Here is a 55,945-nt window from a genome sequence, read left to right as displayed (position 1 = left end):
GTCTCGCTCTCTCCTGTTGAAAGGTGGACTCTGATAAAAAGACACGCAGACGACTGTAACGTTAACATTTGTTGGTAAGCAAAAAGTTGTATGACATACAAACTGAGAGACACATTGTCACATTCTGAGTCAGAAGGTCTCCAATGGACTAACAGTCCAACATTATTCTAATTGTCAGAACCTGCTGCAGGTTCCAGAAAGTCAAACCTAAGACTTTATAAGACCTTTTTAATGCCTCTTGGAATGTAATTTAAGACTAATTTAAAAACCCAAAATAACCAAAATAAAAGGGCGGTATAAGAACATATAAGAAAGGACAACTCAAAATTAATTAAGGGACATGAAGTCCAATTGTGTTTAGCAAAGCAGATATGATGCATTTTACAGCAAACACTGTTCTGGATCACTGTTGTAGCGGTTCCTGAGGCTTCTCCCCAAGGAAGAACTTTTTATAAAACAACCCGCATTTCCTCTTACATGCTCCACTGTTGCTCACATATCTCCTCTTTTTGCTCTCCTATCCTTCCATTCCCTTGTCCTACCACTGTGTGACTCTGTGATTATGATAATAATTATTCACAAAGGTTAAGAAGGGTAGCTAATTATTCAGTCTTGATTTAGACCTAAATACAAATTTAGCATTGCTAGGTGTTACTAACAAGATCACTGCTGATGTGAGTCTATTCTGACATACTGTAGCTGTAACAGGTAGACAGATAGGTAACTTTACTCAACTCTAGCCTAGTTCTTGTCCAACTTTACCTCTCCACCTCGTCATCTCCTGTCTTTCTCTTCCTTGATAAGATAAACATTAAATTCATCTGAAAGACTAAGTGGGGAAAAGTCCATTTTCATCTGATTTAGCCAAGAAGGTCTAATGTGAGGAAACTTGACCTACAGGAGAGTCTTCAATTTATCAAACGTTAAGTTTTGCTGATCGTCACAAAAATTTCTATCAGGAAGGTTAGCTAATCACTTCTCTATAGCTAATTCTTGACTGTAAGGAAGCTAGCAAAACCAACAGAAGACTTGAAGTAAGGTAAAGCTAGATTTGGTGGGGCAGAGAGGTAATTTCTTCTAACTGCAAATTTAAGTCTGTTTCCCTGTCATTTAAGTATTGTCTTTGACCAAGGGAGATTTAACTACAATGTTACTGATCCCGATTTTATTTAACACAAGGTTGCCTCTCTCTCAGCTGTCTTTCTCTGCTGCGCATGCCTGTTTGACTGAGAACGGCGATTCAGAGGAGAGGAAAGGAGAAGAGAGCAGAGAGAGGCACCTGTGTGGCGCAGCGCGCGCTCCTGGCCTCCTGCCAGCACAGCCTAGCCTGCTTAGGGTCCATTTTCGTCAAAAAATAAAATATTTTAAAACTATTTTTGCCATGGCGGATCATGATCTTACTGGGGGCGTGGTAGAATATACAATATAGGGTTAACAGGGTGGAAAAAATAAGACAGCTTTATTTATTTTAAGCCTGGTTTAAGCTAAATCAAACGTAACGTTACCTAGTTAACAATCACAACGGCTTTATTCTAGTTTTCGCTCGACAAAAAACATATAATGGTCTGAATTAGCTAAATCCCCTTTACGCAATCCCAGTACAACACTACACTGCAGTGCTGACAAATATTTGCTGTTAAACGTCAAAGTTCAAGAAAAAAACGTTTAAATTAAAACTTACCTCAAGAGAACGTTCTGGATGACCGCGAAATTTTCAATGCTCTCGTACTCGTAGACAGCATGACATGGCAACAGGCTCCAGTGCGTAGTGATACACTGGCGTTCTTCAGCAAACAAAATAGTTCCAATGAGGTGAATCAGGCATCGGGAATACAGCGGGTATGGCCTCAGAAATGACCATAGAGATGAATTAACACCTCTGTCACAGTCTCAACAAAAACCTTCATTTCTCATTACATGCATTAATTATCCATAAAAAATAACATAGCTTTAAAAAAAAAAGAAGTAAAGTTAGAATCGTGAGTTTTTAAGGGATTTATTCATGAGTTGCTTCGTGGAGACATTATAAATGAAGGGTTTTTATGCCTTTTGTGCAGGTTTACAGGTTATTAATGAGAAATTATTAATGGAAAGTTCATGTCTCACTGAATTTTACATTAGATTAGAAAGTAAGCAGTCTAACATTAAGGAGAGTTTAAGGAGATTTTGATGGATCTCCTCCATTAATAACTTAACTCATTTTAAGGGGGTTTTGTATGAATTAAGGGTTGAATTAATGTAAATGTAAGGTTATTTTAAGGGACTACTGGTTTGTACAGGATTGTATTATATTGTTAGGTGTCTCTGTTATTCCCCTGTACTTAAAAGGTGTTTTGTTGTTGGGTATACGGTTAAAACTTTTTCTTGTGTGTTGCGTTGTGTGTTGCTTAAAAGGTTTTTATTACTTGTTTGCTGCTATTTATTTTTCTCTGGCAAGCTGCCAACTGAGGCCAGAAGACGAATAAATATCAAAATTGGCATATAATCAAGTGGGGGGGATGAGATATCTCTAGGCTACCCAGCAAATAACAAAATTTAGGCTACTCAAAAAAGGATAAGATGGTCACAACCTCAAACAGGAGTTACCTTAAGAGAACTAACCTAAACCTCTAATTACCTTAAATTAAAATATATATATATATATATAAAAAAAACAAAAAAAAAACGAATGTGGGCTGCCGACACAAAACCCGTGTGGGCCCAGAGGTAGAAAAGTTGTTGTGGGCCCGAACGGGCTGGCCCACACTGGGCCTGTGAGGGCTTTCTGTGGGCAGTTTGCTACTGTGGGCTGCCCACAGAAAGCCCGCAGGGAGCCCAAAGGAAGGGTTCTGCTGTGGGGCTCGTGTGGGCAAGCCCGCACTGGGCCCGTTTGGGTTTGGTGTGGGTTGGCCCTAGCCCACAGTGCCCACAAGAAGCCCGCATGGGCCCCGCAGGGGCTTGTTTGCAGGGCTGTTTCTTTGTTTACGGTAATTCAATGTATTTACTACGGTGATATACCATTTCGGATTTTACAGTCTTTTACTGTTGCTATTTCACAGTTTTTTACCGTATTTTCTACAGACTTTTTTTACGCTCTGCTGTTGTGTTTGCTTTTGGGTTTTTTTTTGTTTTTGTTTTCTATCTGCGTTTGTGTACTTTGTTACCTGTAGACTACCACGTGAAAAGTATGTTTTGTATTGTAATGTTGCAGGTTGTTTGAAAAACAAAAAATTTAAATGAGAAAAAAAAGAAAAAGTTAACGACATATCGTTTTAATCTAGCTTTTAATTAAAGTTATTCCATGTACATAGGGTTTTATGTTCACACTCTTCTTTTTTCTCTTTTGTTTAGTCTTAATAATGTGTTATCCTGTTTTATTCTTTTGTTTTGTATCAACTATTTTACTGCTTGTTAAGGATTTATGTTTAACTCTGGTTTATTTCATGTCCGGTTTTTATTTATTATTATGTGATGCACTTTGGGTTACAATTCTGGATGAAAGGTGCTATAAAAATACAGTTTATTATACAGGCTATTGTATCTAAAATGAAATTATATATATATATATATATATATATATATATATATATATATAGTTTTAATGGAACAGTGGAATCAGCATTTTTATCTAACACCCTGAAATGCTTTGTATGTGCGCTCCGCTGCTATCTTGCAATTGATTTGGTTGTGCCCATTAGAGCACCATATGGTGTGGCTGCCAAGAAAACACAATATGTTGATGCAATATTGGCAATACTAAATGTAAAACATTGTGAAGTTTAACATTTTTAAACACAAATTACAGATTTAGAGAACCAACCCCTGTATCTATTCTGGGCGGCGCTATAGACTGTTGTGTGTTGTGAGCTGTTCAATTTGACATTTTAGAAGACGTAACTAACTAAGAGGAATGATAAAACTGTTCAGGTGCAATCTAGATGGTGATATGCAGTTACAGCCTTCACAGCAGTGTACAGAGTCAATGAATGAGATGTTGGTGACACAACAAGGAAGAAACTATGCTCTTCACTTTTGCCAGATCATGAAAATGTGCCGACACTGTTTGACAGTATTGCCTAGTGTGGTGTAAAGATGGCAGTTTATGATGGTTATCTCTTGATGGGGTTTCAGCTTTGAGTTGCATTTGATTTTTATCTCCAGGACAGGAACGTGATAAGCCAGGGACAAGGCGGGTCAACAGAGGAGCATAGGGATCTGCTGTATCAGTAGGGATCAGCCCAATATGCCACACCTTGTATGGAGAGATTTGTATAGGAACTGTGCCCACACAGCAACTCTTAGCGCTGGGAACACAAATGTCCGTGCTCTGAATTGTAAAAAACTATCAGAAACACACTTAACCTCTGCCTAGAAATTACAGTCGGTGGGTGAAAATGTCTCATGTTCCCTTCAAGGTCCCAACTGGCCAATTAGACCTCACCCAGTGTGTGTCTGCTGGTAGGAAGGGGGGAATGACCTCAATGCCATTCAACTCTCCATAGTAAATTAGTAGATAAGACGTATATGAGGCCGTAACACTCATCTTTGCTTTGAATAAAGTGAACCATTTGAACCTAGTGTGTAGCTTCCTTGTAAAGGACAAAACAATTAATTTACTTTACATTCAGATGATCATGTTTTATTTTTCATCACCTTTACACTCAGTGCATTCCTGTGTTTGAGAAAGCGTGGTGGAAGACCAGCCAGAAGTATGACACTTTTACACTCAAATTTTGCAAGTGAGTGAAGAAAATCACTCTCATAGGAAGGGTGATGATGATGAGCAGATACCCTGCACAGCACACTATTTATAGCTATAATTTTTATTAAATTCAGTGGCGTACCCTGAAGTTTAGCGAGACAGACCATATGAAGGATGTCTGCAGTGGTGTCGTGGTAGTGAAAGAGGTGGGTATATTGCTACTCCTAACCTATTCCTATGCATTTCAGTCATTGATCAGAAATAAGGCTCATAGATAGGCATACTCTAAATTCCTTTGTGAACTTGTGACTACAAGGCCACAGATTTAAATCACTGGAACAGCTTGGAAGATGTGGGCAGGGGAGGAAACTGAGACACACTCACCCTCCCCACAACCGCTAATGTTAGGCGGTTCAAACCAAAGCTGCTCCAAAGGCAGCACTCCATAGCCACCAGTACAACATTGAGGTTTTACTGGGCAGCTCTCAAGTGAATAAGTATAACCTTTCCTCCCTCTGTAACTAGTAAGTCCCCTAGTCCATTGCTGTTATGTGTTCTTAGTCAACTTGCCTGGTTAAAAGGTTAAAAATGAAATGTATAGTTGCTACTCCACTGCTGTGTGCCAATGAGCAAAGGCTTTACTTCCTGGTACCAACCCATTATAAGTGGTATGTGTACTAGATGCACTGAAACTGTAATATATAACAAAAATATACAAATTCCTCACAGCTTGACCATTCCATTATTATTTTATATCTTTTATATTTGCTGGAAAGGAAACAAAGGTCATTTCCCCTGACTCAGTGGGTTGAAACCCCAGTCTTGCCCTTTCAACCAAAATCCACACCTACAACTACCTCTGTCTGAAGATAATTCTGTGAATGAATGAGAGGCGGTTACTTGAAGAAGGGTAGGCTTAGTCATATGCAGAGGTGGTTTCATAAACCTGGCAGCTCTTACTTGTCATCATACTTTCATTCCTTAAGTCACTTGCAGGGTAAAGTGCACTAGCTGAAGAATACATTAACCTGCTACAGGAATCCATTTAAATATAGTGAAATATAAAGGGAAAATAAATAATTTGAGCTTAAACTTTACATTTCTTTAAAACAAGCTACTGATCAGGTTTTATTTATACTTGGAAAGAAAATTGAGTCAAGTTAAGTTCAAACTTTCTAGGCTATTTCTTTTTTAAAAATTAGTCTTGTAGTCCAGGCTTCAGGAGGAATTTCTATATGCCATGGAGGAAGACTTCAACAGCACTATTGATCCAGCTTGTTTACAGGAACCCCCATTGGCTACGGAAGTGATAAAGCGTAAGTGACCCATATTACTTTATCTTACTTGCAGATAATGTTTTGTTATCAACTGAGCTGACCTAATGACACAAGGAATTCAATCAGTAGCTTCCTGTACACGTTCAAATGAGCCTGAGGGTTGTACTTGTCGGAATTTAGATTAATTAATAATTGGATGAATTAGGAAATTATAATTTATTTAATTATTAATTTTAAACTGGGTATGGTCTATGCAATTGCCCCCCTGAGAAGTTAAACTTTATAAGGAATATTCCACAAAGTAATAATAAATAATCTGATAGTATGCTGGCTTTCACCCAGCTGCATAATGGAAATAATCAGGAGCCAGTTAGCTTGCTTAATAATAAAGATAACAGAAGATGGAGAAGATAGATGAAAATTATTTGAAATAATTGGAACCCTTTCCCTTCCGTCTTCCCTCTCTCTCCTCCAACTCTTTCTGAACCAGAGTTAGATATGTTTGGAGTTTGTATATACTCCATGCTCACCTTCATGGCCTCCCTCTCTCTGCTGCTGTACCTGGAGGGGTGCATCTATGTGTACAGAAAACTGCCCCATCCTAAGAAGAAGACCATTATTTGGATCAACGGTGCTGGACCAGTAAGCATTCAGGCCTCTTTTGATGTTATAATAAAAATTATACTACTAATACTAATACTGATATTGATAATAATAATCATCATCAACGACTTTATTTGTGGAGTACTTTTCAAAAACAAATGCCTTTATAATATCTGGTAAAATCATTAAAACAGAGAAAACAGAATATGAAAGACAAACAACAAAGCAAAAACAAATAAAAAATGATCTAGAATTAAATGAAACATAAAATCACTAAAAACAGCAAATTCTCTACTACTACTACTCCTATGTTATTGTCCAGCTGAAAATGCAATTTTTAACATGTTTTCCATCATGATCCCTATTAGTAGAAACCAGAACTTTGCTAGCCGCCTGCTCTGCCCGTCCGGTAACACCGGGCGGCCCCCTCCCACTCTACTGCAATAGAAACCTATAGGGGCATAGGCGACAGTCTTTGAAAACTATGCTAAACGTTGTTTTGCAAAACACAATGCTCACAGTATAATCATACTGAACTATTCCTTTAATATCTATCATGGAGTTAAAATTCCAGTTCATTTATTTATATATCCCTTCATCACAAGCATGTCTCCAAGGACTTTACAACATACAGTGTGCGACAAAAAAAAACACTAGGAAGCAAAACAAAGCGCAAGACAGAAAATAGCATGTTGGACAGGCATTAATTAAGACCAGTGCCATTGCAAATATTGATAGAGGATTGATTATTTTTACATTTTTGGGGGGAAATAACTATTTTATATATTGTGAAATATATCTATATATAAAATAAGGATTAAAGGTCCCAGATTTCCCTTGCCTCTTTGATTATAAAGGAGTTGGATGTGCTATCTAAACATCGTGAAAGTATCAAAATGCACGGTAGCCAACTAAATCCACACAATCCATATTAGAAAACTGAGCCTCTAAACAAGCTGTTTGGACTACTGTAACTTTGTGGCGTTACAAAGCTTCGCTCATTATCATTTTTGTAAGAAATAATAGACTAACAAAGTGTTTTTTTCAAAGCGGTTGAGCGGTTGCCATTGTCTGTTTACCAGAGAGTTTTCTCTACCTGTTGCTGCCGGGCTGCAGTGTCTCACATTTCACTCTTGAAACAGTTAGCCAATTGGAACAGAATGGTCATTAATATTAATGAGCTTTAAAGACACAGCAACAGAAATAGCTTGTTCTTGGCAAGACTCAGAGAGATGCTGAAAAATGAACGTGTAAAAACAGCTTTGAATGGACCTCAAGACATAAAATAAAACACTGGAAAGTGGAGAATATGGGACCTTTAAAAGCAACAAATGGACTAATATGCCCTTGTTGACTGACTGATAAGTTGGCTAATTAACTAAGAGGATGCAGTGTTGTGTTTTTTATGGGAATAATTATATTCCATATAATAATCATATGTCTCTGTTTCAGGTCATTGCCACCATGTCTTGTTTTGGGATGTGGATCCCCAGGGCCGTCATGTTCACAGACATGACTTCCAATTGGTACGTTTTTTCTCATCTACACCAAACATACTCATGTCCATACTGCCCAGTATACAGGTACATCATATTGTCTATGCAATAACTGTGTAAATGCTCCCAAGAGTCAGTCAAGTCAAGTCAGTGCAATGGCACCCATTTCAAATTGTTCTATTGTTCAACAACAAAGTATCTCATTTAAAAAAAAAAAACTTAAATTCTTAATATCTTATTCTTAGACTGTCTTGAAGTTGCACAATCAATTTTGTCAAATAACAACCAAGTGTCAAACACAAAACAGTTGGGCAAGAAGCCTGCTGTCTTTCCCTGTCCCATTCCCAAACAACAGTGACTCTGTACTTGAATCAGTCTGCACAAGTATTTAGCTCCAGTATATGGCTTGATGACAACCTGTCCTTCTCACAAGATATTACAAAATTTCAGACAGACCTTTCAGAATTTCAGAAGTCAAACCTAGGCTTGGCTTCTTTTATTGTGATCACTCTGCCAAACTCATGCTGATTCAGACGGCCATCCTCCCCATGTTTGGTTACAGTGACAACACTAAGAAGATGAAGATGCCCTTTACTCTTGAAACAGCTAGATGTATGACTCCGCCCTTAGGTTTATCACAAATGCACCAATCCTTACAAGACACACCTCTGCAATTTGTATTCCACTGAAAACTGGCCAGCCTCAAATATGTCGTAAAATTCACTGGCTGACACTCATTTACAAAACCTCTGAGGTTCAGTCCCAGCAGCAGTGTGTCCTTGAGCAAGACACTAAACCCCCCATGCTAACCCACTGCAAGCTGCTCAGGACTACAACATTAGCTAAACAACTAAAATGCCAACCTAATAAAAGCAATGACAAAGTGAAAACATTTTATAATTTGCTGATGATAGTTGTATAGTTTAACTACTCAGTTAATCATTACACTCTCTGAGTGCGGGACAGGGCAAAGATCATACTACATCTTCAAGAATGTGCAAAGGTTTAATAGAATTCAGGCAGTTTTTCCAGGATTGTCACATTATGAGGCCAATTTTATGTGCTTTATGATTAATGTGATTTATATATGTACATCATGTGCAGCGGTGTAGTATGAGTGCTGTAGATGAAAGGAAATGAATACAGTAGTAGCATAATTTAATTTAATAATAGCATTAACTTTACATGATGGTCCTTTGCTGAAAAAAGCTGAAAAGGCCCTGCAATATAGCATACATATATAGAGAAAGAGTAAAACAATATGTATAGTTGTCTAAGTTCCCGGTGATTCTCTCTGTAGTTATTTTGCAGTGGTGGTGTATAAAGTCTTGGTTCTGATGATAGAGGAGCAGGGGGGCAGCAATGCCTTTCTGCAGCGCTATTCTGGTGAGACCTTCAAGATCAGCACAGGACCCTGCTGCTGCTGCTGCCTCTGTTTACCCCGCGTGCCTCTGACACGGTATTCACCTCTTTATAGCTGCTTATGTTGTGTAATGCATTCTGGGTAATGTGCAATAGAAACTGTTCTGTCAGAGCTGACACAAGCCTACTTTATCCATGATTACTGTCTGTATGACGAGTTTCTATAAAATAAAATAAAAAAAATTATAATAACTTTATTTACATAGCACTTTTGAAAACAGAGTTACAAAGTGTTTTTTATAGACAATTTGTCTGTTCTATATACTGTATCTGTTTTTAAGGTATTTTTAATGTAGACATTTCTGATGTGGATCTTTTTGGGCTATTTCATTCAGGCGAATGATGTTCTTGTTGAAGCTGGGATCTCTTCAGTATGCAATCTTAAAGACAGCGCTCTCAGTCCTCTCCATAATATTATGGACCAATGGATACTTTGATCTTTCTGATGTAAGTTTTTGAAAGGCTTCTCTAAATATCTGATTGTACTGAATATTATTTGAACTTTACATCTAATGCTATTGACGTCCATCAGTCTGCAAGGCAAATTGAAATATTTCTTCACTTCTTCTTGTGCAGCTAGAGATCACTGGTACAGCTATTTGGATCAATCCCTTCATTGGTGTTCTCACCATCACCTCCCTCTGGCCAGTTGGCATCGTGTTCATGAATACCCACCAATCGCTGCGCAGCATCAAGATGATCCCCAAGTACGCCATGTACCAAGTGAGTCAAGACAGCCAATATACAACCAATATTACTCTACAGCTTTTGTGGTCAGGTACAAAACAGTTGCAATCTTAAAAGGATACCTGCATAATTTAATTTTAGCTTGCAATTCTTCACCAGACAAATATCGCAATGTGGTAAGTTAGTATTGTTGTCATTCTTCAATGAAACTCATTGGTACCACTAGCCGCAAGTTAACTTGCGGTTAAATCTAGTTTCAGTGAGACATTTCACTTCACTTTCACTTGATTGAATTTCCAGTGTAGATTTCTTTCCCGCAGCCTACAGTCTGGCAAATGTCTAATGAACAACGTGTAAATGTTAAAGTATCCCTTTAAAGGAGCTATGTGTAGCATTTTAACATCAATAACTCACTACAACATGAATTCCGACACATTACTGTTGTATAATTACTGTAAACATTCACCAAGAAGATTGGCAGCCTCTATACTGCATTATACATTGTGTGCCACCAGGAAAAATCACTTCCAACATGTTTATCCTATTCCGTAAAGTGAAAGAGACAGAAGGAAGAAATGGGTATTATGGGAAATCTGGTCTTAATTTCAAGAAACACAAGCACTAACAACACCAGAGGCTACCAATCGCCTCGACCGTTGACTCATTTGTTTTTCGTAATAATACCAAGGTATCGCATTTAATTTGACAATGACATATTTAAAAATGCTAGATGGTGCACCTTTAAGTATGTGACTAGTCTACATGTAACTGATCCAGCATTGGCTGTCTCCATAGTTGGTGCTTGTACTGAGTCAGCTGCAGACATCCATCATTAACATCTTGGCCTTGGATGGAACCATTGCCTGTGTCCCTCCTTTCTCTTCCCAAGCCCGTGCATCTAGTAAGAAACATCTGAATACATACACGGCATACTCTATCGAGCATCTCTCTTCATCAGCCGCTGATGACTGAAACAGATTTAAACTGTCTCCAACTCTGTTTATTTTTGTCTGTTCTGCAGTGTTAAGTCAGCAGCTGATGATCATGGAGATGTTCCTCATCACTCTGGTCACACGCTTTTTGTACCGGCGTGTGTACGACCCCCTTCCCTCCGCCGCACGTCAGGACGACAACGACCACAACGCCAAAATTTGCCTGCAGGGTGCTGAGGTGGAGCATGATGTGTAAGAGGAAGATAGGAAGGGAAAAAGAGGTTGAGAGGAAGAGAGTGAGAAAGTGCAAAAGTCAAAATATTGCTCTATTGATGATAATACTGTAATGTATCAGATTGTCTAAGTCATGTGTTAGTTGAGCTTGAGGGAATGTACAACTGTTTTATAACCTTATAACATTTAACTCATTCTGTGACTCAAAGGCATGGGGGGGGGGGGGGGGGGATTAAAGACTGGGATTGGACAAGTTTATTAATATCTGGGGGTGATGGAAGATACTTTTTTACATATGCCTCGATTTCAGTAAATAGTACACCTATTTATTTGTGTTACTGTGTATGTATGTGTGTGTGTGTGTGTGTGTATGTGCACATGTGTATGTGTGTGACTCACTAAGACTGTGGCCATCAATTTACAATTTACAATTTCACATTTGGCAGACGCTTTTATCCAAAGCGACTTACACATGAGATTTGCATACAACACAAGCAAGTTTCTAGATAGGAGAGAACAACGAGAGTAAGTGCTATAGAGCTAAGTTCTGGTCCAACAGGACATAGGTGCTACGAGGGAGTGCTACAAGGCAGTGCTATGAGGTAATGCATAGAGTGCATCAAAAAAAAAAATTTTTATTTTTATTTTTTTTATGAAAGGAGGTATTCGCTAAAGAGCTGGGTCTTTAGCCTTTTCTTAAGGATAGAGAGGGATTCTGCGGATCGAATGGAGTTTGGCAACTCGTTCCACCACCGGGGAACCACAGAAGAGAAGAGTCTGGCTAGAGACTTAGGGCCTTGCTGTGGTGGCAGCACCAGGCGCCGCTCCATGGCAGAGCGTAGTGAGCGGGAGGGAGCATAGAGTTCAGGTAGGTCGGAGCCGTTTTGGTTATTGTTTTGTAGGCGAGCATCAAGGACTTGAACTTGATGTGGGCAGCAACTGGGAGCCAGTGGAGGGATATGAATAGCGGAGTGACATGTGCTCTTTTGGGCTGGTTGAAGACCAGACGCGCCGCCGCATTCTGGATCATCTGCAGAGGTTTGAAAGTACAGGCCGGGAGCCCTGCCAGTAAGGAGTTGCAGTAGTCAAGGCATGATATTACAAGAGCCTGTACCAGGAATTGTGCTGCATGTTCAGACAGGTAGGGTCTGATCTTCCTGATATTGTATAGAGCAAATTGGCATGACCGAGCAACAGAAGTCACATGCTCCTTGAAGGTTAGCTGGTCATTTTCTGGCAGACTTTGTGGGTATGAGCTCAGTTGATTCGAGCTGGATGCTGATTTGTTGTTGTATAGAGGGACTGGCTGGGATGACAAGGAGCTCAGTCTTTGACAAGTTAAGCTGAAGGTGGCGTTCCTTCATCCAAGCCGAGATGTCGGCGAGGCATGCCGATATCCGCGCCGAGACTGTGGGGTCGTCTGGCGGGAACGACAGGAGGAGCTAGGTATCGTCAGCATATATCACCATAAGAGTGATTTTTTTGCTAGTTGTTTGAGATTCTGAAACGAGGCCTAAAATGATGTCTGATGTTTCTTCTTGTGAGACAAAATAAAGTGTGGCATTAAATAATGACACAGCATACTGTAGTGGGTTAGGTAGAAATACAGTTCAGTGCGCTGGTCTAATGCATTACCCTTTACTGTGTGTTTGCACCAAAAAATAAACAAATGACATGGAAGAAAAATCTATCGCCACTGTACATTTATACTTTATAGCATTTACAGGGAAGTATCTGTGTCCAACCTGTTATTATGAAAAACTGAGTTTTCCTAAAGCAGCTTAATATCCATTGACTCTGATAATATGTATTTTTTTCTCCTCATGACTGCATACCAGTGATGCATGTTTTGCATGTATGCACAAAGTTATACATGTATTAGCAAAATCAAAGATCCCAACGACTTCATGACACAGAAAATTAAGGCTAGTGTCTGGCTGGTTAGCCAAAATGTTAACACTCCTGTCTAACCTAGAATCATGTGGTTCCTTATGGTATCTAGTAGTCGTATGAGTCCATCTTGTTACATCCACTGGAATCAATTATTGTACCTGAACACTGCCTCAAGGGAAAGCCAGAGAAGTCCATAGTCTAGCGGAGTAGTCCTCCACTTACAGCCTACTTGTATGAACCAGGGAATACAGGTGTTGGATGAGACAGCAGCTTCATTTCCAAACTCACAGCAGGAGCAGCAGCTCAAAGTAAATTATGCAGTTTCTTAAAATGCCACCAGAGGTCGTGGTCACTCCATCCCCAAAAACCTCATTCACTATAATGGTAATAAAGAATACTAGTTGCTCCTAAGCTCACATGACTAATTTGTGCAAACCTAACTCCCATTTACTTGCACAGGGATGTCCAGATATTGTAAGAACATTTATTAAACTGGTAATTGTTAGTCCGACTGATGACATTTTTTTTTTTTTGTGTTTAGAATGTGGACAAGTAGCCTGTTACCAACACAAAAGTTCTACTTTTAAAAATAATATTATATCAAACTATAGTATTTTTTGGTTAATTTTGTATTTACTACCACCACAGCCCCTTCATTTAAAAGAGAGCATTACATTCATATTTTAATATCCATGTATAGAGGGCATTGTTGTTTTAAATTGTTATAAATAATCCCACAGATTTTAAGTGACAATATTCCTTGATGAATATGAACATCTATTAGAAAATAGCAAATTTCATTTCTAGCAATGTTTCTGTCACAAAGTCATTATCAAGCACTAGGAAGAGAAAATAAATAGTGGACACTTGACTAATGGGCCAGCTGAGGATGGCTTTTGATGTTAGAATTACATCAGCCAAAAGTCTTAGATCTGAAACAAGGTTAAATCAGATCTCAAGATTAACAAGATTAATTCAGATCACAAAGTTAAACGGAAAAAACAGCTGTTTGGTTTAAATTTGAGACTTTATTATACTTCCTCCCCTACTGGCCAAGTAGTGTCTATGCTTGAATGGTTGGACTAAATACACACATATTACACCTTATAATAATAAAAACATAGCCGACATATAATAAATATATAATAATGAGAGAAGATATTAACACTTCCATAGTAGTGCCTCATTTTTTCCCCAGAAATCACATGTTGCTTATTTCCTCTAAAATACGATCCATTCATTCATTTAATTGCAATTATGTAATCATTCTCAATGGCTTGTTTGTTTTCAGGTCTGGTGTTGACTCGGCTAAGCTGTTCAAAAGGTCAGGGTCTTGCCTGGGTTTGCTCTGGCTCTCAAATTGATTTGATGATGACAATAACATAAACATTTACACTTTTTCACATGCGCTCTAAAAGGAGTTAAAGACAGCTGTTAGACATAGCTGTTTTACAAAATAGACAACATGCAAACTTCACATGTAAAACTGAAACATGACATTATTGGCAGTCTGAAATCATATGCAGATGGCCAAATAGACTGAAAGAGGGAGACATTATATAGGTTAATATCTACTGAACGTGACTGTTGCACTGTTGACTGCATTAACTGTTTATATGTGTGAGAAAATTATAAGCATCTTTACATTTTTTATCAGATTGGGGTGAATTACATTGCTCTAACACAGTAGATGTGAATGAGGTCATTTAATTTAGAATACAAGCAAATCTATTTTTATGAACAGATTATTGGCCTGCATGTACAAATAGATTACACTGTTTATATGAAGCCAGTTCATTTGGAATACAATACAAAATTGAGTCCTATTAATGTATTTGTCTGTGCTGCTTATGTAAACATAGTCATCGGACAGAGAGGGAGAGAAAAAGAGAGAGAGGAAGAGAGAGAGAGGAAGAGAAAGCTGTGTTCGGGGTGGGCTGATGACAGCCCCTGGCTCTGCATTGCTGACGAAAGCTGCTTAGCTCCTCAGTTGCTATGGCAACCGGCGAGAGCAGCCAGAGAAAAAGAGGCAAAGGGGAGGGGCATTCAAGGGAGAAACAGAGGAGAAAGAGCTGGATGGGAAAGATAGACAGAGGGAGGGACAGAGACAACTGAAAAAGAAAACGTACTGGAAGCAACAGAGGCAAAGGCAGTCTGCAGAGGGATAAAAAGATAAAGGTGGGGAGATAAATGCTCAGTCCGCTGACAGGAGAATAATAATTGCAGCAAGTGACAGGGGGACACAGAGAAAGGTGCAGCGAGAGGGGGAAACGGAGAGAAGATGGATGTACAAATGGAGAACATCGACCCCCCGCCTTGTGAATCCCAGCCAAGTGGAAAAATCAGAAAAGGATTCAAGCTGTTTGGCAAACGCAAGCCAGGTAACATCTTTTCCATCCGTAGCAAAGGTGATGGAAACAACAAGTCACCTATTGCCAGGAGCAAGACCCTAGATGGATTAACGGAGACCACTGCGCCAGATTCGGAGCAGGACCCGGAGAAGGAAAAGGAACAAGAGGCGAGTCAAGGAGAGAGTGGGCAGGCAGAGGAGGAGCCACTAGGTGAAGATGGCGTTCTGGCTGCCTCTCCTCCTCGTACCTCCATTTCCTCAACCACCTCCGCCAAGTCCCTTAGCTTCCTGTCGTTACTGAGGGGCGGCCGGAGAGGAGGGGGTGATCGCCGAGTCCAAACGGTGTCCCAGCCAGTGGGTCGACAGCGTCGGGGGCTGAAGGGTCTCTTTGACAATGTTAAGTTTCGCCAGAAGGATAAGGAGGGCAAGGAGGAAGCGCCGCCGAGCCCACTTCTCATGTCATCCCGCACAAACAGTGTGGAAATCATTAAAGAGGACCTCACCCTCACACCCAAATCCCAGCCTCGCTCTCTGGACAGCCCCGAGACTGAGAGCTCTGAGCCAGTCAAGAGCGTAACGACGCCAGACAGCTCAGCCACATCCCCATCAGAGACAATAACTCCCCAGATGACAGCAGGCAATGTGAGTAGAGCTAATGAGCATGTGCCGCCTTTACCCAGTTCTCAGCCACCTATGGAGCCCGGTGAGACTAGTTTGAGCTGCTTGCTGGCAGACATCTCCTCTCTCCTGACCTTTGACTCAATCTCAGGGGGTGGAGACATCATTGCTGATGTGGAGGCAGAGTGGGGCAAAGCCAGCAGTGCCATCAGTGCAGTAGAGACTGAGGAGAAGCCTTCATCAACAACTCTCTCATTCAAACCTGTCCCCTCCTCTTCCCTGACTTCTACTCCCTCCACCAGCTCCACTACAGCAAAGCCCTCTCCTTTAGCCGTCCATACCATAGCCTCAACCCGATCCTTTACTCCTACAACAAAGCCAACTATAACCTCTTCTCCCATTTCCAAACCAAGCTCGATCACCACTATTTCAACCAAATCTTCCACTTTTACTACTCATTCAGTCAAATCAGGCTCAGAAATTACTCCAGCCACTCAACCTACTACTACCATTACAATCAAATCAACTCCCACTCCGACAGCAGCGACAAAACCTTTAACTGCCCCCATAATGTTAACAAGCTTTTCGACTCCACTGAGGTCTTCCCCTCCGGTAACAATGAAATCCACACCCTTCTCCACCTCTATTATTACCACAGCTCCTCCTATCCCCCCAGCCACTGTAGTCAAGACTCCCTCCATTAGTGCAACATTTACCTCTACAGCTGGTAAATCAGCTCCAGAAACTACAGCAATTACTCAAACCATTGCTCCAGTGAGTAAACCTAGCCCTGTAGCCACTCCACCTCCTGCTTCAGCTAAACCAACGCCTGTAACCCGTAGCCCCCCCGCCCCTGTTGCTTTTACCCATTCTCCATCTGTTAAATCGGATTCTACTAATGTGTGGAACTTGCAAACCTCCTCCTCCTACAAACCTTTGCAAAGTTCAATTGCAGCTGAATCTAAAGCCCCAATGGCAGTATCAGCAGCCTGTACTGTTCCACCCAAACTCTCCTCTCCTGCACCAGTTGTCTCATCCAAGATGCCGACGGTTCCCACATCTACTCCAGCCCCAGGCTCTCTGTCCAAGACCATTTCTGACCCTGCATGTCCCCCTGGCCCCGTGGCCTTAAATAAGGCTCCTCCCTCCCTCGTAACTATCCCAGATCCCGTTCCTACACCTGCCCCAGCTCCCATACCTTCTGCTAAACCCCAACCTAGCCCTGCACCTGTCCCAGCTCCTACCCCAGTTTCTATAAATAAGATTCCTCCCGCCGTTACACCTACTCCTGCACCAGTTTCTTTAGATAAGATTCCTCCCACCGTTACACCTACTCTGGCACCAGTTTCTTTAAATAAGATTCCTCCCACTGCTACACCTACTCCGGGATCAGTTTCCTTAAATAAGATTCCTCCCGCCGTTACACCTTCTCCTACCCGAGTTTCTTTAGATAACATTCCTCCTGCCGTTACACCTGCTCCGGCACCAGTTTCTTTAGCTAAGATTCCTCCTGCCGTTACACCTGCTCCGGCACCAGTTTCTTTAGCTAAGATTCCTCCTGCCGTTACACCTGCTCCGGCACCAGTTTCTTTAGCTAAGATTCCTCCTGCCGTTACACCTGCTCCGGCACCAGTTTCTTTAGATAAGATTCCTCCTGCCGTTACACCTGCTCCGGCACCAGTTTCTTTAGATAAGATTCCTCCCGCCGCTGCACCTACTCCGGCGCCAGTTTCCTTAAATAAAATTCCTCCCGCTGTTACACCTGCTCTGGCGCCAGTTCCTTCAAATAAGATTCCTCCCATCACTACACCGACACCTGCGCCAGTTTCTCTAGATAAGATGCCCCCTGCTCCTACATCAACTCCAGCCCCCACCTCTCATGCCACTGTCCCTGCTCCTACCCCATCCCCCACCCCCCTTGCCCCAGCTCCAATGCCAATTTCTGTGTCTAAAGCCCCTCCTGCTGCTGCCCCTGCCCTTTGCCCTGTCCCTTCTCCTGCTCCTACCCCTGCACCTTTGCTGGGTGAAGCCCCAACCTCCACTAAAGTGAAGGGTAGTGGGCAAGCCTCAGTGGATGGGCGTTTGGCCGGTCCAAGTAGCACGGATGCCCAGGGGGCCCGGACCATACCGGTCAAAACAGAAGAAGTGCAGAATGAGTCACGCGCCACCCTCCAGGGCCCCACCAGAGAAAGGAGGACACCACCAGCGAAGGCATCAGGACTTAGTAAAATACCTGTGGTTGGAGGGGGCAGAGCAGGGAAGCTGCCTGTCCGGGACAACCAGCACGCCGATGATGAGGGGAGCTGGGACCCGCCTACTCCTGTACTGGAAGAGGAGAGGCCACATTTCCACTTTCAACATGGAGGAAGCAAAGATAAAATCAGCGATGTTGAGGCTAGCGTGCCCACCTCAAAACACACCCAGGAGGAGAGTCAGCAGCTTCACCAGTCTAAAGTCATCACCAGTTTGCCGCGTGACTCAAAGATCCCTGTAAAGCAGGGAGCACAGTCTCACTCTGCATCTCAAATCCCTCAAGCTAAAGAACCCCCTCGCACCAAGATACCAGTGTCCAAGGTCCCTGTCCGCAGGATTGGTACTAAGCCCGCAGGTAGCAGCACCCAAATAAGAAAATGAAAACAATGGACTCAATGACACACATTATGGCTTTGACTGCAACTTTTTTTCCCAATATAACTACGTGACCACCCCTTGTTAATTCATCCATCTTTAGGGAATTTCTTGGCTTGTCTCTCTGTCATTTCTTGGCTTCATTACACCATAAGCAGTGCAACAGTAAAAGAGTCAAGGAGGCTGACAGCACTCAAGCACAAAACATCTCCGGAGGGAGCCACAGCAACGAGCCTGGCTCTTTGGTGCTGGGTCAAGTGGACATGCACTCAGGTAAGGTTCAGGGCAGACCTGAACGCACAGCAGCACCGGAACTAAGGATAAGCATGATAAAAGATCTTTTGGGATTTGCGAGAAAACATGGCACTGAAGTCACAAACACACATGGGCAGGTGCCTTTTTAAGGGTGCTTTTCCTACAGACTATCAGAATAAAGTCAATCTTTTCTACAATACTTTTAACTTTTGTTACTCCCACTTTTTGTAGAACCTTCAAACCCTTTGTCTTTCTTTCCAGCAAGCCTCTTTGATAACTACTAGTCCCTTTTTCCTTTCATACCTGCCAAGAGAGCAACATCTCAATAAATAAATGCAACAACCAAATTCACATTCCATACCAATCTCTGGATGTACGTATGTAGCAGAAAACGTGCCATTATGAGCCAGAGGATTTTTCCTCCATCCCTATATTTTTGTTGTTTAATTTTTGCACAATATCTGGAACTGTACTGCGCCTGTGTGTCCGCCTGCTCATAAGTAACATGATCAAATCACACTGTGAACTATGGGAGAGATTATGGCTCCAGATGAGGAATAGAGATGACTCCTTCGGATGACATGGACAGTAGACAGCGGCCATTATGAATGGCAAAGTGGACTTTTGAGCGAGACTGAGAGGATGCTGAGATGAAATCTCCAGCTCTTACAGTGGCGCATCCTTATCCTTATCCCACTCATACTCAAGATGAGAACCATATCTGTGTGTATAGTCTCATCTATGTTGTCCTGTTTCCTATTTAATCAATAAAATGATATGAGTACTCCTTAGCGAGATGAGATCTGTTTTACTGCTGGATTGTATCTGTTGTTTTCCATATTGTGGTGAGAATAACAAATTTGTAAAACTGCAGCAAAGCCAATTGCCACAGAGAGATCAGCTACGCACACATACAAGGATTTACTGGCTTAAAATGAGTAGGGACAGACAGCATATTGTGTAACTTAATTTTATGTGAAAGAGGATTATGTAATTCTGCCAGAGATAAGGAACAGAGGGAAGAGAAAAGAGAAACATTTTGTGTTCATTGACAAATTCCCACAGCCGCTCACCATCTAACTATAGTGACCGTGGCATGGGCTTGCAGTGTTCTCACAGCAACATCATCCCCATCTTCCACGCTCCAAGCTCACTGACCTGAATAGCAAACACATGAATGTCAGCAGAGCCTGGCCAATCAGCTGTGAGGGAAAACACTCAACATGCACACATTATCAGGAAAAAGGTCTGTGAATGTGTGTCATAGCTATTCTTAGTGTTAATGTGGCCAATGATTCCACTGAATAATTCCCCTGAAACTGGGTGTATTGTGTGATTTGGACATTTCGATGTTAACGCATGTTAAGGATGTAGATAATTATTTGAAGAGAGAGGGGTAGAGTGAAAATTAAAGCCTACCTACGTTGTTTAACGAAAAACAGACAATACAGAGAAAAAGCTTTTGGAAAAAAGAAAGGTAAACGCTCCACTGAATAAAAGAGCAACAGACCCTGGTGAGGGTGAAACATCAGCTCAGGGTTTGGGGGCTGATGTGAGTCATGGGGAAATGTTAAGTGGAGGTCGGTGTTAGGAATAAGGACAGAGAGACAAAGGGTGAATTTTTACAAATAAAGCATTGCAGAGGCGACACAAAAAGAGCAGTGTTCCCCATGTGAAGCCAGAGGCCGAGAAGCTGAGAAGAGAAGCATTTAATCATTTTCTCAGGAAAAACACGAGGATTTCACCGCATCAGATGCCGATATAGACGTCAGAACGGCAAACTGTGAAACCATCTCCCTGTGAAAAGAACAATATTGCCCCTAGGCTCAATCTCAAGACATGGCAGCTGCTTAGTAACACCTGTGATGTGCGACTTAACAGAGCTGAGGTCGGTCCGGAGTCAAATAGCAAATGTGTTGCTTTCGCTTTGTCTAACCAGCATGTAGACGTATAGAGAGGAGACTATAATCATGACTCCTCCAGCAGATATTAAGCTGTTTATCAGAGAGGGTTCACATTGTGCCACAGTGTGCTAAATACATTATGCTCTCCATTGTGGGACCTGCTGATATCAACATGATCTCTGCACAGCTTTAAAGAGGAAACTGAAATATGCATATTCAATGAATGCTGCCTTTTGTCAGCAGCCATTCACATGATTTCACAGCGATGTTGCTTCCATGCTTATTACAGTGACAATATCAACCGCTTGTAGTGGGGAAGAGCTCAAAGAATTAATGAGGAACATGCTGCTGCGGTTGGAATATACTCAGATTCCTGCTGTTCAGTTACATTACATGAACTATTTCTGTTTCCTGCAAATACTTGCACTATTGTTGAGGCCAATCCCTTGCCCCAGATATGTTACACAAATTACAGCACCCATAATGCACTGAGGCAATGCAGCCTCTTGTCTGTGTGTGTGCATGTGTTTGTGTCTGCCTCTGGAGAGACGACTTGCCTCTTTCGAACCTAATTTAGCATGCTTCATTCTGCGTTTCCATGCCAACCCCACTAGGTCAACCAATGAAAGGCTGTGAGCATGGGGAGGAGGAGTTTAAATACATGAGGACCTTAATGAGTGCACTCATATACAGTACACATGCAAATTAGATATTCACTGATTGTTTTACATACCATTTTTATTTTAGTTATTGAATGACCTGACTTTTCTTTTGTTTATTTTTACTTTTGTTTTTTTTATATACATTTTCAATTTGTTTCCAAATCCAATCTGTGCATTGACCAAGGCTGAACCAGTCCAGTAGGAAAAATTTGTCATTATGTCTCTGTCTGAGGATGCAGTCACATAATATATCCAAGGAGAAGTTTAAATCAGTCTACTACACATACCAAAACACTCACCACACACCCATCTTTGGTGACCAATTTTGAAACAACTTATGATTATGCAGTATTAAACTCTGAAGTGTCACTTTTTACCCTAATACACATTACTACAGCATCAGAGGTGGGTCATTCCTCTTAAGCTTCTTCAGAGTTTATATTATGTGATGACGGCTATTTCTTTTTATAGCTTCAGTTGGTTGCTGAGCTGTTTAAGATACATTTTCAGGTATACTGGGAACTGACGGGACTGATGAATTAGCATAAAATACCATAGTAATGGAAACCGAAAAACAGTCTGGTCTGTGGTATTAACTCTCACCAAGGCAATAATGACATAAACAAAAGTCAAAATCTTGGCATTATCCTTTAAGGATAGCTTGCTGAAAATAGCTAATTAAACTGCACCAGATGGACATGCTGGACAATACAATTAGGCCATCCATTCACATGAATAGAGGGATAGCATAACTGTGTGGAAATAACGCTATGGTACCCAACACCCTCGTGAAAGCAAATCATCTTGCCATTTATAAGGCTTCCTTTCAGCTCTACAACACACAAAGCAATACTGCAGTAAAGCAATAGTCCACACTAAACTTGTATTCTTCCCTAGAACATGATCATGTTTTTGTCGGCAGTGAAATATAATGTGCATGTTGTGGTGTGACACAGACAAACACAAGTAACCATAATATTTTACAAACATTATTTATACTCAAAAGTATTTATTCTTATTTGTAATGAAACATGGCACACATCAGTTATAAAAACTGTAGCCTACTGTCCATTAAAATGACCATTATTCATATACAAAATATAAAATATCAAATGGATTCAAAATATATAACAATGTGGTGGTTATTTGTTTCAAGGCTTGTGATAACACACAGGGAAGTGCCTCATACTGGATGGCAGATAAGATGTTAACTTGTCAGGCATCAGATAGAGGCAACAACACATCTGCAATACTGTCAGCCCTGAAACCTGATCTGCACTCTTGTAAAGTCAAACAACACTAGCAGGCAAGTGGAACAGCAAGCCTCGCAGTCTGTGAACCAACAGCTGGTCACACCATGTTAACACGATCTTTCATCATCAATAAGTCAGACTGTTAAAAATAGGCAACACTGAAGAATACACTTGGAGTTGATAGCATATTTAAAATCAATCATTTTGTACGCATTAACCTCCTGAAACATATTAATGTCTGTTTCGCTTCCAAAAGGCTCATTCTTATGATTGACACGCATGCGCAGATATATGCACACATTTGATATATAACAATTAGTAAATATGGATTAATTAAGATGGATTTAAGGCTCTGCTCCTCTTCCTTTCAAATGTAATTGTTCATTTACCAAGAGAGTATGACCAGCCACAGCATTACGTCATTTAAATGAAATAACTCTTATCACTGAGGACCTCTGCTGGTGAAAAGATATAATGGAAAGCTTTGCTATAGGGAACATGCTGTGTTGGAACTGTACACATCACTGTTGCACAACATGGCTTCCTCATATCGTGCTTGCAGCCTGTTCATGCAGTTCTGTCACAGACAACGCCGCTACAGACAGAGGCAGGTAATTACACACTGTTAGGCATGAAACACAGCACCATTTTGATCGGGACAGTTTGCTTCATTTATGTGGAATGTTTTCTCCAACAATAGAAAATATTGCATAAAGGTAGGTTTTAAAAAAGTGCATAGTCATCTCTTCATAAATGGCCACATTTGCATATGTGAAAAAAATCCCTATGAAGACTCTGGTGCTTTAGGATTCTCCTCAGTCACTATCATGCTTCTGAACAATAACACACTGTAGGAACACATGAATAATATGCATCAACAAATAGTATAATGTATAAATGCCTGAGAGTTTATGGAAGGCTTGGCACATTGGAAAGAAAATGATGAAAAGAGACACGTATCTGGTTTGAGGAAATACTGATAGTGGGCTTGTGTGGATCAAAGCCATGTGTGGGTAGTCTATAATCAAAATTGTGTGAGTTGCAAATGTATAATAATACTCATAATAATGACATTTGAATATAAGTGACAATATAGATATGATACATCTGAGGTAAGATAAAAATGTGCATTCTCACAACCACTAATATAAAGTGGATGATCCTATATGGGAAAGGATGACCAGGAAACTGTGACCCGCTAATATGACCAGGAGTTCACAGGAAGTGGCTTCTTAGATATTTCAGTCAGGCTAAGATATGAGAGCCAATAAACTGGTGGAGGAAGGGGAGCTGAGAAGAAGAGAAGAAGAAGAGGAGAGAGCTGGGATATCTAAATTACAGAAGGCTGCAATTAAAAAAAAACAAAAAAAAACATATACTCTCGCTTTTACAGCTATCAAACAAACCTGTTAGACAGATGGAGAGAAGCATTCCAGTGTGTAGGCAATCTGCATGTGCGGCAGATGTTCAGTTTACTGACCAATCAGAAGCTTCCCCAATCAACTGCTGAGAAATCAGAAGCCAATCAGAAGAGAGAGAGTATTAGACAGGTGGAGATTTTGTAGCCAGTTGCAAGGAAGTTGGAAACTTTGACAGCTGCATTGTTACATTGGTGTATTGATGCTTCAGCCACTTATGGTAAATAAACTAATGAAAAACGAAATAATTCTATTATGACACCGGCATATTCATTCTTATAATCTATTAGTTGATTACATTATAAAGTGTGCTTTTGGACATGAGCGGTCTTGTGGGAGAATAGATAAGTGCACTTCATGATGACCTGATGAAGATCCACACTGGATCTAAACATTGTGTGTCTGTCGTCTTATTAAATGTCTGAAAAAGGCAGCTGATAGTGGCAGATCACGACATTTCCCATGTTACACCATGAAATGCATGTGTCCCTCAGCACCGGTGACGATAACATCCATCCAGATCCGCATGGCCTCAGGAGACGGAGCCACCATGTAGTACACCCGGTCGTGGGTCTTCACACTGAAGGTCAGCGAGGGGTTGGGGCTCTTGGGTGGTGGAAGTGAATGTAATTAAGACAAAAAGTGAAATAAAAGAAAGTAGAAGAGAAGAAGAGGGAGAGTGAAGGAAAAGGGAAAGACAAACAAGATTTCAACAATATTCCAAGAAAACGGTATCTGTATGTGTTTATGTAAGCTGTTCCTAGCTAGTTTAATAAAATCACACACACACACACACACACAAAAACAACTTACTTTATGTGCGTTCTTTAAATGGTCATAGTACACCTCCTCTATGGCTTGGAAGTATATGACTCCTTTCATCTTGGCCTCATGTTTGTCTGCAGCACAGAATATAAACACAACTCTGGCTTCAGCTCTTTCTCCAGTCCTCTGTTGAGAATATGCAGCTTAAAATGTGAGACAAAGTTACTGATAGCCAGAAAATGATGTCACCGTTGCAGTAACTTTGTCTCACATTTTAAGCTGCATATTCTCAACAGAGGACTGAGAGAAAGAGGAAGAAAGAGATTTGCTGTATATAGAAGAGGGGTTTATGCATTCACCTGCATAGTACGTCAGGGTCCGACGATTCTGATCAAAGACAAACCAGCGTTTCTTCCAGGTCTTGATCTTGCCACCCATTTTGACCAGGAATCCTCTACAGGTTTTATCGGTGATGGCCAGATGGAAGCAGGCGTCTGGGTTGTGTCCAGCTGCCTCGATATGGCCATGAAGATCAAAGTCATCTTTCCTTACAGGGAGGTAGCGTGTCAGCAGCCGGGACTGTGGACAAAATTACAGATTTAAACACTGCATGCTACTTTGTTCAAAGATTTTGTACAAGAAACAAGAAACCAATCGTGAACAAGAGGCACTTGAGCTGCCTAATATCCTGCAACAATCACCATGATATATTAAACATAACCAGTTATGCTAATGAGGTAATTAATTAAACTAATCAATGTATTAATTTGCAAATATTTCAATGTCAATGTAAGTTCACATAACACATGGTTGATATTAATATGAACACCGTATTTTAAGCATTAAGAAGTTATAGTAGTTTCAAGTAAATCAGTTTTTCCTCATTAATATGCAAATTTATGCAGCAAGGTGCTTTAAAAAAATTTATCAGATCATCTACCCTATAGGAGGAACCAGTGGTGTAAATATGAAGTTTCTATCATGTATTGTTCTTGAGTTATTGTGTTCACAAGAATGTCTACAGACAGACAGACACACACACACACACACACACACACACACACACACAGACAGACAGACAGACAGACAGACAGACAGACAGACAGACAGACAGACGTCACCATGACAACATAACGTCCTGCATCATGCACCATGGTGGAGGGACAAAATAAAAACACAATCAGATTTCAACCCTCTTATCATCAGTTACCTGTGATCTCTGTTTCTCCCGTAGTTTCACCTCCCTCTCAATGAGTTTCTGCCTCCTGCTCGTCTCTTCCTGCAGTCGTTTCTCCAGATCCTCTCTTCTTCTCCGCTCCTCCTCCAGAGCCTGCCTGCGCATCTCCATCTCTCGCTCCTACATATTCCACATACAGGGGATTAGATACAGCATCAACACACATGCATATATACAGTACAGTACAGCCAAAGGCCCCCTTTCTACCTAGCATTAACATGTGTCTTGGGTGACTGGATTGTGAAATCCAGGTGTAAATACACTGAAGACGCATTGAAGATCCGATCATCCAAACCAGCTCCGGAGGTAGCCAGAGATGTATTTGACCACATTACCAAAGTAGTGTAAATGCAATGTGTTTTCAATCCACACAGATCTGACCAAAACAAACAGGCAGCAGGCAGCTCGAATACTACCAAAAATTGCTTGTCAGGACACTCATGGATGGAGAACAAGCATTTACTGTCAATATTACGAGACAAAGTGACGTGCATGACAATCTGGTGAGGGAAAGAGAAATCCAATCCCAATGTGTATGCATGAAACTCTGGGTGTTAATGTAATCCAGCTAAAAAATATCTGGACACAATCCGGACACGAGACGCATGTTAATGCCAGGTGTACAGGGGGCCGTTAGGTTCCACACATTACCCGATGTTCTAGGAGTCTCTGCTTCTCAGCCTGGGCCTCTCGTAGTAAACGTTCCATCTCCTCGATCTTTGCCATGTTGGATGTGCTGGCACTGTGGGAAACATACAAGTTTAAACATAACATAAACACAGCAGATGAACTATCTTTCTGGGATGAGGGAGACTGGCACCTGTTTACCACTGAACAAAATTCAAAAAAACATTCCAAAGGCCTTGATTGAAACTGTATAGTGTGTGAGTGCTTGTGTGAGAAAGAGTGAAACTGACAGTGAGAAAGAGAAATCATGTGCGTCTCTGACCTGACACTCCTACATTACATCAGTTACTCCCCCTTCATCACCCAACCACCTCCACTCACTCTTGTGCAACTTTTATGCAGCAGCTACCTGAAACTCTATTTCTTCTGACTCACAGCCTGTTGAGACATAGTTCAGTTCTCCTGTGTGTGAACCTTTAAAATCGGCCTTTGGTAACATGGTGTCTCTCTGACCTGGAAATGTTGTCTGGGGAGCCGGCGGAGAAGCTGGTCTCCATGCTGTCGGAGCTGTCCACGCTGACGGTGTCCGAGGCCTGGCTGGTATCCTGGTAGGAGAAGGGGTCCAGGAAGACATTGGACTCAGAGACGGCCCTGCTGCAGAAGTCACTCCGTCTCTGTCTGTCCTCATTCATGTGCGTGTGGCCATTGCCTGCTGACAGAATAGAACAGGATAGAAAAGAATCAGAAACACCTTCAACATGCATTATCAAATCTTTAAAAGAACCAAATTACAACCAACTACTGCTGCCCAAGTTGCCCGATAGCATCTCATAATCATAGACCTGCCTGCAACAACCAGGTCAAGTCACAGAAATGAAACAGTGATCCACCAAGCTAGAGAAAGATATAGTTAAGGATAGGCAGGCAGCTCAATGAAGCCCTTTGAGAATAGATGAAAATAAGGCAGGTTCTCTTAAAGGTCTTCAAAAATAATGTTGTCTGTCATCACATCAGAGACGAGAGAGACAACAGTACCTACCAAGAACATTATTTTTAGTCTCTGTCTCTAAAGCTCACTAGACAAATAAAGAGACAATGGTTTTTTCGATAAAATTTTGAAGACACACATCTAATATATATATACATATATATATATTTCTGTATTACTATATTACAGTATCTATTACTGTAGATAGTTTTAGATATCATTCAATTCATAGTTGTCCCACACAATCATCAAGTTTCCCTTTGTCAGTGTATGATGCCTCCATTAAGCATCTGAACAATGTAAAGATGCTGCTTGCATTGAACTGTAACTTACAAAAATAATAAAATCACTTTTTCCAGATGAAAATCAAAGCATATGGCCATGCAATAGGGAAATACATCAGTCCTGGTCAGAATCTCAACATTGCTGCACATGACTAACGAACATGACTAACATACAGTATTTCTGTTTTTAAAGAACATACAACATGCTGCTCCCTCTAGTGGTTCAAATCTTCCTTTATAATTTTCATGTAACTAGATATTAAGCTGCTGTATACTCTGTAGAGAAGACGTCATACGCATGTGAGTCAGCACTAGTCTTTGAAAGCGAGCCCCCCTGCTTTCCAATTTCCCTCATTTTGGGTCAACTATCAGTGGGAGTGGAGAACATTGCCAGCTGAAAGTATCATCATGCTTTACAGTGTTAATGGAGAAGCAGGTTGCCCACCTGCTACTTCACTGTGTCTTGACCCCTCATTTGTTCTTTTCCAATAAAATATCAGGTAAAACAAAAATATGAACTCCAGCCGGCAAGGTTGAAGGAAACTAAGTCTATTCTAGATTTTGTGCACTGTGGGTGCAAGGATCAAAGCACTGAGCAATTTGATTTTGCAAACAAAAGTGATGTTTTTGATTAAATAATGTCAAATAATGTAAAAAAAAATGGGTACTGCTGATGGCACAGTGATTGAAACCGTACAAATATCTTGGCTTACTGCTATTTAACATGTTTTTTAAATCTCTGTCTTGTGCGATAAATGTTCATATCTTCAGAAAGAGATCCAAATCACAGTGAAACATACAGTATATAATGAATCATACCTGAATCATAAATAAAGGGATAATAAATAGTCATTATAAATGAAGGGATTATATGTGTGTTACATCTGTTGAGTGAGCTGTGCAAAAAGTCATTAGCTTCAAAACCACTGACTCTTATATTGTCTAATATCAGTGGTGTAATTGTGGCTATAACACTGGGGGGTACCGACTAAAGGTTGGGGGGCTGAGGGCCCTACCCCAGAATATTTTACTAATTTTAAATGTATTTCTTGCAATTCTACAGACTTTGGCATCACTTTTGAGCTTTCTTGAATACAGTAAAAGATAGACTAAATCACCTTCACCAAAAAAGGAAAATGCAAAGTGACAAAATATTGATATACTGTATGTACGCCTAAGTTTTGATTAAAACCATCCTTTTCTCTATTAGTTATATATTTTATATTTTACAGTGTAATGTGTCTAGTTGGAAAAAAAGGGTAACCACATAAATCTTAACAATGGAGTAAAGATCAACACAACCAATCATACATATACATGAAACGTACATGACTGCACACATATTACATTATCTAGACCACTAGCATTGTATTGTGGATCTGTAATGCTCCATTAACTTACATTTTCACATCTACCAAGTCACATGAGAGCAAGCTAATGTAAAAGCACATTACAATATAATCCAGAAGATAATTAATCAGAATTTGGGACTGATACAATTCAAATTATTCAACAGAGTTTATTATTCCCACCCCACCCCACCCCACCCCACCCCACAGGTACACACTGTGTGTGAGTGATATAGGCCTAAATGTTGTCCAATAGCCTTGAAGCATAAACATTTAGCACACACACACACACACACACACAATATAATTTCAAATAATCCAAACTCATTTTTGGCATTCAATCGGCGGCTTGGCCCACTGTTTCTCCTCCACCAATCAGAACACGGCTTCGCTTCGCCATTCTAACCGATTATGACATCACTGGATGGAGCTGGACTCTGCTCTACCAATCAGAGCCTGTCTCAGCTGCACTGATGACATCACAATCAGAATTCCGACATGTTTGGTCACAGCAGCTCAGGGCATAAAAAACCTCGCTTGAGGACTTCAGCTTCATACCTTACCACACTCTGTGTGGTATAAGGTATACTCCCATGGGCACTGGTACAGCTGTTGCTTGGACCGCAGCAAGAGGCTCTCTTTGTTTGTTTTGTTCTCTCTTTTTTTTACATGGTCCTCATTTCAGACCAGCAGCTATTGGACGCTTGGTGGGCGTGTTTGGAAACTTTCTCTGGTGGTTGGTACGAAGAGACGCGGTTAGCCTCCCACTGAGGGGAGTGTTGATGGTTCACTTTTAAGGGAGGGAGTTTGGCTAGTAGGTTTATCTTGTAATTTGTTTGTTTCCATCGATTTGTTTGTTTTTTATGTATTGTGTTTGTTTGTTTCCATCGAGGACCACTTTGGAAATAAGTGTTTTTAGTAATGCTTTTAAGTGCTATCCTCTGGGATTTTGTGTCATGATACTCTTTTGAGTTGTTGTGCTTTTAAATTCCTAATAAAATCAATTCAATTCAATTCAGCCAGTCCAAGTGGTGGTCTGGCGGTTGTAGTTGAGGCACGGTTCACCTCCCCTGAAGCAAACCCGCCACCCAGTCCAGCTGCTCCAAAGGTGTGGTCTGGTGGTTAGCGATGGCGGTTTGTTGAAGAGCTCGTGGTTGGTACGAAGAGATGCAGTTCGCCTTCCGCTGACGCCAACCTGCCAGCCACTCCGAAGGTGTGGTCTGGTGGTTAGCAATGGTGGTTCGTTGAAAAGCTGGTGGTTGGTACGAAAAGACGCGGTTCGCGTCCCGCTGAAGCCAACCTGCCAGCCAGTCCAAATGGTGTTCTGGCGGTTGCAGTTGAGGCACGGTTTGCCTCCCCTAAAGCAAACCCGCTACCCAATCCAGCCACTCCCAAGGTGTGGTCTGGTGGTTAGCGATGGCGGTTCGTTGAAAAGCTGGTAGTTGGTACGAAAAGACGCGGTTCGCGTCCCGCTGAAGCCAACCTGCCAGCCAGTCCAAATGGTGTTCTGGCGGTTGCAGTTGAGGCACGGTTCGCCTCCCCTGAAGCAAACCCGCCACCCAATCCAGCCACTCCCAAGGTGTGGTCTGGTGGTTAGCAATGGCGGTTCGGTGAAGAGCTGGTGGTTGGTACGAAGAGACGCGGTTCGCCTTCCGCTGACGCCAACCTGCCAGCCACTCTGAAGGTCTGGTCTGGTGGTTAGCGATGGCGGTTCGTTGAAAAGCTGGTGGTTGCTACGAAAAGACGCGGTTCGCATCCCGCTGAGGCCAACCTGCCAGCCAGTCCAAATGGTGTTCTGGCGGTTGCAGTTGAGGCACGGTTTGCCTCCCCTAAAGCAAACCCGCTACCCAATCCAGCCACTCCCAAGGTGTGGTCTGGTGGTTAGCGATGGCGGTTCGTTGAAGAGCTGGTGGTTGGTACGAAAAGACATGGTTCGCGGTTCGCCTCCGATGAGGAGGCAAGCTTCCCTGAATTTCCCCAAGGGGATTAATCAAGTGCTATCTTATCTTATCGTATCTTATCTTATCGGGTTGTAGACCCTTGTCAAAGTCCACAGTAAGCGCTTTACCAGGGGCTCCAGGGAATGTGCTGGGTGCTGCCGCTGCTGCTCCTGCTGCTGCAGCAGTACCATTAAGCCGCATGGTATTAGTCAGTAGTGGCAAGCAACAACACTGCTGCTGCTGCTGCTGCTGCTGCTACTACTACAGCTGCTGTGGTAGTTCCACCAGTTCTCATTACAGATATCTGAAATATCTTAAACTAGCATTTTCGCTAGTCATAATGTAATGAGAGATATTGGCATTTAAGATATCTATATCTCTCATTACATTATGACCTGTCAAAATAGTAATTTAAGATATTTCTCATTACATTATGACTAGTCAAAATGGTAATTTAAGATATCTTTTATTACATTATGACTAGTCAAAATGCTAATTTAAGATATATTTTTATTACATTATGACTAGTCAAAATGCTAATTTAAGATATTTTTTTTTTACATTATGACTATAGTCAAAATGCTAATTTAAGATATCTTTTTTTACATTATGACTAGTCAAAATGCTAGAGGTATCAAACACAAGGCAGAGTCCAGTTTGGGATGAGGTTGGGATATGATTGGCATGCTTGGTGATTGATGACATATGTGGTTTCGATAGTGAATGTCCCGTAGGCTATCACAAACAAACTGAATGAATGATGACGTGGCGTATGTATTTGGCCGAGGGCCAGGATACTGTGCTTCGGCTGTATAGGATTTAGCAAAAATACAAGAGTAGGAGAATATCACCAATCCTGGACCTCTGTTTGGATGGTAAGCGATTCAAGGCTTATTTCAGGCTTTCAGGATGTGACATGTGGTGAACTTGTGGCGTTCCAAAACGTTGAGATATTGTCATGGTTGCGCCTGAAAAAACAAGACGACTCGGAACGTGTGCACACCGCGACACCTATGTCTAATATACAGTATTTACGTTAAGACAAGCATTAATTTAATAAAATAAAAAAGTAACCATTGCTTAATACATTCTGACTAAATGTGGTGCCCCTTTTACTACAGACTGATATTGTACAGATTTATTAATAATAAAAGTCACAATTAATCACATAGCATTACCTCTCTAGGTATACAGCCTGAGATTTATAGCCAGTCACACTGCATAGATTTGAAGCACACAAGAAGAAGTCTGACTCACTCTTGAGCAGGCGACGGGTGTTCAGGTCCCTGGAGGAGAAAGTGAAGCCCGGTGGAATGACGCTCCCACAGCTGGAGCTCTGGGACAGAGGCAGGTGCGCCTGAACAGCACACAGCAGCAGACAGGGTGGTCAGGACCTGGTTTACAGCCTTAAAGTTTATGTAATCTCTACCTTCTCTCACTCTCATCTAGATGGGTACAGGATTCGAATTAAGGGAGTGCTGAAACCATGTTACGTTATTGGATAAAACCAAAATTTAGAATGTGGCATACTGTATAAATCTACTAAAGTATTCAAAATTTCCGAGTGTCACTGAATGCAGCATAAATCTCCCAAGTTGGTAACAAGATGAGCAAACCAGCAAATCTCCTTCATAAATCATCAAATTGAGAGTTTCATGAAAGGCAACCACCACTCCTCCCAGCCCATCCCTTTCTGGGTGGGACCCTCCAAGACTTGGGACACAATTCAAACCCTGGATGGGTGTCACCAGCCTCAAACTGAGACTTCCCGTTTGGATGATTTAGACACCTGGTGCTTACCTTAGGGGGCAGACTGCGCCCCAGGGACCTGCCGTAGGGAGTGAGGAGCTGCTGGCTCCTCTTGTGAGGTAGGCTGTCACTGGGGTGGGACGAGTTTTCTTTGCTGCTCCTTCTCCTTTCCTTCAGAGAGTGCAAGTGCTGCAGTGGTGAGAAAACAGAGAAACATTGACACATGAGGGGATTTCTCATTGTAGACATTGGAAACTTCAGTCATTAAATGTGTGAGATATTTCCTTTTAAGGCAGAGGTGCAATACATTATACAATATGAACTATGAGGAGGTGTGGGATTAGTTTTTCTTACCTCTTTGATGGTTACAGGGTTGTTAGCGAAGGCCTGACCCTCAGACAACTCAGCATACTTTCCTTCCAAAGACGCCAGTTTCTCTTTCTCCTGTAGACATCAGGACAGTCTTTCGAGTAAATGTGAAATACTTACAATAGGTAACATAGGTAATAGTTACAAATGTTTTTTTCTTACCTTCTGAAGCATGAGGAGCAAATTATTTTTCTCCTTCTGGAAATTCTCTCTTTCTTGCTGGGTCTGTAAGGTGATCTGTGTGGATTGTTTCTTCAGTGTCATGAGTCTTTCCTGTGAGAAACAAAACAGCATGATAACACTAAGACAACAGACAGCTTTCACAAACAAAGAGGATGCATGTAGCACAGTAATACCACCACACTAAATTAGAAACAGGAACTTTTAGTTTGAATTGTAGTTGCAGGCATGCAGAGGTGTTTTATTTTGAAGCAGCAGCAGAGTGGACAAGAGGAAGTTCTCATTTTAGGAGCGGTAATTGGACAGTTTTGAGGGCTTTTTCCTTACAACTGCATTTCTGTATTAATTTCAAATTAAACTAGTTAAGTATTTCTCTGAGCTGGTATCTTGTGGGGAAGAAAATTATCTTAATGGGCTTTTCTGATTTGGGATACAAACATTCTCATTTCCATTTTTGTCCTCTCTTGGCTTTGCATGTAAATGAAAAAGGTATTCATTTCGTTGGTCTTTATTACTATGTAAATAGTATTTCATGCTTACCATTGCTGATATTGATGGTTCCTGTAATTAGTTCATGCTTTGTGCTGCAATTCTCACAATTTCGCAGCTTTATTTTCATGCACAACCTGTAGTAAGATTAATAACAACAAACCACATTATAATTGAATAGTAAGCATATACCAAAAGCCTAAAAAGCCTAAAAAAAGGAAATGAAAATGATCACCACAAATGCTTTCCAAAGGTTTTTATAGGTGCAGATCTGTAGTCATGTCTGCTGTATTCCAAACATGTGCTCACCACGACTGAGCAGACTGGGAGCAGATTAAATCTGAAGCAAAGAGCCAAATTCATTCTTGTAGACTAGGTGCACTTTCCCTGATAGTAATCTGAACCTTAAGTTGCATCCAACTCTGCACTGTTTTGTTTTTAAGTCTACTGACAAGCAGTCCAGAGCTTAAGAGGGAATAGTACTCAATTTGGGAATTCATATATATTAGTTACGTCTTAAGACTGTCCCATAAGAGCATGAATACTCCCTCGCGATGAGAGAAACCAGAGTAGCAAGAGAAAGAAGAGAGAGTGAAGCTTCTTTACTTTTTTACTCTCATTTTTGTGTTTCTTTTTTGTTTTTAATCTACACACTACTCAAACTCAAAATGTGAAAACCATATACTCATAACATAGTCATAACATATTTCACCTAGGACTTGAGTTAAGCTTGAATATTAACAGCTGTATTATCAAGTTATTTAACTTAACATTCTAATCAACCTGTTTATGTATACATAAAACACTGCATTTTGTAAATAAGAGCACGCTGCTGTCTGGCCTGTATCATTGAATAGCCAATACTGATATTAATGCAACAGTATGCTCCTAGGTTTTTGGTAAAATTTGGTTTTACTGATAAAACAACTAAAAGCAAAGGTTACTTATATAGATTTATCTGTTGTGGACAAACAGCATTTGTGGTTTAGTCTAGCACCATTTTTTGCAGGTTTATTTACTTTTGTCCACATTTTCTCTATATGGTGTGCAAGAGCTAGCAGGTTTGCCTCTGCTATGTATTTGGAGTTTGCAGGCTTGGTGGGTCGACCCAAAATATTCTTAAACTATTAAAGTTCTATAATTTATAAGCATTTTTTAATCTATTAGCATTGTAATTTCAGCGTGTCAGTATCACCTGAGTGAATTAGTGTCATATTTTATTGACATTTTTATATTGCATATTGTTATATTGCTTTGAAAAATTTAACTGCTTAGAGGACACCTTTTGAGTTAAGTTACAAATATAAATTTAAATTCATTCTAAGTGTAGAACAGATTCTAGAAGCTAAAGCAAAAAACAAATCGGAAAGTTTTTGCACTGCAATTAGTTTTGGAAAGCCAGCTGGCATAGTCTACTTGTCAAACTTTGAAAATGCAATTAACCTATTTTGTTGACAGTTCTTACTGAAAATCACGCTTTTCAAAGTGATGCAGTGCCAACACTAACTATAGTGTTATACATGCACGACATGCTACATGCACACTCACAAAAACTCGCACTCTCTGTACCTTGCGTGTGACAGTAATGCGCTGGCACTCAGCAATCTCTCTGAGAAGTTTCTGGGTCTGATTCTCTTTTTCCTCATCCTGATGAAATTCTCTCTCCAGCTGCTGGAACTCCAAGTCCTCAAAAGGCTTCGTCTGCACTGCAGCTTCCTAAGGAGCAACGCACACAGACAAACCCAGGACACTCAATTTAAAGTGAATGTGCAGTGAGAATACAGTATCAATCAATCAATCACTAAAAACATCAATCGTTCAGTGAATTCCCTCTACTTTGGGCACAAGGAATGAACAGTAAATTTAGGAGAGAGACTAATCTACGTACCTAATCTACATAATCTATGTATGGAAATTGATGAATAAATTTGTCTTGATGTAAACTCTGTTTTTACTGCGTTTAAAATGGTGTTTACATCTGAGTTACATTTACATTTTAGGCATTTAACTGATCACTTTATCCAGAGGTAGCATTTTGGACAATTTTAAAAGGGACAGAAATATTTTTTGTGTCAAAAAAATAATCCAGTGTACATGTTCACACGTGCACCGGTGTATGCAGTACAGAGATGCTATGGTTTCAATTAATTGTAGTTGTTAGAATTAATTGTAGCTGGAGTATTATGTTAGTACAAAAACAATCTGAAGCACTTTGAAGCACATCTGAAGTCCTGAAAAGAAGTTGAATTTAACAATGTCAACCTATTAAAATATACAGCTGCTTTGACTTGGCTCTCTTGTGTATTCATTTCATGTTAGTGGGTTTTGTTTTGACAATGACCTGCACATTCACTTGGAAAAGGCCAAAACTATTCATATTCAGTTCATTAGCTTTCATATTCAATTCCATGAAAAAAGGATAGCATGTGCTTTTAACTCTCCTTTAGTCACCACTGAAGATATATTATCAAATGCCAGTTTAGTTTTTGTTCACCTTCCATTGCTCCCCATTAAATTCCCTGACTATTTTTTTTACCTCACAGCAGCTCTTCCTGAAGCCAAGACATTGTGACCATGAAGAAGAAACTTGCTAAATAGCATATTTGTTATACATCATATTTGTTAACATCCTCTATATGCATTTCAAGCTCTACAGTCCTAATCTAACTGGAAAAATTGCAGCCAAACTCATTTGCATAAAATATCTTAGTAGATGTTTGTTATCCACAGAGTTGGCTATTTTTTTGCACATGGTAATGATTTGGGCCCCTTCCAAGATCCGGGTCTGAGGCACAGGAGGGCCATAAGAGGAGCTGTCAGTGTGAAGCAAATGAGGGGAGAGAGAGCCAGCGGGTCTACATGCTTATGCCACTGAGAAACATTTTGTTTAATTTAATAAGAGAGATCTTTAGGTTTTAGCTCTTTGTTTTCTGGGCTTGTGTTCTGCTGGTGCACATTTAGGCAGTTTTAGATATGATGAGTGTCTTTTAGAAGGCTTTTCAAGTTGCTTTGGAGGTCCTGGATGTAATGAACCTCTTTCTCTGGTATAGTAGGTGGTCTGAGTGGCTTTTTTGTAAGTTTCCTTTTGGAATGATAATTTGTTTGGTTTCAAAGGGAATGTAACTGAACCCAGTTTGGAGGAAGCTGCGGTTATGTCGAACTGATCCTGGAGAATTGCTGCTTGAGCTGCGGCTTTAGCGCCTTGGGACCCGTGTCCATAAGTCTGGACGCTAACACTCTCCTTGCTCATCTCTGGCCACTGTCAGCTCTGCTCATTACTACTAATGGAGGACAGCTTAGAAAAGCTCTCAGGTCATTTTGGACTGTTGGTTATGTGTGCCAACTTGCTTCAATGACAGATATTGAGACATTTACATCAGCTAATTGCTAATAATAATAATCAGCAAATAAAAGAAAACACTGTATGCTTGCCTTGTCAAGTCCCTCCTGGAACAGATAAATGGCATGGAATTTCTGAACATTTCACTCATTTTTACCTTTGACTTCTCAGTGAGGCTTGTCTTTTCAATGCTGTGCATCTTTTCATTGAGTTGGTCCAGAACCTCCTTTTCCCTCTGCAGCTGGGCCATCTCAGAGTCCTGTTCCCCCTCCAGCAGAGCACACTCCACTTCCATCTGCAACAAACAGTAGAATACAGTAGAAAACTTGCCTTTAGCTTCACTCTTGTTAAAAAGGAAACAAAATGCAATAAATGCATGATCAGACAGAATAATGCCTCTGAAAGCAATGCCTGAGAATTAAAGAGTAACTAAGCACCAAATCCAAATCTGTGTAAAGCCTGATATCTCATGGTAAAAAGCATGCTACCAAAATTGCAATCTGCTATTGGCTGATCTTTGGTGCCAGGTGATGTCACCACTTGCTGTAGTCTATACAAGGTGAGCATAGCATGCTTTTTACCTTTAGAAGCCAGGCTTTACACAGATTTGGGTTTGGTGTTTAGTTACTCTTTAAGCAGCCCACTTTATCAGCTTTTACTGTGGCGAGCTCTGACAAGACAAACACTGACCATCACCTGAACACAAAGAAGCCACTTAGCTGTTGCTTCTGTTCACACGGACTATACTGTACCTCTCTGATGGACTCCTCCATCTGGTTGTCCAGGTCTTTGATCTTCTGCTCCAGCTCATCTATGTTGTTCAGAACTTGAATCCTCTCCTCCTCTATATGCGTTACTTCCTGTTTCAGCTGCACACTCTCCAAGGCCTGCAGTGACATCATGACTATAAATGCATGTGTCTACAGTATATAATACAATGAGGGTGTGTGTCTATGGCATATCTATGATGGACTTCAGACTTTGTTGTTTACACACACACACACACACACACACACACACACACACACACACACACACACACACACACACACACACACACACACACACACACACACACACACACACACACACACACACACACACACACACACACACACACACACACACACACACACACACACACACACACACACACACACACACACACACACACACACACACATGAAATGTTAATACTCACACACATAAATATATGAAATGTGCATACATGCTGCACATAAACTATTCTAGACAATTCTCTGTTGCCATTATAGGGTTTATTGGCAGCAGGGTCTCTTGGTGATTATATTCTCAATGGAAAGTTAAGGCAAGTCCTCATAAACCGAAGAACTACTTATTTCAGAACATTAACCTCATGCATAAAGTATGTTGTGAACCTATTTTGACTGTTTATGCAGAATTAGACTAACGCAACTGCTGTTTAAACTCACCCGAAACTGGTTCACCAACTACTAGGACAGAATTACTTTCCACTTTGTGTAATGGAAATCTCTATCACTGCACTTCACTGCCAGTCACACCACAGTAGGAGAACTCCCACATATCGCATCTGCTACTAATATCATACACACACTCACTCACACTGATATTTAGGCACATTTAAGACTTCATATAATATCAGGCCGTCTTCCTTATAGGAGCCAAGAGGAATGAATCTGTGTGGCTGCAGCCTCATGTGGCAAGCAGCTCTAGGATTTATAGGTAGTTTCCCAGGCGGTATGTGAACGCTCCTTCCTGCTTGCTGCTGCTGTGAGGAATGCAAGAGATGGAAAAGAAGGTACTGGGAGTCTCAACAAGGACTGGTGTCTGTAAACTTCTGTCAGAGCGGATACATAGCAGAAATGATGGTCTCCACTTCAAAATATGATTCATAAACACTAGGTGTAAACAATAGGTGAAAATTGTATCCTTATCACCTCATATAAAAGCTGGCAAAATTATCTGTGTTGGTGTATAAAATGACCATTTTTATAAGATCCTCCATCAATTAAGCTTCAGTATAAAGCGCAAAACATCTGGAAAAATGCATGTCTTTGCCATGCATATACACTAGAACTCTTCCACTCTCCCACTTCCACACACACACACACACACACACCCATACACATTTGAGCATGTGCACAGACACACACATGCACACACTTATTCTCCTGGGGATAAAGTCATTTCCTGTTCCCCCTCCTTGAAGAGTTTGAATGGCTGACTGCTGCAGCAAAACTATTCCAAGGAGAACTTCTTCATTAAAACCAGACACACCATTAGGTTGTTACTGCTCTTGAGTGGAAAAATGCCACATTTAACAGAGACTGTAACTCAGTGGTACTAGGACTGAGACAGTATGGAAGGGGCTGTTAGGGGCTGGGCTCCTCCAAGAGTCAAGGCAGATATAGTTGTGATATTCCCACTGTAATTTAATCAGATAAAAACAATTAAGTTACAGTGTGAAAGATCAAACTGTGGTTACATCACGACTGTGAGAGAGACTTGCGCAACTGTGATGTCATTGTTAATGTGTCTTACCCACCCACATAAACAGGAAACTTACAAATTGCCATCCGTGTGTAAAGAGTAAAGACATTTAGATACTTGCTTCTCACAATCAAGCCTATGATTTTCAAGAATCAACCTTAACTTCAAAAAACTTTTAGGTACAACGCTGTGGAGGGCGAACAGAATGCGCAATGACTATACTATGGACGCACTGTCAGCATGTGACTCATTTTTAAGACCTCTAAAATTGAATTGAAGACTCAAAGGCTCAATTTAACAATATTGAATGACTTTTTCAGAACCTGCAATGTGTAGATTTACCACCCCACTAGTAAATGTGAATTGATTCAGGTCAATTAATTTAGCATGCAGGCACAGGACTTATGGGTTCAGCAGTGAACAAGGACTTATGCCTGATAGAAGCTATAGTCCTTGCTAACATGACTACATAGGTTGAAGTATTTGTCCTGACAACAAAATTGTTAAACACACAAATAGAAACAAGCTATCAGATCTCTGAGAATGATTATCTGTCTGACCATTTATGATATAAGTGAATTTGGATAAGGAGTTTACTGTATATACTGGATGAAAGAACATATTTTATGGCAAACGCTTCCAGTAACTGAATTTTGAACAAAAAAGAACTGAGTTGATTGAATTTACTTCATTCCTCATTCCTCAACATCCATCATAATTGTATTTCACTCTCCTAAAGCGGTGCTGGTGAGCATCTGTCAGAGAGTCTGATGTAGATTTGGGGAATGGAGGAGAAGGGTCTTACCTTGACTCTGTGGTGGGAGGAGGGTGACGGGGCGCTGCTGTTCAGGCTGACAGCAGGAGAGTGGGACCTGGCCTCTCTGTAGCCGCTCTGCTGACGCTGGCAGACCTGCTGCTCCTCAGCCAGTTGGTATTCCCTGGCTTTGGCCCCAAAGCAGCTGTCTGGGGCAGCGCTGCTGGGAGAGTCAGAGAACACCGACTCGTCGTCTGACACCTGCAGCTTCTCCAACTCCTTGTTGATCTTCTGCAGGTCGGACACGGCCGAGCCCGCCGGCTCTCTCTCCACCTGGCCAAACTCAGTGCAGAGATTCAAGATGGTCTCCAGACGCTGGCACTCCTGCAGACAGGGAGGATGAGAGCACACTCACAAACTGATGGTTTACAAAACATTATCACAATGGAATTGCTATTAAAAACCACCCAAAAAGTGTTAACATCCAACATTCCAACTTTTTTTTAGCACTTCCATGGTTCAAAAGAGTTCCTCAGTAAGAAACTGGGGACCAGATGGCAACAAAACCAGGACAAGTCAAACAAGCTGTTTAGGGGCAAACTTTCTATCACACTTCCTCACACTTAAATGAAAAATTAAGGAAGTGAGAAGAAATATTAATTCAATTTGAAACCATCATTTATCCAACATAAGGATAACTGATAGTCTGACGGATTAAGGACACATGGATTCACTGGAGGAACAGAAAGAAACTCACCAGTCTCTGCACTTTCTGCTCCCTGAGTCTCTCATCTCTCTGGTGCTGGTGGTAGTCTCTCAGCTCCTCCTTCCCATTCAGAGAACTGATGCTGCCCATCCTCTGGCCAGGACCCAGCCCGCCCTTCCCAAACGACAGCCTCCTCTCTCCCAAGCCCAGGTCTAAACACGTCCCCTCACACTCCATGTCAAAGCCCAGGGAGCTCAAAGAGGCCAGGCTGGCCCTCCTGGGCGTACTGGGCACACTGGCTGGCACCGTCACATCAGGCGGTTGTTCAAGAGAGGACAGACTGCGCCGCTGTCGCTGCCCACTTGCCGAATGGCGAGTGGGCAGCGACAGAGCGGGGGGATCTGCTGCTCGATGGAGGCGGGGCAGAGAGCGGCTGTGCATTCCCAGGCTGTTGAGGGAGCCAGTGGAGTATTTCCTCTGCCGGGTGTCTGCTGTTTTGCCCTGAGAGTAGAGCCTGCGGCCCATACGAGGGCTGGAGGGCATACTGGCCGCTCCGCTTTTGACCCTGGGAGAACGAGGCAGGGGCTCCCCATAGGAGGAGAGCAGAGAGCTTCCATCTGCTAAGTTGGAGAGGAGCAGGCTGTCTTGCGACTGGTGGCGAGAGCGGCCATGACGGAGCAAGCAGTTGGGGCTAAGCTGGCGTTCGCCCTGGCGAGGCGAGGGGGGTACGCTGCTGCTGCTCATGTAGGAGAAGCTTCTGGAGGCAGATGGAGGGCGCTCCGCATTGCTGAGTATGGAGAGGGGACCCTGCAGGAGAGGTCTGCTGGACTGGGGCCCGACAGGAGGAGGCACACTGAGGTAGTTGCGGCTGCATTCGGCTGCCCTTAGGCTGGCCTCCAGCGCACTCTTCCTGCGCTGCAGCGTCTCCATCAGCTCCTGCAGCTCTGCCTTGGAGCGGGAGCCTCTCAGCAAAGTGCCACCCACCGAGCTGCTGCTGTCTGTAGAAAACAAGTTTACAAAGCATGTAATCCTGTCTCTTTTTTGACCATACAGCGCTATAGTCAGGTTAAATGTACCTTCCTTAATAAATACCAGTTCAGCTGAGAGAAGGGCCATCAAACGTGTGCTGACTAAGAGGGGGGAAACCAGAAAAGAATGCGCGCTCATACAGTTCTGAGCCCAATACAAACATTGGCTCAGCAGCTTCTTCTAAAAATGGAAGAATGCTGGTGAACCAAGACAGACTAGAATGCCATCATACTCTCTACTGTAAGAGAAAGCCAGGACCCTGAGAGCACCCTCCACCCCAGCACCCATATCTTAGCATGCACTGTAAGGATGGTGCTCTAAGTGATGGGTGTCTGGACTTAACCTGGGCACCATCTACCTGTGGCTGGGGTGGAATTGGTGAACTTCTTTTATGACTTAGATAGGCAGCTTGAATGCTTTTATAACTTGTAGTGCAGAGCAGTTTATAACCAAATCTACGTAAAGCTATTCTGCCAAATATACAAAACTTTATAGTAGTCATTTCAACCAAGATGAAATTCTAATGTTGTTACCATGCTAACAGTCATTCCAGATACATATTTATTTGAATGACTTCATATTTAACAACTCCCAGATGGCAGATATTTCCATATCTAAAATTTCAAATGTGTAATCTATACAGGATTGAGATTCACAATGTTCTGAAATCATTGTAGGTACTGTCTGCAAATTCCATCACTGCTTTACAGGTACCAAACTCCTCCTCTATTATTTACTGTGACCCTTGAAATGGATTTTTCAGAGAAAGCCAAAGCCATGGAAGTAACTACAAAGTGTGTTATTACTGCTAATGCTAAATGAATGAGAATCAGAGGGTTCCTGAACGCTTGTCACAATTTCCTTTGAGTCATATTTCACATTGGTAGAATATTTCGATTTTTAACATACATAACACTGTAGGAGTTCATGAATTGCCAGCCACCAAAATTGTCTGCTCTGTGGAACCCATAGCCACCACTTTCTTTTATTTTTAAAACCGTATCTATACTCCAACACATTTAGAAACAACTCTGTTGCCAATTATTGATATTGAGAGCTAGGAAAAAATCCTGAAAGCCAGCAGTGAGTATAGATCACTAGAACAGCTATTGCTGAAGATTCACTGCTCATGGACCTGGTTAAAATGATCTACAATGGGGAAATATCACTTGAAAACCAACTAAAGTAACCATGCATTCCAGCTTTCGTCCAGTTCTTTGATGTCTGTTAGACCAAAGATTCATCCAAATATCACATGAAAACAAGAGCTTTTCTTAAAGGTTGTCCTACCTGAGCCATAGCCCAACGTCGCGACAGGACTCCTTTGAGGCAGCATGCTCTTCATTTGACCGGCCTCCTTTCTGTGATTCACTTTAAAGAAGCAGGACTCACCTGGGCCCTATGCCTTTGTTCCCTGGAAAAAATAGATTCACATATCTGCATGAAAATGATGAACAAAAATAAACATATTTGTAAGGTGCAATGGGAGCAGGATTGTGTGAGAAGCTTTGTCCCTTATGCACATGTATATGTAGTATGTGAGTGTTTGTATGTCTGGATATATCTGACACTTGTTTTATCTGATGTTGAATGTTGCTTTGTCTCTTTCTAGTGTCTGGGAGAGAACTCACAAATAATAAAAAAAGCAAGTAATTGCTAAAAATAGCAACTTAATGTAGGAACAACACACATAAATCTATTACCAAGGGATCCCTGAAATCCCATCAGTCTAACAGCTTCCATATTACAATACATGGAATATAACAAAGATAGTTTAGAGACTCAAACAAGAGGCAAATGAATGAATGAACAAATGAACTAACAACTAACTAACTAACTAACACATACAAACAGAACAAAATGCATATGCACAACTCTGAGTATAAAATAACACTAACCACAAATCTTTTATTCCACTATCCAAAAATGAAATCTTTTTCGCTTGTGTATTGTAAAGCTGTTTTTGAATGAACTTGGCATGGCTTGTTAAAACTAACCTTAACTGTCTTTAATCCAATAACCAAACATTTCAGCAAAATAAAGTCATATGAACTTTTTATTGCCTACTGCCTATTTTTAGACAAGAGAAGAGCATTTGTACAGTGGTATTATAAGATTCCAACAGACAAACCAGGGTGTACAGGGTTTTTTGCATCTTCTCCACATTTTTTGTTTCAACAGCCGATGCATGCACTTGTTCTGACTCTGCAGCAGTGTAGATGAAAAGCAAAGCTGGCCTTCGAAAACATGGCTGACTACTGCACTATTTATCGCTTTATAAGAGCTCTATGGTTGTGTGGAACTGATTCCTACCAGTGTTACCTATTGAAACACAAATAAATAAATGACTCGCATTAACTTCCCTACCTATGAGCTGCACCAGCATTCTTGCACCCACACAAACTCACAGCATCTTGTCATGCTGTAAACACTTGAGAGAAAGACTTGAAAGCACATATGGTAAGAAATCCATTCCTTGTGGCCCCTCAACTTATGCTTCAAAAACTCTGCAACAATACCCCAATTCAAACTAATCTTTCTGGATGTAAGCACTTAAATGGGGGGGGAAAAAAACTTTCCTAAAGACTAAGTAGGAAAACAGATCCAGAGGAAAGTATTTAGGCTCTTATTATACTACTGGCTGGGACAGAACAAATTCCAGCTCAGTGTTACCAATAAAACCCGTATCTGAAAAGCAGCTCTCTGTCCCTTAATCGATCTTCTAGTCCCAAACCCATGACCTAACCTCGAAGGTATTCCCTCAGACCCCCAGACTCACTGAGGCACCGGCAGCCTAGAGGTTGGAGAGGCTGAGAAACTGAACTCCTGGCTGGGAAAACCTGGACTGGGTGCCCTTGAGTATGGACCTGAACCCCCAATTTTTCCAGTGGAGATGCTCAGCGGCCAAAAGCAGAAGACAGTGACTCTACTCGCATCGCCAAAACTTTTCAGAAACTAAGAGAAACTGCCTTGTTTTTAGCTTGACCGCCATGTATTTTTGAGTTTATCGAGTGAAAGAGTTTCAAAAGCCCAAGTGTCGAAGGATCACCAAGATTGGAGTCCTCAAGGCACACTCCACACTCCATGTCACAGCTCAGAGAAATCAGAGAGGCCCAGTAAGACACTAGACTGATTTCAAAAGTCAGACATTACTGCTTCCCCCTATCCACGGGCACAGACAGCACACACACACACATACACCAGAGAGAAAGAGGGAGATGTCTGAGTCTGATCCAAGATTTCCTGCTCTTGCTGTCTGGAGAGAGGGCCTGCAGGAAGTAGGGTATCCTTTTACACCGTCACATAATCAATCAGCATGAGTTCATTCTCCAGACCTCAGGAAAAAAACCCCAGCCTCATGTCAGGAGCAAGAGTTTTTACTGAATCACCCAGACTACAGGCAAGCAGGGAGGTGCAGATTATAAACACACAGAGATAACAGAGAGAGAGAGAGAGAGAGAGAGAGAGAGAGAGGAAGGAGGGAGAGGGAGGAGAGGGAGAGAGAGAGAGAGAGAGAGAGAGAGGAGAGAGAGAGAGAGAGAGAGAGAGAGAGAGAGAGAGAGAGAGAGAGAGAGAGATGTAAACAGTCTGGAGACCTATTGATTACCATTGTGAGGATGCCTTTCATTGAATGCATGATGACGTCTTGAACATAAGTGCTGGTACTTTGCATGAGACTCAAAATGGTGGTGTGTTACATTCATGCCAAAGGTATTTTTTCCACCACACATCTTACTCACTGTCTCACTCACTGTCCGCACATTAAGACTCTGTTTACTTTACTTTACTATGAAAACAAAACCAAATGGCAGATGCTACATGCCAGCTGTCTGAGGTTTGCCAGAGGAAATGACTTCAAAATCAATCTATTACTTTACTTTGCTTACTAATTCGGAGTCCAAACAAATCAGATTGAACAAATCTATGAACAAATCAGATTGATGAGGCTGTACCATCAAAGTAAATCTTGCAACTCCCTCTTGGACTTGTTGAATGATCTGATTGATAGCAAAAAAAATCTATCTGAAAACTAAAATGAACATATAGAAGCTGTTACACACACACACACACACACACACACACACACACACACACACACAGGTTTACTCAACAGTTTGAAGACCTTCTGACTGCCACTGTTGGCTGTCAGTGACTTTTTAAAAGTGTATCATTTTGTAACAATGCCTGTGCAAGTCAACAGAGATAAAGACCATGTCTGGAAAATCATCACAATCAGCACTTTCCACTGTTTTAAAACACAGCTGGTTAAGTTGGTCAAAAAATATGCAACCCTTGAGTTTTTGCACATTTTATTGTGCAAAAAAGTTACTGCATTTATTTGAAAATTACTGTCTCAGTTCAATAAAACAGTTCAAAATTAAATGTGATTTTCATGGTTTTAGATATGACAGTACCAGCGACAGCGCATCAGATGCGATAATGTTTAATGTTGTTTTACCTAAAGTTTTTGTTCATTTCCAATTGTGATGCAGCTAAACCTCTGAAATTAGCCAACAAATTCAGCAGCCTAATTTGGTGTGAGAAGTTATTTTCCGTGCAGAGAGAACGGGGGGGCATCCCTGAGTGCCTAGATCAACTTGACTGATAATTTGTCTGTGTGGAGGATGGCGACTAACCTTTGTTTTCTGTCCCATTCAAACTGCTGAGCCTGATGTTCTTGTCTGCCGTTGAATCTGGAGTCCTTTCCCCCTGGATAAAACCGTAGAGTATTCCCAACTCTTTCCATGACAAAGGATCAGAGAAGAGACCCCCTCCTACCTTAACTCGCTGCTCAGACACTCCTCCTCTCCAATCTCTCTCTCTCTGTCTCTCTCTCGCTCTCTCTCTCTGCGTGCCTGCGTGCGTGCGCGTGTTTAATACCCAGCACCAGGCGCTAACGCATTGCTGCCCCTCTCTGGTCAGGTTCAGAACTGCTTTACAAAGTAGCAAGAAAGTGGAAGGAAGGAAGGAAGGCAGGAAGGAAAGAAAGAAAGAAAGAAAGAAAGAAAGATTATCAACCTATTGACTGTGATAATCCACATCAAGCAGCCTAAGAGGAGCCAAGATCCATTTAAAGATTGAGGTTGAGGGAGGAGGCAGCAGTAGCCTAGTGAGTTTTTATCAGAGCTGATGGCTGAGAATTTGAGCTTCACACCCTTGCTTTAACTGCAGTGAATGCATGAGACCTCGAGTTATCTCTGAAGTGGACAGACTGCAGCTTGGGAAGTTGGAATAGGCTGAATGACAGGAGAGGAGGGGAAATTTACTAAACCCCAGTCCAGTACTGTTTTAGCTCCAGCAGGCTACTCAAGCAGCTGCAGTGTTTCAATTGTAATCCTCATTAGGCTTGCATGTTGTTGATAAGTATCGTAGTTGTATAGTATAGTTGTATGGAGAGAAGAAATATGGTATCTTTTAAGTGTTCATATTCAAAATCCCTAGAGGGAGAGGTGGGCATATGGTACATACAGTACCTGCAACAGTGGTGCTCAACCTTGGGGTCAGGAACCCCCAGGGGGTCGCAAGATCATTTTGGGCGGGTCACAAGATGATTGAGGGAATAGGAAAAAAGCATATTCCTACTAGGCTATACAAATTTATTGTCATGTCTATTTTTTCAGTTTTTTCCTTGTGAAATGCTGAGTATTTTTTCAGCTTCTAGGTCTCCTTTGATAATTAATGAAACAAGCTGAAAAATGAAAATTATTCTTTGGTTGAATTGTTGAATTATAGGGTTGCTGTTCTGCCGACCCTGACCTCTGACCTCCCTGTGGGGATCAATAAAGTATCACATTATTATCATCATTGTTATATTCCAGCGTGGAGAACCTCTCACAGCGTACTCCAGATCCTCTCCTGCTATGTCACTGATATCCACAAAACTTCAAGTAACTTCAAACATCTCTAAAAGCTCAAACTTTTTCTTTACCTCCATTGCACAGTTCATTACAAGAAGGAATCTAGCGTTATCTGAAAAAAAAAACAAGCAATCCCCTCTGCTCTTTGATTGTTTACTTTATCCTCTTCCTCTTTCCCCTACCATATTCACTGCTTCAGCATTATGACAGTCTCTGGTCTCACTGTTGCAACTTGTTCCTCCTTAAACCTTCACAGACTCTCCTGACTCTCCATCATATTCCTTTTACAAAGGCAACACTTTGCTGGCTTCCCTTCAATGTACAATCCTCCAAAGAGAAGCCAACCTTTCCCTGTTTCTCACACAGTCCTTCTTCACACAATGTCTATTTCCCATAGTGGGAAAATGCTACAGTATGCATTAGTGTTCAAAGTTGTAAAAAAAAAATGTTGGAATTTCAGTGTTATTTCAGCTTTATGTGGAGGTGGGAGGAGGGAACATTGCTGCTTTTGAAACAGGGCCAACTTCACTCCCCCTTCTAACAACTAACCAACAGGCAAAAAGGAAAACACAATCAGAGGACTGACTGATAATCTCTATTCTTTGATCTACCACAATTTTGGGGGCTCATCAGATCTCATCACCATTATCCACCATTAATATGAATATAAATAGAGGGGTAAAGCAGCAAGTTTATGCAGTAGAATGAATGAAAGTTAGTGTGGAAAAATCACACTGAAACCTGTGAAAACCCCTGAAACATGAAGCTCACATCATACTAAAAACTCCAATTACATCATAGGGAGGGGGCTGTGGAGCGCTGCCTAGACGAGCTGATTACTTCCAGACACTGATCTAGGGTCTTTGTTACACACACACACACACACACACACACACACACACACACACACACACACACCCAGAGTCTCTGTCTGTCTGTCTGTCTATCTGTCTGTCTGTCTGTCTCTCTTTCTCTTTCACTCTCTCTTTCTCTCTCTCTCTCTCCTGCTCTCTTTCTCTTTCTCTCTTTCTCTCTGTCTCTCTGTCTCTCTCTCTCTCTCTCTCTCTCTCTCTCTCTCTCTCTCTCTCTCTCTCTCTCTTCTCTCTCTCTCTTTCTCTCCCCCTATCTAAAATGGAAGAAAATGAATGGACACTAAATCTCAAAGACATCCAAAAACTGACACCTGTTTAAACTTTATGGTGAGAATTATTAATTGTAGTTGAGCACTGGAATGTTTTCCACTGTTTGGAGGAGGTTGAAGAAGTTAAGGAATTAAAGTGAAATTCACACAAGGACCACGCTAACATTTCCTGGAAAGATGGTGTGTGTGTGTGTGTGTGTGTGTGTGTGTGTTAAAACTATATGCAGAAAGCACAACACTTCTTTTCCCCCCACTTCTACTGAAACCATGTCTGTAGAGTGGAAGCCTGTGAAAAAGCAGCAGAAGAGAGATGGGCCAGAGAATGATGGAAGAGAAATTTGGGAGTGGGTGTATGATGGTAATCTGGTAATAATCGGAAGGTCTGAGTCACAGCATGAAAAATTTCAAGCCAACAAGCGCCTCACCCAATCACAAGAGGCCTGACCCAAGTCAATAGTCAGGTTTTGTTGGTAACTGTGGATAAACTATGTTTGTTTTCTTCAAACTAACTGGACAGCAGATTTTTGGCAAAAGACATGATCAACCTGTTTGTTATGGAGTCTATCTCCTGTCCTGAAAGACTCAACTTCCACATACCTGATTACTTAAACTAAATGATGTGTGACGAGTATCTCCTCTTATCCCGTTGGCCACTATTGAGTAAACAAACTTGTGGAATGCCATTTTGTTGAATGTTTCAGTAGCTCAGCAATGTAATGGAAAACACTATCTTTGTTGAGTTTTGTAGTTTTTAGGCCTAAACATGAAGACCCACATCACAGCAGGGTAGATCTAGTTTACCTAATTCATCACTTTGATTTGAAAATTGGCTTATGACCTGCTTGAAACCACAAAAAAAAGATGTTTAACTAATCCCCATATCCCATTTAGCCTGTGTTTACATGGATGTGGTATAATGTAGGAGGTTCTTCTTTCATCTTGTCGGGGCTGGGACTCTCTCATTTTTGTATAGGCAATCAAATTAATCAAATGACTATCATCAGCAGATAGTCCAAAAGATTGGAGTTAGTTAAAAGAATTGGGCTTCCCAGCTCCCAGTGTGATAATGTTGATTTATGCTGCATGGTGATTCGTCACTTTAACAATTATGCCACTGAATGACACTCGATATTGACCCTAACTTTGTTGTTCCCTTTTAAGGAAGTACTGTATCAAGCGTTTTCATAGATTTTATTGAAAAAGGAAAAACATATACATGATCACTGGAGAGAGGGGACTTAAAGGTCTAAAGGTCTGTAGTCTCTGGGAGTTAATTCTTGAAACAATACACCATCCTGACCATAGATCACTCAGCAGGGCACAGAGGTCTGCACTCCCAGGCTAATGGGGCTGTTAAAATTAGACAGCTAATGAGACAGCTGATGTGAATGTGTGAACACGTCAGTATGGCAGAAACCAAAGAACAGCTACTGTACAACTACACAGGATGGGACTACTACACAATTTTTTATTTAATCTATATGATATTTTCCTATCATCCAGGACAATCCAATTAGTACTTGTGAACATGAGCAGCTCTCTCTGAAAACTAGAAACCAAAGAACAAAGAATTTAACTTGTGATGTGTAAGAGTGCATTTTCAGGAGACGAAGCTCAAAGCACAGAAATAACAATAATAACAATGGTTTGATATTAAGAAACTATAGCAAGGGTGGTAGAACTGGGCTATCATACACTGTACACAGCTGTTGAGCTGTGTTGAGTTTGATCTGTAGTTAAAGATGTTCAAGGACATTTTTGTTTTTGTTCTGTAGTAAAAAAAATTACTTACTCAGAATCTAACAAGCACACAAATTGAATATTGATAATTGTTTCCACAATGTAAGATTCAGATATATCGCTGGTGGGTAAGTCCTGGCAACGTAGGTCTCCGGGCCAATCTAGTTTAAAAGAATCCCTGCTGTTGGATCTGTGTGGGTCTCTGTCTGGATGCAGATTATGAGTTCTCGTGCATCATCCTCCACTGCTTGTTGTCCCACTGTGTCTCCTTTAAGGACAGACAGTCTTCTTTCTTCAAGGTCTTGTGCATAAGTTCCTGGTATATGAAGCCTTGGCTCAATGCTTCCAAATTCATCAGTCTCTGGACTACAGGATTGTAGCCCGTCATTTCCATCCACAGCTGGTCCTAGTCTCTCTTCTGCTGGTTCTGCATTAGTGCCTGGTGGTCCGACAGAACAATTTTCTGCAATTGTTGGCATGTCACCTCCCAGTTCATCCTGTGTTTGAAATTGCAGTTGTGGTCTATTGTCCTCAATTGTATGTTGACCAGTTATGTATGAAACTGTGGTTTGTAGATCTTCATCTCGTCCACCTTCATCAACACCTGCTCCGTTGTATGTATGAGAGACAGTCCTGGTCTCTATTGCTTTATCTGTAAGACAACAATAGAATGGCTTATTGAACAGTTATTGTAGTTGCATTTACAGTTATAGTTTAGCCAGTTTAACTCAATTTGTATTCATTCTGACACTCTGGTATTCATAACAGGAGTCATTAGTCTTGTAACTTCTTCTGAATCTGAACAATTGGAACTAGATGAAAGTCAGATCTGAATCTCGATGCTCCTCCCTAACAGGCTTAAACCCTGGAATCACCGCTTACAACTAAGACTGTTGAAATCAAACACGTGTATTCCAAATGTAAATGCATGTTTTAAACACTTTCAATCACTTGTATAAGGTTTGCAGTGAATATCTTACAGGTCGTGACCACATGCCTCTTTGGGAAAAGAAGAGATGTTCAGATGATAATGCCATCTACAATTATTGACATACACATGTAAATTATTTAGAGCTACAGGTCATTTTGTAGACCCAAAAGCTCTTACCTCCTTTCCTCAAACACTGAGGAAGGGCCACAAAGATGGTGAACATGACAAAGGCTACAGAAGCTGCGGTGCTCCACCAGGACCTCTCCACACTCTGCTCATCCACACCTGTCAAGCAAACACATCACATGTTTTTTTTCTTGCTGGGTTTAGACATTAGTGTAGAGACTAATACAACCCATTTGTAAGTAGATCAATCCTGTACTCACTTATTGCGGCAACAGTGATGTTTACTTTTGTCTGGACCATGTGTCTGCTCTGGAGGCCGGAGAAGGTGCAGGTGTAGGTCCCGGTGTGTTCCTGACGCTCTGGATTGTGAAGCAGAAGAGATCCATTTCCCAGCAGAACCAGGTCCTGGTCCAGCTCAGCCTGGCCCTCCCACAGGTTAAAGGTGTGTCTGGTCCTGCTGTCATACCGGAGGATAACTGTGGGCTCGCTGGACGCGGCGAAGGTCCAGGTAAGGGAGAAATTCTGGAGACTGTGTGGAGCGATGCAAGGGATGGACAGTTTATGCCCCTCTTCCTCCGCCATGTTCTCTGAAAGATATTTTACATACACTTTTTATTGTTCTATATTTTTCAAAGACTTACACTCCAAATAACATTATAAAAACTATATTCTTTTGTATTCAAAGCGTACCTTGGTTCTTCCGAGAGGCAGTCCACACCTGGGTCTTGTCTGCCGATATGACAGAGCAGAAGTAGGCGTAGTCAGAGAGGTTACCCAGAATCCTCAGGGTGCTCTCCACGGTGAACAGACCCTTGTGGTCGGTGGTTTTGACAATGGAGTTTTCTAGTGCTTCTAGGGCAGAGGGGGGGTCTGTGGCCCACGCCACCTGAGGGATGGGGTAGATGTTGTGAGAGGAGCAGGAGACCGTTTCATCAGTCATCTCCATGTTCACTGACTGGATAAGAGCTGGAAAAAAGGAGGAAAGAACACAATGACAATACATTATTTGTTTTGGCTTTTGATGGGGACATGCACAATCTAAAAAGTGCAACCCACAAAATGCAAAAATGTCCTAACAAACCAAGACTCTTTCATCACTCCATCACATTCTCTATTGTTGTAAGGCATTTTATTCACACATTAAAAAGAGTATGAATTAGGATTTTTGAGAAGTTTGAAACTAAAGTAAACTGCAGAGTGGTTTTGAAGTACATTAGACATTGTAACAGGACTGTTGCCAAAACTTTTTGCTGAAAACCTTCAAAACATCAAAACATGCCTTGACAGACATGATGTCCCATTCACACACAGTAAAATGTATCTTCCTCTTTTACTTGAATATAAAGTCCTATAATGTTCATATTAAGCTATGCAGAATCTCTACACAAATGGACTTCTATCAGCACAATTGTGCTTTGTAACAAATCTCCTGCAGATGGCGCTCTTTTGCTGTGTTTAAATGTCATGGCCCATAGGCTATGCTGTGGGATGGTATAGGGCAGACAGCTAACATCAGCTATAGCGCAGATCTAAATAAACATTAAACACAGGGACCAGGTATAAGCAGACAATGCAATAAATACTATTTTAGATTCAAAACAATTATGTTTAATACGCATAATACAATTTGTACCTTGCAGATATTCTTAGAGAAGAGCATTGTAGGATTATAATATTTTATTAGCATTACTAACAAATGCTAGGAGACTGGTGCCAATCTTAGGAGATGAAAAACACCCACATGAATGAAAACAGCATGCAAAAGGGAGTTTGATTAGTGAGCAGGATACTGCAGGCTTCTAAAAATGTTGGTAGGTGCAGGGAAGTCACTGCTAGCAAAGTGTAGCAGCAGCCAGATCCAGCAGTTACCGCCCCAAGTCTAATTGTTTCCAGCTCTCACAGGCATTTTGTCCTCACTCCCATCATCAATGATGAAAGGTTCCACTGACTCGTTTGAATACCAATAGATTATCATCATATCAAACTGTGATGTTAACATTCCCTTAATGCATCAATGCTCTTTCAATTTATTTTACTGTATCCTGATGACGTTTAGATTGTAGTTCCCCATCTCATGCCAGAACAGTTCAATTATAGACAGAATTGCTTTCCTATCCTTATATAAATATATCAAATGACAATGTTAGCCTGTAATGGGGCCAGGGGTGGCACACTTACATCTGCCTGCTAGCCATACATCACTGTTTCAATCAGACTCCAACTTTAAACCTTTAATTATTATCCTCTGCCATTGTCACTGTCTATCAGACCAAGAAGCGAGAAATAATTTTGCCAGAAAATGTTTTTCCTTCAGTATTTTCTATGGACAGCTCGACAATTTCTGCTTTACTGAAAACATTACCTAACACTGTGGTGAATGTCTGCCTTCCAAGTGGTCTGCCATTAAGAGATTAGCAAGAACGAGTCAAGAGCGGAGCGGTGGAAAAAGAGAGCGTACTTTATTCCACCTTGTTGTCACGACCTTGAGGGTAATTATGAATGGAGAGCCATTATCACTCAAAGACTCATCAGCCCTGTATTGCTCAGCACAAAGCTTGAATTATATTAAGTTATAAATAAAGCAACAAAAAACTCTATCTGACTGCACTAAAACAGCATAAATGTCAGGCCATGAAGACGAAACCACATCAAGGAGTGTGAGAAATGATGAAATGGACAAAAAGTTTCTCTGGAAACTTACTTTGAATACGTTCAGAACAACAGACCACAGTGGAAAATAAGAAAATACATTTCACAAAATTTAGAATAATGAGTGAAACAATACCAAGTTTGACTGACCTTTCACCTCCAGGCTGACGAAGGTCTCTTGGTTGCCCTTCCTTGTGCTCGTGTAACACTTGTACCTGCCCTTGTCTTGAACTTTGACCCTCCTGAGGAGCAGGGACGCATTGCCATTGGGGATCTGGGAGTTGAACAAGCAAGTCCTTCCACTGAAATGCTTGTTCTGCAGTCCAAACTGATCTTTGTTGTAGTAGTAGCTGTGGACGGGGATTTGCTGCTTGTACCAGTGGATCACCACAGTACCGGTGGGTCTGAAGCTGCAGGGCAGGATGCAGTCGTCATGGATGATACAGGTCACATTGGCCTCTGGAAAGCAAAACTTAAAGGGTAACTAAACCTCAAAAACACTTTTCAGCTGAAAACCCATATATTTGGGTATTTGGTAGTGTTGTCGATGGATTCAGGTCTGGTTTATCTACAGTCAAGTAGAGAATTGAGTTCATCAGAGCGATATATATTTTTATTACCTAACATTTTAGAGTTTCACCTTTCTGTGTATTGTACACAATATTTGTGTTGTATACAATTTGTGAAAACAAAAGAAGAAAAGTTATTCGTAGGTAGGTATATTCTCTTTTCCTTTGCCCTCTAGACACGGAGGGCAGAATACTTAGTCAGCTGCAGTACAGCGCCCCCTGGTGCTGGTGGATCCAGTCTCTTTGTGAGGGACACTTGAGCAGCTCGGACCGATGCTGGCTTGAAAGATTTTAACCTCGGCCTTCTGAAGTCTATGGTCTC

General features: G+C 41.3%; 3 protein-coding genes across 3 annotated transcripts; 2 read left to right on the top strand and 1 right to left on the bottom strand.

Annotated features, from left to right (window-relative positions):
- The first annotated feature begins 5,921 nt into the window (after positions 1 to 5,921).
- Positions 5,922 to 11,354, top strand: LOC139651960 (organic solute transporter subunit alpha-like). Its single transcript, XM_071528863.1, has 8 exons — positions 5,922 to 5,997; positions 6,449 to 6,600; positions 8,014 to 8,087; positions 9,358 to 9,516; positions 9,815 to 9,926; positions 10,056 to 10,202; positions 10,962 to 11,067; positions 11,188 to 11,354. Exons 1-8 carry the CDS (start codon positions 5,922 to 5,924, stop codon positions 11,352 to 11,354), a joined length of 993 nt encoding a protein of 330 aa, XP_071384964.1.
- Positions 11,355 to 15,506: 4,152 nt separating this feature from the next.
- Positions 15,507 to 18,827, top strand: LOC139651959 (APC membrane recruitment protein 2-like). Its single transcript, XM_071528862.1, has 3 exons — positions 15,507 to 16,454; positions 16,542 to 16,682; positions 17,235 to 18,827. Exons 1-3 carry the CDS (start codon positions 15,507 to 15,509, stop codon positions 18,825 to 18,827), a joined length of 2,682 nt encoding a protein of 893 aa, XP_071384963.1.
- Positions 18,828 to 22,676: 3,849 nt separating this feature from the next.
- phldb2a (pleckstrin homology-like domain, family B, member 2a) lies at positions 22,677 to 47,323 on the bottom strand. Its single transcript, XM_071528855.1, has 17 exons — positions 47,247 to 47,323; positions 43,900 to 44,023; positions 41,632 to 42,578; positions 40,926 to 41,258; positions 38,383 to 38,517; positions 37,788 to 37,925; positions 35,860 to 36,006; positions 33,784 to 33,894; positions 33,607 to 33,696; positions 33,304 to 33,441; positions 32,761 to 32,860; positions 27,456 to 27,651; positions 26,967 to 27,057; positions 26,289 to 26,435; positions 25,438 to 25,657; positions 25,127 to 25,212; positions 22,677 to 24,919 (listed from the first exon to the last, which is right to left on the bottom strand). The coding sequence occupies exons 2-17, from the start codon at positions 43,952 to 43,954 to the stop codon at positions 24,779 to 24,781; spliced, it is 3,075 nt and encodes a 1,024-aa protein (XP_071384956.1). The 5' UTR covers positions 43,955 to 44,023; positions 47,247 to 47,323; the 3' UTR covers positions 22,677 to 24,778.
- Positions 47,324 to 55,945: the final 8,622 nt, after the last annotated feature.

This window comes from Centroberyx affinis, unplaced genomic scaffold (genome assembly GCF_046629955.1).
Source record: "Centroberyx affinis isolate AG114_WGS23_722 - 3 ecotype Tasmania unplaced genomic scaffold, CSIRO-AGI_Caff_v1 ptg001735l_1, whole genome shotgun sequence".
In the NCBI taxonomy this organism is placed as follows: Eukaryota; Metazoa; Chordata; class Actinopteri; order Beryciformes; family Berycidae; genus Centroberyx; species Centroberyx affinis.
This window is presented reverse-complemented; position numbering and strand designations above follow the sequence as displayed.

Bases quoted from the DNA above. Each gene is read 5' to 3' on its own strand.
- LOC139651960 (XM_071528863.1), top strand. From the start codon at position 5,922: ATGGAGGAAGACTTCAACAGCACTATTGATCCAGCTTGTTTACAGGAA. The intron at 5,998-6,448 runs GTAAGTGACCCA...TTTCTGAACCAG, and splicing joins GGCTACGGAAGTGATAAAGC to AGTTAGATATGTTTGGAGTT. The intron at 6,601-8,013 runs GTAAGCATTCAG...TCTCTGTTTCAG, and splicing joins GGATCAACGGTGCTGGACCA to GTCATTGCCACCATGTCTTG.
- LOC139651959 (XM_071528862.1), top strand. From the start codon at position 15,507: ATGGATGTACAAATGGAGAACATCGACCCCCCGCCTTGTGAATCCCAG. The intron at 16,455-16,541 runs CCTGTCCCCTCC...CATACCATAGCC, and splicing joins CAACAACTCTCTCATTCAAA to TCAACCCGATCCTTTACTCC. The intron at 16,683-17,234 runs GCCACTCAACCT...GTCTCATCCAAG, and splicing joins CAGGCTCAGAAATTACTCCA to ATGCCGACGGTTCCCACATC.
- phldb2a (XM_071528855.1), bottom strand. From the start codon at position 43,954: ATGAAGAGCATGCTGCCTCAAAGGAGTCCTGTCGCGACGTTGGGCTAT. The intron at 42,579-43,899 runs GTAGGACAACCT...TGTTTTCTACAG, and splicing joins GACGTTGGGCTATGGCTCAG to ACAGCAGCAGCTCGGTGGGT. The intron at 36,007-37,787 runs GTAAAAATGAGT...GTTGCTCCTTAG, and splicing joins GCCTCACTGAGAAGTCAAAG to GAAGCTGCAGTGCAGACGAA.